The sequence below is a fragment of the Salvelinus sp. IW2-2015 genome, linkage group LG15 (assembly GCF_002910315.2).
Source record: "Salvelinus sp. IW2-2015 linkage group LG15, ASM291031v2, whole genome shotgun sequence".
Classification (NCBI taxonomy): Eukaryota; Metazoa; Chordata; class Actinopteri; order Salmoniformes; family Salmonidae; genus Salvelinus; species Salvelinus sp. IW2-2015.
The window spans coordinates 24,710,031-24,782,119 of NC_036855.1; the positions used below are offsets into that span (position 1 = coordinate 24,710,031).

The 72,089-nt window shown below is 42.9% G+C and overlaps 2 protein-coding genes across 4 annotated transcripts in view; both read right to left on the reverse strand.

Moving 5' to 3' along the window:
- Positions 1 to 8,060: 8,060 nt before the first annotated feature.
- On the reverse strand, positions 8,061 to 58,631 carry LOC111974829 (AP-1 complex subunit beta-1). 3 transcript variants are annotated; one of them, XM_024002857.2, is made up of 22 exons: positions 58,524 to 58,631; positions 56,448 to 56,508; positions 55,957 to 56,062; positions 55,605 to 55,740; positions 55,206 to 55,451; positions 54,791 to 54,981; positions 54,396 to 54,617; positions 53,796 to 53,916; positions 53,537 to 53,632; positions 51,590 to 51,705; positions 49,723 to 49,888; positions 45,573 to 45,671; positions 44,047 to 44,306; positions 43,315 to 43,525; positions 41,182 to 41,211; positions 40,948 to 41,085; positions 39,134 to 39,279; positions 38,892 to 39,021; positions 21,091 to 21,175; positions 20,491 to 20,577; positions 17,803 to 17,957; positions 8,061 to 9,965 (listed from the first exon to the last, which is right to left on the reverse strand). In XM_024002857.2, the coding sequence occupies exons 2-22, from the start codon at positions 56,482 to 56,484 to the stop codon at positions 9,891 to 9,893; spliced, it is 2,853 nt and encodes a 950-aa protein (XP_023858625.1). In that variant the 5' UTR covers positions 56,485 to 56,508; positions 58,524 to 58,631; the 3' UTR covers positions 8,061 to 9,890. The 3 variants fall into 3 exon arrangements, with proteins under 3 accessions (XP_023858625.1, XP_023858626.1, XP_023858624.1); XM_024002858.3 differs by having other exon boundaries at positions 56,448 to 56,542; positions 58,524 to 58,584; XM_024002856.1 differs by lacking the exon at positions 58,524 to 58,631 and adding an exon at positions 58,254 to 58,502.
- Positions 58,632 to 67,507: 8,876 nt separating this feature from the next.
- Positions 67,508 to 72,089, reverse strand: part of LOC111974830 (GAS2-like protein 1) — a 46,508-nt gene continuing 41,926 nt past the window's right edge. Inside the window, exon 6 of the mRNA XM_024002859.2 lies at positions 67,508 to 72,089. This exon is cut by the window's right edge and continues 2,067 nt beyond it. Coding sequence (XP_023858627.1) covers positions 72,020 to 72,089 — 70 coding nt within the window. The 3' untranslated portion in view covers positions 67,508 to 72,019.

Genomic DNA, 72,089 nt, shown 5'->3' on the forward strand with positions numbered 1-72,089 from the left:
GACAGGTGAGGTTTCAGCCTGTCTTGTTTGAGCCATTTACAGAAGAGTGTTGCAGCAAAATATTGTTACGCATTAAATTTTTTATTGGATTTTTTCGCACAGCGCTCCCAAAATAAAACCCAAATTGGTCACGCTTTGTACTTGTATGTACTTGCCCATTCCATCTGTGTCATTGTTTTGATGAAAGCCATTGATGAAGCTCGAAATAAAAATATTTTTGTAGTGAGCAAGTGTTTGCGCCTTTAGTTTTCTATGCTGATCTAATAATTGTTTTGCACCTTTACTCACATTGGTTGAGCGCCTTTCACTTCTTTCCACATTTGAAAACTAACACTTCAAAATTGAAGGTAATGTATTTTTATGTACATATTCTTCATCCCTTTACACTTGTGTGTATAATGTAGTTGTTGTGAAATTGTTAGGTTAGATTACTCGTTGGTTATTACTGCATTGTCGGAACTAGAAGCACAAGCATTTCGCTACACTCGCATTAACATCTGCTAACCATGTGTATGTGACAAATAAAATTTGATTTGATAACTTGATTACCACTCTGCAATATTAAATCCCTTCACCCCAAATGCTGGCTTGTCTCTGCATGAAATGAACTGTGTCGCCTATCCTATATGGTTAGAAATGTGGTATTACACACCAAATGTTCCTGTAAGTGGTATACAGCCCAATCCTAAATCCCATACACCCTATGCACTTGTGGAGATCTGAGTGGATTTGACAGGTGTAAGCAATATGGCAATAGCTCCAACTTGCCCTCTTATAGGCTAATTGTAAGTTTAAACATACTGCTTACAGATGTAGATCTAAATTTGATCACTCATTTGTGGCTAACAATTTTCCTGCACAGCAGGAAATGCAAACGTGTAGTGTATTCAAAGTTTAAAAAGGCTTCTAAAATGTGTAATTTCCACTTTAAAATGTCAGGCTTGATTTGCCCTAATGAAAAATGTATCAACCCCTACTAAAAAATATCCAGTAATTATAATACACATAATAATTCACATTACCTGTTGCTGCAAGATTGTTTTCCTGCTGTAGTAAACTGTCTCAAATTCAGATCCTACATCTGTATACCAATCTTCACAAGCTTTAATCTCCACAAGTGCATAGGGCATGGGTTCTAGGGGTTGATTGGGTAATGTGCCTACGACATTGTGCCATGACATAAAAGTCATGATAGGCCTGATGGAAACAGCTACTGTAATTTCTCAGTAAACTTTCCAAATGTTGACAAAACAAAATACGCTAGACAAGGTGGGACCTTTTTGTGTCTGTAAAAWTAATTATGCGAGAAATGGCAGTGGAAATGCTTTTACCTGCAAATATTTCTATAATAACCATCATATCGAAATAAACTTGGAGTCATATGATGATATGTTGCGTGGTCCTCCTACTACGACTTGGGAACGCATGCCATTTATTATGCTACAGATGAAATACAGTAAGTTATGATAAATTTCACAGAGTGGTGAAAGTGCACGGTGATGAGCTTGATGCTCCTTTCCAATAACTATCAAGGGTCTTATTCTGGTGACATGATGATTGATGCTTGGCTGCAGTTTGACAAATAAAAATATTGTTGCTATTTTGTCCATAATAATCTCATCATGTAGGCTATACCCGCACTATGTCTGCGAGCTGTTGACTAAAGCGCCAGAGTGGACACATTCGCTCTATAATGCAACATTTTGTAACAAAACCATCAGTAGAGTTGATGGTTATGCGATGGAAACCCATTTAACTTTTATTTTTTATTCGGTACACAGGAATTTAGCTGCAAAAGTTCTTATTGTGTGCATTACGTCATCACACACAGCATTTTATCTGCAACAAGCTCTACCTTTCATACGAGAGGTATAGAAAACCACCACACCTGTTTGTAGGTCTGTAGCTCAAATGGATAGGAAGGTATTGAAAGTTAGACTTAACTTAATAAAAAAATGGCAAGTTACAACATATATATTTGTAACAAACAGAGTGAGCAGTGGTTTGAATGAGAGCCATGAGCGTACAGCCACAGCTTGCTCATCTCCCTACAGTGCAGTGGCCCGAATCAGTTATATTTCAGATGGTGTCAACATAATTGAATATTGAAGTAGAATGTATTTTTGTAAATCACCAGAAGTGACATTGTCATGGTCATTCTATTACTCCCCCAGCCAAGAACTCCCCCACCCCTACCCTTGCCACCACTGCAGAAAAAAATCATAGGGGAAACACTGAAGATGACAGGCCTATTCATACTTTATAACTTTTTCAAAATGTAATTGTTTTGGGAAAAAACTGATCATTTAATTGAGACAAACATGAGGTTTTCCTGTAAACACTAGGTTCTGCTGATTGCACTTTTAAGACGGTCCCTTAGCCGTGAGTGTATAATATTTCCCCGTTGAAACCAATTTAGAGTACTTAAAAAAAACATAACAGTCACCTGAAACTAGACATATTACGCATCTACGTATTCCATAGGGAGAGGAAAAAACTGTTCGCAACTTTGGGGAACAACCTCCCACAGCCTCTTACACTACGAGGGGGCGCAAAATCCGTCCTCGTAATTTCCACAGGTACAAAATCCCACTCACTGTATGACTCGTCTCAATATAAACTAGGCCATTAATGCTTTTCTTGCGGTTCTTCAGTCTGTACAATTATTCTCTTCGCATCTCTCACTCTTCTCCAGCAGATGCACCAATACAACTGAATCCTTGCGCTCACCAAAGCCAATTGGAGAGGCACGCTATAATTCACCAGCCCCGTAGCTACGGATATATTCCCACGTGCTCTGGAATGAATGAGCATAATCTGTTCTTCACGATGACAGAAGACACAGTTAATAATTTAGGGGAAAAACAATCCAAAAACAGAGACAGACGACCCACTGCTGCAAGGGCATGAAATAAATACATCTCCCCTGCGCACTGGTGTGTCTGCTAGGCGTGCGCGTGCCTTGTGTGTATATGTATGTGCGTGCGTAGGTGCGTGATTTAATGTGTACGCTTTTTGTCATATTTAACATGTATTTATGTGCGTGTTACCAATAACCATGACAGTCGTGCTTAGATCTTGTGTAATGAGCAAAACATTTAGAGGGCAAGTATTTCCAATTGAAGCACGAATGATGGACGGTGACGTGTCTACCAAATTTATATTTCAATGTTTTTCCTCAAAGGAGGTTCCAATGAAGAGGCAGCATGTTGCATTTACACTTCCATTGAGAGTAAGGCTGAAGCACAATTGATTGGTGGATGGATGAAACATGGGTACCTATCAATAGCAATACCTTGGGTGGCAATTAAGGTGTCACACATGATTTATTATACTACACCATTAATATGAGGCACATCCCGTATACTTGCTCCTAAAACAAGAGTGGTCATAAAATGTATGATTCCCTTGCATTAATATTTAGCCTCAAATTAAACACTGCGTCATCACCATTTGTCTGTATGAATTCACAGAAACAAGAGGGAGGTTGACAATAATGTGCTGCCATTTCAGTGTTGGATGCAGAGAGAGACTCAATAAACTGATCCAGGTGAGCACAGTGTGTTCTTGTTGCATCGACCAATTTTAAGTCACCTCATTGTTAAAAACGAAAAGATTCCATATTTTGGGCTGTTTAGGGGATTACAAATAGACTATAATTTACAATATAGCTTCAGTGAGGTTCATGTAAAGCTCAATGGTGTCAAAGTCAATTAAATCAGTAAAAGTATATCGACCAACCTACACAGAAAATAGTCATGCCAAAACAGTTCTTCACAATTATCAGTAGGAAATGTGTCCAACAGAATCAGCGAATCACTTGAAATACATGCTGCAAACCTTTTTTCAAAGTTCATGGCATCAATGTCTTTATTTTTATGTAAAATCATTAGATTTGCCAAAGTCCTAAAATAGTGACAGTTAACGTAATGTATTAATTTAATTTATTTCCATCAAAGCGTTCTAGGTACAGGCCTTTATGCAGCTAGCCTGGATGACGCGATTCATGTGGTACACAGTGAAGGAGTTTGGTGCCAGCCAGACAATTAAAGGCGCTGCATGGTCAATCTGCCATCTGCATTAGCCTTGCAGCATTTACGGTGATATGCAATTCATACTTCTCTGCAACCACACTGCCAGGTCTCTGACCTCCTCTATGTAGGTTGTCTCATTGTCATTGGTGATCAGGCCCATCACCTTCATGTCCCCTGCAAACTTAATGACGGTGTTGGAGTTGTGTGTGGCCACAGTCTGGGTGAACAGGGAGTACAAGAGGGGAATAAGCATGCACCCCTGAGGGGCCCCATGTTGAAGGTTAACGTGGCAGATGTGTTGTTGCCTATCCTCATCACCTGGGGGCGGCCCGACAGGAAGTCCAGGATCCAGAGGGATGTGCTTAATCCCAGGGTCCTTAGTGATGAGCATCGTGGGCACGATGGTGTTGAATGCTGAGCTGTAGTGAATGAACAGCATTCTCACATACTGTAGGTGTTCCTTTTGTCCAGGTGGAAAAGGGCAGTGTGGAGTGCAATAGAGATTGCGTCATCTGTGGATCTGTTGGGGCGGTATGCGAATTGGAGTGGGTCTGGGATGATGGTGTTGATGTGAACCATGACCAACCTTTCAAAGCATTTCATGGCTACAGATGTGAGTGCTACAAGGTGGTAGTCATTTAGACAGGTTACCTTGGAATTCTTGGGCACAGGGACTATGGTGCCCAGCTAGCACAGTGGATTCCGGCAGAGAGTCGGGGCACTCGGCTGAGAGTCAGACTCGGCCGACGTCATGTGGCCCGAGTCTGGGCCGCTTTCAGCAGTATTACTTATGGCTAGGATGTGGGGCCAATTCCAGTGTCAGTTATCTGGCCCAAATGTATTATTTGGGGCTTGGCCGATTGGGGCTACTCTCTGGCAGATGATTACACGGGCTGCTTTATATAATTAACATTTCATTATTTATTTTTCCATATTTTCTCATTGTTTGTGATAAAAAAATACAATCAGTTCCGGCCGTCCAGAAGAGGGCCACTTCTGGGCCAATTCCTCATTGCTAGCTGGGTGGCCTGCTTGAAACATGTAGGTATTACATACTGGTTCAGGAAGAGGTTGAAAATGTCAGTGAAGATACTTGCCAGCTGATCAGCGCATGCTCTGAGTACTCGTCCTGGTAATCCGTCTGGCCCTGCGGCCTTGTGAAGGTTAACCTGTTTAAAGGTATTACCCGCATCGGCTACGGAGAGCGTGAACACACTGTCATCTGGAACAGCTGGTGCTCTTATGCATCGTTCAGTGTTGCTAGCCTCAAAGTGAGCATAGAAAATATTTAGCTTGTCTGGTAGTCTCGCGTCACTGGACAGCTCGCGGCTGGGTTTCCCTTTGTAGTTCGTAATAGTTTGCAAGCCCTGCCACATCCGACGTGCGTCAGAGCCGGTGTAGTGGATTCTATCTTGGTCCTTGACGGGATTTCTTATAAGTGTCTGGATTAGTGTCCCGCTCCTTGAAAGCGGCAGCGGTAGCCTTTAGCTCAGTGCGGATGTTGCCTGTAGTCCATGCCTTCTGGTTGGGATATGTATGTACATACAGTCACTGTGGGGAGGACGTCGACGATGCACTTATTAATTAAGCCGGTGAGTGATGTGGTAAACTCCTCAATGACAACGGATGAATCCCGGATCATATTCCAGTCTGTGCGAGAGAAACAGTCCTGTAGCTTAGTTCAGGCACTGAACAGAAACAGAATGTGTTTTATAAACCTTACCTCATACAACCCCGCCACTCTCACTATCACACACACACACACACACAGGTAAGAGACACCACAGTGAGGATGAAGTCAATATCAGTGATAATGTCCACAGCCAGCTGCAGTGTGGAGAGAAAGAATGAAACACTGATCAGCATTGACTCCGGATCCGCTCGTAATTATCACTCCAGCCCCAGCTGCACTGCTCTGATAACACAGCATCTCTGGCCGCCTCCTTGTGTGAGACATTCATTATAACAGCCTGATCAATATCATACACACTGGTAGTGGCAAAGTAAAATAACAAAGGTTCAATAATTATAATTATGGTAATAACACTTCAGTGTCAACAATATGAAGATAGTTCTTTATCACTCACAGAAACTACACCTTAATACCAAATAACAAATCCTGAAGATTCTCAGAGAAGACATTATCATGCCATCCTTCACAGGCTGCTCAATGTAGTCGCCAATACTGTGTGCGTGGTATGAGGAATATGAATGTATCTAAGTTTTTCAACCCAATGCTGGTAAGACTGAGCACAGCACTGCAAACAAGATTTGGGTTCCAGTCGACAAACCAACCATAGAATTTAGTGGTTTAGCTTATCCACCCTCCCCAGTCACTCTAGGCAGCTTATAGATTTAGTGGGTACAGCTCAGAGATAATGTGTTGGTCCAATGTTTCATGAGCTGAAATAAAAGATCCCAGAAATTTTACATACGCACCAAAAGCTTTTTTCTCTCAAATGTTGTGCACAAATTTGTTTACATCCTTGTTAGTGTGCATTTCTACTTTGCCAATATAATCCATCTACCTTACAGGTGGGGCATATCAAGAAGCATGACAGTATGATCATCASACAGGTGCACCTTGTGCTGGGGGCAATAAAAGGCCACTAAAATGTGGTTTTGTCACACAACGCCACAAGATTTGAGGGAGCGTGCAATTGGCATGTTGACTGCAGCAATGTCCACCAGAGCATATAATGTTAATTTCCCTACCATAAGCCACCTCCAACATCGTTTTGGAGATGTAGGCAGTAGGTCCAACTGGCCTCACTACCGCAGACCACGTGAATGGCGTCATGTGGGCGAGCGGTTTACTGATGTCAACATTGTGAACAGAGTGCCCCATGGTGGCTTTGGGGTTATGGAATGGGCATGCATAAGCTACGGACAACAAACACAATTGAATTTTATCGATGGCAATTTGAATGCACAGAGATATGAGAWCCTGGAGGCCCATTGTCTTGCCATTCATCTGCCACCATCACCTCATGTTTCAGCATGATAAAGCACGGCCCCACGTTGCAAGGATCTGTACACAATTCCTGGAAGCTGAAAATGTCCCAGTTCTTCCATGGCTGCATACTCACCAGACACATCACCCATTGACTGTGTTTGGGATGCTCTGGATCGACGTGTACAACAGTGTGTTCCAGTTCCCGCCATTATCCAGCAACTTTGCACAGCCATTGAAGAGGAGTGGGACAACATTCCACAGGCCACAATCAACAGCCTTATCAACTTTATGAGAAGGAGATGTCACACTGCATGAAGCAAATGGTGGTCACATCAGATACTGGTTTTCTGATCCACGCTCCTACTTAAAGGCATTTGTGACCAACAGATGCATATCGGTATTCCCAGACATGTGAAATCCATAGATTAGGGACTAATGAATTTATTTCAATTGACTGATTTCCTRATAGGAACTAACTCAGTAAAATCGTTGCATGTTGCATTCACTTCAAAACCTTACCATCTTCTAGCTCCCAGTCCGTCATGGGGATAAATAAAGCACTGAGCTCCAGATAAACCGTCACTCTAGACTCATGGCCGCATGGATGAGAAAAGAGGGAGCATCGGATTAGTATGCAAAGCTGTTCTTTTGAAGGGTGACCAATGATGCTGTAAAAATAGAGTGCTTACTCAATCAAGTGTGGACAGTCCTGTACCTTTCGAAGGTCACGGTAAAATGCCTATAATGCACATGGACCCAGTTATGCTGGAAACATGTACATAAAATACAATTTAAAAACAACTTCTGTTTGTCTTCCCCTTTTTTAAGACTTAAATCTGTCCTGTACTGCCAGTCCAAGCACTGTCTGCATAGGTGGCAAAATGTGGAAGAGTTGCTCATGATAGTGTAAATTCCACTAGTACAATACTAACCACTGTTGTGATCGGCTTAGTCCTTTTTGTTACTTCACTCTTAKAATATAATACATCCTACGTAACGGTTATTTAACAATGTGGTATACCATTCTTGATGGGTGACAAGTGAATTCAGAAAATATCACAATTGAAACATTTGTGAATATATCTGATTTTTAATAGTTCTGTTTCAAATGATGTAGTCAGTCAAAAAAAAACATTGATTTCGCCATCAGCTTATTTTACAGCTTATCACACACGTCAACTTTTTGCCACACACACACAGAGACACACACAGACAGACAGACAGATAGATGTAAATCCACTAATCTCCATGCAGTAAAATAGTGAGTTCCCTCGTTGGAGCTGTTCCAGAGAGTTCTGATTCAATTACTCAAAAGTTTAAATATCCAATTATTTCCCCAAAGAGACACTAGGTAAAAACAAGACTGGTGAAGTTGAGTTGTTCTGATTTTCTTCATACAAAAGACTTCATGATGTGTGCTACCTATACATGTAGTTTCCTATACAGGTAAAGTACAGAACATACAGGTGGTTTGAAGCCACTTTATGACAGGTGGCAGAGGTACTTGACCAGCTAAGAGGGGAGAAGGCAACAAAGTGGCGGAGCCCATGGAACACTGATTGACAGAGCACAAAGCAGAAACATCCCCAAACCTCTGTGGCCCTCGCTAGCCTGCCCAGAGTTAAACATCTAATTACACTACAAACAAAGTCAGGAATAGATAATGGAATGAGGAGAGGAAAGGTGCAAGGCATTTGTGAGAGACAGGTATTGTATATAGTAGTGATGATTATACATTGCTCCAACCCTCAGAATTAACAATTAGCACACATGCACCCCAACACACAAATACATGCACACACATGGGGGGGGGGGGGGGGGGGGGGGGGGGGGGGGGGAGGGATAGTGAGAGAGCGAGAAACAGCAGAGGTTCTGTACAACAACAAAAAAAGCCAACCTCAATGGGCACACCAATGGCATGAGCCAACAACAAACTAGCCACACATGGACCATTTAGTGTCTTTTACTAGCTGGGACATCAAATTCCCTTTAAAACAAAAAGGAGGAACGTATCTGAGAGAGCATTGTGTGTGGAAACATTGAGAGGAAGTTGTGAGGTGACAGAACAGCAACACAGCAAGTGTTTCACAGCCCAGAGATGTGGAAAAACAGTCTGTACTGTCACATTTTAATATGAAGCACTGAGGTATGCTGACAGTGGAGATTGAACTGCTAATTACACACACACTAAATTTAGGTACTAATTTGCAGAGATGCGAGGCGAGATAATCATGAGAAGAGGAGGCATCGGGGGGAGATACGGAGAAACAGTCACAACGAGCTAGAATCGCATCCCAGCCTCCTCCTCTAACAGCACGGTCTGAACACATCTCCCAGGTGTCCCAACAGACTAGAGGCTCATGGGAGGAGGGTGGACTGGATCAGAGCAGCAGGGGTTGAACTGGGGTTAAGCCATCATATAAGGGAGAAGGGAGATCTGACTGGGTGGTGATGTCTCATTGAAAACAGACTAGACTGGGTGGGTTAATGGGAAACACCCACCCACATACAACCACAGGTGAAGGTGAAGTCGAAGGCCAGTCCCAACTATTGACGTGAGTGAAAAAAATGGGTCTATAGAAAGCTTTGGGATCATGTGGGCCAGAGACCTCAGCAGTTTTAAAAATGGACATAGCTTGAATCAGATAAGGACTTGTAGAGTGGAGGAGGGCAAATGCTTGGGTGACAGACAGAGAACAAACAGAAACCAGGGATCCCAGGGAGGGCACACAGACAGCAGGGTTGGAGATTCTACAAAGAAAAGGGCCTTTCAGAAGCCTGTAGGTCAGGAGGAGGGGGAGGAGAGGGTCAGAGGGGGGGTTGGGGGTCCAGGAGCTCCCTCCAGTCAGGGCCAGTCCCCATGCCTCAGGATTCCCCCCTACTTCAGCCCTGTCAGGGGTTCAGTTCTTCAGCACTGCCTCGTAGCACTGGAACACACACTGGGACACCTCTGGGGCTCTGCACTTCAGAGAGATCTGAGGAGAGAAGAGACAGTTACCACATGGTCTGGCTGGTCAAGGACATGCTGGTCTGTTTCTGTTAGCCAGGTGTTACGTGTTGAGAGGACCTCTAGTTCAGATACACTTTGACATGCCAGAGAACAAACAGGTAGAAACCATTCATTTTCTTTTAGAAAGACAGAAAAGCTAGGCACACAGTCAACAATATACATTTTCTATCTAATAACAAAACCAACAAAAACAGCTAATCATCATCATCCCGGTGGAGCAACTGCTGCCCTCGTCTTTCTCAGGAGTCAAGTGCTTTGAGAGACGAACTATAGTCGAGTGAAATAAAACAGAATCACACTTTCCTGGTCATTACGCGACAGAACATCCTTTTAACAGCGAGAGCCGTTTCAGGGATGATGAAAGCTGTATAGACGGGATAAAGGCTAATGCGCCTGGCCACTCTTTCATACCTTCAAGAAAAGCTCCTTTTGATATGCTAGTCTAGGCAGCTAGTCCATTGCAACTGTAATGGCTGGAGTTTAAGCACTGTTTAACAAGCGCTGTAATTATTTCAGCAGCTTCACCTACTCATGTGTGAAGAGGAGAAAAAAGGGTGAATAACTTACTCCCCCGATTTTAGCAGAGGCATTTCATTTTATTTGCAGGGGAGAATTCATTAGCATTATAAATGCTGCCTTTTATTACATCTTATCAGCTTGGAGCGGAAAAAGAGAAGAAAAATAAATAAACTGTCCCTCATTCCCTCTCAACCCTCCTTCTGCTTGTGATGTTTAGTGAGTCTGTTGCTGCAGGATCTAATACGGCTGTGGGAGGCGCTTTCCTTTTCATCAGAGCTCACACAGGAAAACTAATATATTCCCAGCGCAGTGTTTTGAAAGGGAGCACATGCTGGCAGTACTGTAGTCATGTGTTTGATGCAGTACTACTGCAGCAGCTGTGTGTTTGAGGTGCCAGGGATTGTGTGTTGATCTAGAGAGTTCCGTTTGGCTCGTGCTTACCAGTTCTATTAACAGTTGTCAGTAAACTGGTCAGAGGCATTTGAAGTCCCATCAGACAGGGACCTGGTCCTTCTCTGACCAATAGGACAGGAGATCACACTGATGCACCATAGGCAATGGCAGTTCCCCCAGCACCGCGTTGGTACATTCCACAGCTCTGCTCTAGACTAGTAGGACCACTGCACAACCCCCCCCGGCTCTGCACTAATGCATAGCACTGCTGGTGTGATTAGTCAGAATCTCTCTCTCCTTCTCTCTCTAAACAAGGCTATGCTGGCAGGTGTTTGGATCAGCTTATTAAGACAGTTTGTAGAAAAGCTCTGATCAGCAAGGTTACATGGTGGGCATTCTGCTTAAGGCTTTGTAAATGCTGCTGAATAATTTTCCTGTCTGAGTCAATATGAGAATTAGCGTTGGAGAATAGGGATTGGTAGAAACATGACAGGTGGGTAGTGGATGGGGAACGGTTGGAGGTGTGCAGGAGACGTAGGAAAACGTAAAGATGCTCAGATTGCTGAATCATATAAGTGGATATGAGAGAGAGCGCGAGAGAGAAGAAAGGAGAGATGAAAGATGGCACGGTCGTGATGGTGGCTGTGCCAGAGCAGCATTCAGCATTCTCCCACACCACTGCAATTAGCCACTCTGCCATTGGTCATGCCATTGCCATGGGGACAGGAGGCGAGGGTCTTCCGCTCCACTTCAAAAGGTAGCGCTAAGTACCTGGGTATCATGGGACAACTGAAACCAATTAGGTAGGGTGCTGGAGGAGCCTTGGGCTGAGCAACATCAGGTTAGAGTAGACGAAGTTAGTATAGAGTTAGGGTCATTATCGCCATAATGATCCCTGGCATAGCTCTTAGCTTTACTGCCTTTCTAAAGGAAGCTGTGGAATCTTCCCACAGGCTGAGTAAAATCCAAAAAGTGTTCTTTTCACAGGCTAAAAATAGCCGCTCAACACAAGGGTGCGTCTGGTTGATATTCACATGTCGTACGGAGCGTGCATCAGATCCATGCAGCAGCACAGGGAGGAGAGAGAGCATGCATTCTGCACACAGGCAGATGTAGCATCTTTAGTGTTGGACACAGAGCTTCTGATGGTGCCCATCTGTAGGGAGGAAGAGAGTCTRATGGGCCTCAGCCCAGCGGACCGAGACAGACCAGAGGAAAGACACAGACAGACACACGGAAGGAGGCAACTGACAGAAAGAGGGTGAATCCAGATAGTTCAGGTTGAGTGTGACACGAAAGAAACTAAACCAATCACCATCAGAGACAGAAAAACAAAAACACACAACAAAAATGATAAGACAAACAGTCAGGGATTGATCAAACACCTCACTTGAGTCATTTCATGTCTGACTGAAAAGCCTTGTATCTCCTGAATGAAAATAAAATACCAAATTAGCCAAATCCAGAGGCTTAAACCACTGATGGATGAGTCAAGCTGAATCCCCAATAATGAACAGTGGAGGATTTCAATTTAAAATCTACATTTGAAACAGATAGACTAAGACAGATTGAATGCCATAAATGGAGTCATCTGAACTGGGGGAAACAAAAAGGGACAGTAAATGCTTTCTCCTCATGAATAAAAACATGAGACTGAGGGGTCACATCAAGGTCACTGTTATGAACTAGTCAGGCACAATAATCTGGGCTACAGCTATTAAAACAAGTGAGCAGACAACGGTATACTGACACACACACATGCATCACAACAGAAACATACACACACACACACAAAGAGACTCCTCAGGAGAAAGACCTAGCATAGAGACTTAATGAAGAACAGAGATGGTAATGATGATAAATCACCAACCAGAAACCCACTCATACGTGCCCCTGTCACTCTGCTATCAATCATTATCTCCTCATCACACTTCACCACTCCATCCTTCTTCTCATTAGTTCATGTCTTAACCCCCTTAACTCATGTTCAACTCACATGTTCCCACATCTTTCATTCTAATCTACCTTTTTCCATTCATTCTTATTCATACACCCTGTTGATCAGTTTCCTTTTCTCATCCCCATCAACCTTTCCCCTCCCTCTCTGCCGTCGCTGAAGTTATTCTTATTCACTCCCAGTGTTCAGGAGTAGTGATCTACATGTATGCCCCATGGGAGACCAGTTTGGAAAAGTAGGAAAATGTATGCTCTGGATAGAAGCGTCTGCTAAATTACTCAAATGTAAATGTAACTACAGTCGTGGCCAAAAGTTGAGAATGTTCCACAAAGTTCGCTGCTTCAGTGTCTTCAGATATTTTTTTCAGATGTTACTATGGAATAATGAAGTATAATTACAAGCATTTCATAAGTGTCAAAGGCTTTTATTGACAATTACATGAAGTTGATGCAGAGAGTCAATATTTGCAGTGTTGACCCTTCTTTTTCAAGACCTCTGCAATCCGCCCTGGCATGCTGTCAATTTACTTCTGGGCCACATCCTGACTGAAGCAGGCCATTCTTGTATAATCAATGCTTGAAGTTTGTCAGAATTTGTGGGGTTTTGTTTGTCTACCCACCTCTTGAGGATTGAGCACAAGTTCTCAAATGGGATTAAGGTCTGGGGAGTTTCCTGGCCATGGACCCAAAATCAGTGATGCCAATTTAGCAATTTTGTTGCTAGATTTAGCAACTTTTCAGACTAACCTGGCAACTTTCTTTTCTTCCAAACAGCACCTAGCAACAAATTTAGCTACTTTTAAAAATGTATTTGGAACTTTTAGCAACTTTTGAAAAGTGACTCAAACGCTAAAATGCACGCATTTAAACTCTAAATGACACAAAAACGATTTTCTCTCTCACAACACATCTGCCGGGCTGCAAAAGTGCATTGTGAGTGACGTGAGCAGCAGGCACTCAGCTCGTGCACAGGCAGCAGCAATTTCAGCAAATTGCAAATCATTGTTGTCTGACTGCAGCAGCAGTAGTACGGGTTCGACAAGCCAAACCCAATGAATATAGTTGGTCACGAATGTTTGATCTTGAACAGAACTTACAACATCAATCAACATGTCTCAATCAAAATTGTACAGCCAGAAGTACAGTAAAGAGTGGGAGTCTGTACCTGAACAAATGTCAAATCCTATTTTTTGCCGAGCTGGCCAATCAATTTGAGTAATGTTATTGTGTAGTCTACGTAATGACGCAGTTTTACGTTATCACGCAATGACATCACAACGTCATGCAACAAATCAACCTGCCTCTAGCAACTTACCCTGAAAATTAGTTGGCAACACCGCCCAAAATATCGATGTTTTGTTCCCCGAGCCACTTAGTTATCACTTTTGCCTTAGGGAAAGGTGCTCCATCATGCTGGATAAGGCATTGTTCGTCACCAAACTGTTCCTGGATGGTTGGAAGAAGTTGCTCTTGGAGGATGTGTTGGTACCATTCTTTATTCATGGCTGTGTTCTTAGGCAAAATTGTGAGTGAGCCCACTCCCTTGGCTGAGAAGCAACCCCACACATGAATGGTCTCAGGATGCTTTACTGTTGGCATGACACAGGACTGATGGTAGCGCTCACCTTGTCTTCTCCGGACAAGCTTTTTTCCGGATGGCCCAAACAATCGGAAAGGGGATTCAGAGAAAATGACTTTACCCCAGTCCTCAGCAGTCCAATCCCTGTACCTTTTGCAGAATATCAGTCTGTCCCTGATGTTTTTCCTGGAGAGAAGTGGCTTCTTTGCTGCCCTTCTTGACACCAGGCAATCCTCCAAAAGTCTTCACCTCACTGTGCGTGCAGATGCACTCACACCTGCCTGCTGCCATTCCTGAGCAAGCTCTGTACTGGTGGTGCCTCGATCCCGCAGCTGAATCAACTTTAGGAGACGATCCTGGCGCTTGCTGGACTTTCTTGGGCGCCCTGAAGTCTTCTTCACAACAATTGAAGATTTGTACAGGGTAAAAGGGATCTTGAAGAAGGAAGGCTATCACTCCATTCTGCAACGCCATGCCATACCCTGTGGACAGCGCTTAATTGGAGCCAATTTCCTCCTGTAACAGGACAATGACACAAAGCACAGCTCCAAACCCAAAGCACAGCAACAAACCTTCACCCTGCAGGCAGTCACTGAATCCGAGGTGCTAAAGGAGCTCCTAAACCTTGACCCCCAAAAAATCATCTGGGTCTTTCTTCTTTAAGGTTGTTGCCCCTATCATCGCCAAGCCTATCTCCAATCTTTTTAACCTGTCTCTCCTTTCTGGGGAGGCAGCCACGCTTCGTCCTTTATTTAAAAGGGGGAGATCAAGCTGATCCTAACTGTTATAGGTCTATTTCTATTTCGCCCTGTTTATCAAGTGTTGGAAAGACTTGTCTATAATCAACTGACTGGCTTTCTTGATGTCTATCGTATTCTCTCTGGTGTGCAATCTGGTTTCCGCTCAGGTTATGGATGTGTCACTGCAACCTTAAAGGTCCTCAAAGATGTCACCATTGCCCTTGATTCTAAGCAATGTTGTGCTGCTATTTTTATTGACTTAGGCAAAGCTTTTGATACGGTAGACCATTTCATTCTTGTGGGTATTGGTGTCTGAGGGGTCTTTGGCCTGGTTTGCTAACTACCMCTCTCAAAGASCGCAGTGTATAAAGTCAGAAAATCTGCTGTCTCAGCCACTGCCTGTCACCAAGGGAGTACCCTAAAGATCAATCCTAGGCCCCACGCTCTTCTCAATTTACATCAACAACAAAGCTCAGGTAGTAGGAAGCTCTCTCATCCATTTATATGCAGATGATAGTCTTATACTCAGCTGGCCACTCCCCAGATGTTGTATTAAAACGCTCTACAACAAAGCTTTCTTAGTGTCCAACAAGCTTTCTCTGCCCTTAACCTTGTCCTGAACACCTCCAAAAACAAAGGTCATGTGGTTTGGTAAGAAGAATTCCCCTCTCCCACAGGAGTGATTACTACCTCTGAGGGTTTAGAGCTTGAGATAGTCGCCTCATACAAGTACTTGGGAGTATGGCTAGACGGTACACTGCCCTTCTCTCAGCATATATCAAAGCTGCAGGCTAAAGTTACATCTAGACTTGATTTCCTCTATCGTAATAGCTCTTCTTTCACTCTAGCTGCCAAACTAACCCTGATTCAGATGACCCATGCTAGATTACAGAGACGTAATTTATAGATCGGCAGGTAAGGGTGCTCTCAAGCGGCTAGATGTTCTTCACCATTCAGCCATCAGATTTGCCACCAATGCTCCTTATAGGACACATCACTGCACTCTATATTCCTCTGTAAACTGGTCATCTCTGTATACCCGTCACAAGACCCACTGGGTGATGCTTATTTATAAAACCCTCATAGGCCTCACTCCCCTCTGAGATATCTACTGCAGCCCTCATCCTCCACCCGTTCTGCCAGACACATTCTGTTAAAAGCTCCCGAAAGCACACAGATGGGATGGCGTATCGCTGCAGAATGCTGTGGTAACCATTCTGATTAAGTGTGCCTTGAATTCTAAATAAATCAGACAGTGTCACCAGCAAAGCACCCCCACACCATAACACCTCCTCCATGCTTTACGGTGGGAAGTACACATGCGGAGATTGTCCGTTCACCCACACCGCGTCTCACAAAGWCACGGCGGTTGGAACCAAAAATCTCCAATTTGGACTCCAGACCAAAGGACAAATTTCCATCGGTCTAATGTCCATTGCTCGTGTTTCTTGGCACAAGCAAGTCTCTTCTTCTTATTGTTGTCCTTTAGTAGTGGTTTCTTTGCAGCAACTCGACCATGAAGGCCTAATTCACACAGTCTCCTCTGAACAGTTGATGTTGAGATATGTCTGTTGCTTTAAATTGGGCTGCAATTTCTGAGACTGGTAACTCTACTGAACTTGTCCTCTGCAGCAGAGGTAACTCTGGGTCTTTCATTCCTGTGGCGGTCCTCATGAGAGCCAGTTTCATCATAGCGCTTGATGGTTTTCCAGATTGACTGACCTTCATGTCTTAAAGTAATGATGGACTGTCATTTCTCTTTGCTTATTTGAGCTGTTCTTGCCATAATGTGGATTTGGTCTTCCACCAAATAGGGCTATATTCTGTATACCACCCCTACCTTCTCACAACACAACTGATTGGCTCAAACGCATTAAGGAAAGACATTGCACAAATTAACAAGACACACCTGTTAATTGAAATGCATTCCAGGTGACTACCTCATGAAGCTGGTTGAGAGAATGCCAAGAGTGTGCAAAGCTGTAATCAAGGCAAAGGGTGGCTATTGGAAGAATCTCAAAAAATATATTTTGATTTTTTTAACACTTTTTTGGTTACTACATAATTCCATGTGTGTTATTTCATAGTTTCGATGTCTTCACTATTATTCTACAATGTAGAAAATAGTTAAAAAAATAAAGAAAAACCCTTGAATGAGTAGGTGCTCTAAAATCTTTGACCGGTAGTGTATGTTTTCATGGAAAACAAGGACATTTCTAAGCAATCCCAAACTTTTGAATGGTGGTGTGGTTAACTATCAAATGTATTTATAAAGCCCTTCTTACATCAGCTGATATCTCAAAGTGCTGTACAGAAACCCAGCCTAAAACCCCAAACAGCAAGCAATTTAGGTGTAGAAGCATGGTGGCTAGGAAAACTCCCTAGAAAAGGCCAGAACCTAGGAAGAAACCTAGAGAAGAACCAGGCTATGAGGGGTGGCCAGTCCTCTTCTGGCTGTGGCGTTACTTTGAAAAAGTAGTTAAGTAAACTATACTATTCTTAAGGGTAGCTTTAGTAGCTTGGTAAACTACAACACTGCCCACACTCCTCTCTTTCATAGATTTCTCTTTCCATTAGTAATGTTGTTATCCGTCCCTCCTTGTCCCTGAACTCACCGTGTAATTGGGGTTTCCAGCCTGCACCTTCAGCTCAGCCAGCACCCAGATGCCGTTGGACAGTTTGATGGACATGTAAAGCATATCCTGGCCCTCCACCGTGCGCTTGGCTATGGTGAAGATGTTACTGCCCTGCAGCTTGTTGCTGGCTGCCTCTGTTTAGGGGGACAAGAGAATAGCCCTTAAATCACAATGGTCACTTCTTCTCAAACTTGAAATACACCGTTAACATTTTAAAACTCCCAGGCAAACAACGGTTCATCTCCATCTGCAGATGATGTGAAAACAGTGTTCTCCAAGTGTTGATAATTAGCCTCGGAGTGTTCGGTAGGCTTGTGTTACAAGCGGTCAACTGTACATGAGGGGATCAGACCGGTGCAATATGATGGCTCCATGTAGAGAGCTGAACCTGGACCTTCAGCCATACTACTGTTCAGCTTTAATGGGAAGGGGCTTGGGGACGGCATTGCAATCAGGACCATAATGAAAACCAGGCTGCTGTCATTAATCATCATCGGCTCTGGGAAGGCAGGTAGTAGACTAAAGTCTGGGTCCTTTCTCAGTTCATATTTCTATAAACTGTCCTAGCTCTATTTCTCTCAGAATTCACTTTTCATGGGCTGTGACTTTACTCATCTGCAGAGAGCACTGATGAAACGCTGCCATAGTCTAAGCCCTTGCCTTTGCATTCAAAATGGTAACTACATTTTCAGTAACAGTGACTGTTTCAAACTACCTGCATGGCAAAGATATACTCAATTAACTTGTCCAAGGTGCGTGTCTGTCTCACTGTCACGCTACGGTAATGTCTCAATCATACATTTTCACCGTAAAAGGAAATTCAATCTATTCGGGGTAATATAGTATGAGCCGTCATTAGTCATTTAGCTCAGACATAGCGGTTTTCATGGTGGTGTAAAACCAGATTATCACATGTAAATAAGGCCAGCAGGCCATAAGTTAACTAAATATATCCATCAGACGCAGTGCTGTCAGAAAGTGTTCACATCCCTCGACTTTTACACTTTTTCTGGTTACAGCCTGAATTTAAAATGTATTAAAATTGAGATGTCAGTGGCCAACACACACACACACACACAATACCCCAAGATGTCAAAGTGGAATTATGTTTAGAACTTCTTACAAATTCATTAAAAATGAAAAGTGAAAATGTCTTGAGTCATTAAATATTCAACCCCTTTGTTATGACAATAAGTCCYGGAGTAAAAATGTGCTAAACAAGTCACATAATAAGTTGCATGGACTCCCTCTGTGTACAATAATAGTGTTTAACATATTTTTTAATGACTACCTCCTCTCTGTACCCCACACATACATATAATTGTAAGGTCCCTCAGTCGAGCAGTGAATTTCAGACACAGATTCAACCACAAAGACCAGGGAGGTTTTCCAATGCCTTGCAAAGAAGGGCCCCTATTGGTAGATGGGTAAAAATAAAAACGCATACATTGAATATCCCTTTGGGCATGGTGAACTTATTAATTACACTTTGGATGGTGTATCAATACACCCAGTCACTACGAAAATACAGGTGTCATTCAACACAGTTGCCAGAGAGGAAGGAAAGCACTCAGGGATTTCACCATGAGGCAATGGTGACTTTAAAACAGTTACAGTTTAATGGCTGTGATAGGAGAAAATGAAGCTAGAACAACAACATTGTCATTTAGGTTAGTATTATAGAGTAACTATAGTGAAAAGTAGGAAGCCTGTACAGAATTAAAAATGACTCCAAAACATGCATCCTGTTTGCAATAAGGCACTAAAGTAAAACTGCAAGAAATGTGGCAAATAAATGTACTTTATGTCCTGAACACAAAGCATTTGGGGCAATTCCAACACATCACATCAGAGTACCACTTAATATTTTCTAGTATGGTGGTGGCTCCATCATGTTATGGGTATGCTGGTCATCAGCAAGTACTAGGGATTTTTTATTTTAGGATAAAAGAAACGGAATAGAGCTAAGCACAGGCAATATCCTAGAGGGAAAGCCGACTGAACCAGGTTTTCAACAGACACTGGGAGACAAATTCACCTTTCAGCAAAACAAGAACCTAAAATAAAAAAGCAAATACACTGGAGTTGCCTATCAAGACAACATTGAATGTTCCTGAGTGGCCTAGTGACTTAAATTGGCTTGAAAATCTATGGCAAGACTTGAAAATGGCTGTCAAGCAATGATCAGCAACCAACATGACATTTCTTGAATGTATTATTTTTTTTTTTATTGGCTAATATTGTACAATCCAGGTGTGCACAGCTCTTAGACTTACAGCTCTAATCGCTGCCAAAGATGATTGGAACATGTATTGACTCAGAGGTGTAAATACTTAGGTAAATTTGATGTTTTTGTAGTTCATTTTCAATACATTTGCAAAAATCTCTAAAAACATGTCTTTACTTTGTCATTATGGGGTATTGTGAATAGATGGGTGAGAAAGTTTTGAAGTCAGGCTGTAACATAACAATGTGGAATAAGTTAAGGGGTATGAATACTTTCTGAAGGCACTGTAGATGGTGCGTGTTTCTGTCAGAGCTCCCAGTCTGTTTCCACAGAGGTTACATGCCAAGCTGTCTCAACACATAAAGCAGGTGGTGCACATTCTCCTCCTCTCTCCTCTCCTTTTATCCCTCCAATCCCTTCTTTGTCTCGGTCTGTCTCACCTGAGTTGAGATGACAGTCTTGGATCTGGAACTGAGACTCGTTGTCGCTAGGAATGTCTTTCCATGTGGCCAGGAACACCTGTCGCTCTGGGGAGAGATACAAAGAAGAGTGAAGACGGGGGGCAGGAATGAGAAAGAGGAAAAAATAAAGAAAGGAGGGAGAGAGAGAGCAGAATGAGAGGGAGTCTGAACGAGAAAGCAAACGGAAATAAGAAACAAATGAACGGTAAACAGTTTGTTGTTGTGCTGAACAACGCCGGTCCTGCTGTGCTTTTAGGATCCGGAGCATTAGCTCCCAGCCTCCAGCAGCGTTCCTACTGCTCGCCCCATCTGGAACCTCCACAGGGGGACAAACACCACCACATTCCCCCAGATTGAATCAACCAGAGTAGGAACACAACAGGGGAAATTGGAACCAATGTCACAGATGTGTGATCTGAGAGCAAATGCATGACTAGATTGTTTTCTGCACACGGAACTCAGACAAAAGGCTTTCCTGAGATTGACGTAATAGTCACGGGTTGGCGTCGGCCTGGCTTGAAGCTATGGAAAAGACAGCAAAACCATGATTCACTGAGTAGTCTATTCAGGTACACTCACCCATCTTTCCATCTTCCACAAACAGCATGCTGATGGGGTATTGGCAGCTGAAGTAGAAGACGTCAATGTTGTTCTTCACAGCCACCTGTTAGAGTGATTACATAGAGGGGAGGGGGGATGGAGAGATGAAGGGGCAATCAATGACTCATTGTTTTCAAGTAGTCTGAAAGGATAGACACTGCAGGGCATGCCTGGGGTTATTGAACAAGAGATGTTATTGTCCTGTGGATATGACACACACGATAGCATACGCTGCACTCCATATTCCACTACACAAGGAGATGCTCTCTCCCTCCCTTTCTCGATCTGTCAGGCCTGTTTAAGGCACCATCTCTTATTCCTCCCTTAGTTCCATCCCTTCTGTTTTCTCTGAGAATGAAGATACCATGCTACAAATGATTTTATTTGGCCTTAGACCAGATGATGCCTAAAAAGGCAATTTGACTAGATCGTCATTGAAACCTAACATAGAATGCATCCCAAATGGCACCCTATTCCCTTTATAGTGCAATACCTTTGACCAGGGCCCATAGGGGCACTATATAGGGAATTGGGTGCGATTTGGGACACAACCACAGTTTACTCTAAGAACTTTGTGGAGCGGTCACCGTATCGATCGGACTGCTCTATAGAAGAGTGATGAGGACAATGAGGTTGAGTTAAGTCTGCGGGGTGGAGGGGGATGACAAGAGAAATTCTCTGAATAATTTATGAGGGAATATTGGTGCTCTGTTGACGCAGTGCCTGCCTGCCAGGCTGTCTGGACTGCAGTGGGGGTACACTGTATCCCTGGGTCTCCCTACGTCTCTCTCTAACCTTCACACAACTTCTGGATCATAAAAGTACATTGCTTAATGAAAACATCACTGCTGCTAAACTATGTGTGTTTGTAGCCTACAGTACTATCATACAGGTCTTGGGCCTGTATGGAACAAATAGTTAAGCAGTGATGAGTACAGCATTTCCATCAGGTAAAGTGAGAAAGTGACTGTTGGTTAAATAACTGTCAGCAGTGGTGTAAAGTACTTAAGTAAAAATACTTTAAAATACTGCTTAAGTAGTTTTTGGGGGTATCTGTACTTTACGATTGATATTTTTGACAACTTTTACTTTACATTTCCCCTGAACCCCAAAAGTACTCGTTACCTTTTGAATGCTTAGCAGGACAGGAAAATGGTCCAATTCACACACTTATTAAGAGAACATCCCTGATCATCCCTATTGCCTTCTGATCTGGCGGACTCACTAAACAAGAATGCTTCGTCTGTAAATTATGAGTTTTGGAGTGCCCTGGCTATCCGCAAATAAAATAAAAACAAGACAATTGTGCAGTCTGGTTTGCTAAATATAAGGAATTTGAAATGATTAATTATTTTACTTTTACATATATATTTTTTATTTATTGCACCTTTATTTAACCAGGTAGGCCAGTTGAGAACAAGTTCTCATTTACAACTGCGACCCGGCCAAGATAACGCAAAGCAGTGCAACAAAAACAAGAATTACAAACAAATGTACAGTCAATAACAATAGAAAAAAATCTATGTACAGTGTGTGCAAATGTAGAAGAGTAGGGAGGTAGGCAATAAATAGGCCATAGAGGCGAAATAATTACAATTTAGCATTAACACTGGAGTGATAGATGTGCAAGTAGAGATACTGGGTGCAAAAGAGAAAGAGGGTAAGTAATAATATGGGGATGAGGTAGTTGGGTGTGCGATTTACAGATTGGCTGTGTACAGGTACAGCTCTGACAGCTGATGCTTAAAGTTAGAGGGAGAAACAAGACTCCAGCTTCAGGGATTTTTGCAATTCGTTCCAGTCATTGGCAGCAGAGAACTGGAAGGAAAGGAGACCAAAGTAAGTGTTGGCTTTGGGGATAACCAGTGAAATATACCTGCTGGAGCGCGTGCTATGGGTGGGTGTTGTTATGGTGACCAGTGAGCTGAGACGAATATGTAGTGAGGGCCAGCCAACGAGAGCATACAGGTCGCAGTGGTGGGTAGTATATGGGGCTTTGGTGACAAAACGGATGGCACTGTGATAGCAAACTGGATGTAGTCTGAGTAGGAGTGTTGGAAGCTATTTTGTAAATGACATCGCCGAAGTCTAGGATCGGCAGGATAGTCAGTTTTACGAGGGTATGTTTGGCAGCATGATTGAAGGAGGCTTTGTTTTGAAATAGTAAGCCGATTCTAGATTTAATTTTGGATTGTAGATGCTTAATGTGAGTCTGGAAGGAGAGTTTACAGTCTAACCAGACACCTAGGTATTTGTAGTTGTCCACATATTCTAGGTCAGAACCGTCCAGAGTAGTGATGCTAGACGGGCGGGTGCAGGCAGCGATTGGTTGAAGAGCATGCATTTAATTTTACTTGCGTTTAAGAGCAGTTGAAGGCCACGGAAGGAGTGCTGTATGGTGTTGAAGCTCGTTTGGAGGTTTGTTAGCACAGTGTCCAAAGGGCCAGATGTATACAGAATGGTGTCGTCTGCGTAGAGGTGGATCAGAGAGTCACCAGCAGCAAGAGCAACATCATTGATGTATACAGAGAAAAGAGTCGGCCCGAGAATTGAACCCTGTGGCAGCCCCATAGAGACTGCCAGAGGCCCGGACAACAGGCCCTCCAATTTGACACACTGAACTCTATCTGAGAAGTAGTTGGTGAACCAGGCAAGGCAGTAATTTGAGAAGCCAAAGCTATTGAGTCTGCCGATAAGAATGCAGTGATTGACAGAGTCGAAAGCCTTGGACAGGTCGATGAAGACGGCACAGTACTGTCTTTTATCGATGGTGGTTATGATATCGTTTAGGACCTTGAGCGTGGCTGAGGTGCACCCATGACCAGCCCGGAAACCAGATTGCATAGTGGAGAAGGTACGGTGGGATTCAAAATGGTCGGTGATCTGTTTGTTAACTTGGCTTTCGAAGATTTTAGAAAAGGCAGGGCAGGATGGATATAGATCTATAACAGTTAGGGTCTAGAGTGTCTCCCCCTTTGAAGAGGGGGATGACCGCGGCAGCTTTCCAATCTTTGGGGATTTCAGACGATACGAGAGAGAGGTCGGTTAGGCTAGTAATAGGGGTTGCAACAATTTCGGCGGATAATTTTAGAAAGAGAGGGTCCAGATTGTCTAGCCCAGCTGATTTGTAGGGATCCAGATTTTGCAGCTCTTTCAGAACGTCAGCTGTCTGGATTTGGGTGAAGGAGAGGTGGGGGGGGGGGGGGGGGGGCTTGGGTAAGTTGAAGGGGGTGCTGAAATGTTGGCTGGGGTAGGGGTAGCCAGCTGGAAAGCATGGCCAGCCGTAGAAAAATGCTTATTTAAATGATCGATTATTGTAGATTTATCAGGGGTTTATGTTTACTATCCTCAGTGCAGTGGGCAGCTGGGAGGAGGTGCTCTTATTCTCCATGGACTTTAGTGTCCCAAAACTTTTTGGAATTAGTGCTACAGGAAGCACATTTCTGTTTGAAAAAGTTAGCCTTAGCTTTCCTAACTCGCTGAGTATATTGGTTCCTGACTTCCCTGAAAAGTTGCATATCGCGGGGCTATTCGATGCTAATGCAGAACGCCATTGGATGTTTTTGTGCTGGTCAAAGGCAGTCAAGTCTGGGGTGAACCAAGGGCTATATCTGTTCTTAGTTCTACATTTTTTGAATGGGGCATGCTTATTTAAGATAGTGAGGAAAGCACTTTTGAAGAGCAACCAGGCATCCTCTACTGACGGGATGAGGTCAATATCCTTCCAGGATACCCGGGCCAGGTTGATTAGAAAGGCCTGCTCGCTGAAGTGTTTTAGGGAGCGTTTGACAGTGATGAGTGGTGGTCGTTTGACCGCGGACCCATTACGCACGCAGGCAATGAGGCAGTGATCGCTGAGATCCTGGTTGAAGACAGCAGAGGTGTATTTAGAGGGAAAGTCGGTCAGGATGACATCTAAGAGGGTGCCCATGCTTACGGATTTAGGGTTGTACCAGGTAGGTTCCCTTGATAATTTGTGTGAGATTGAGGGCATCTAGCTTAGATTGTAGGACGGCTGGGGTGTTAAGCATGTCCCAGTTAGGTCACCTAACAGTACGAACTCTGAAGATAGATTGGGGGCAATCAATTCACATATGGTGTCCAGGGCACAGCTGGGGGCTGAGGGGGGTCTATAACAAGCGGCAACAGTGAGAGACTTATTTCTGGAAAAGTGGATTTTTTTAAGTAGAAGCTAGAATTGTTTGGGCACAGACCTGGATAGTATGACAGAACTCTGCAGGCTAACTCCACCCCCTTTGGCAGTTCTTTCTTGTCGTAAAATGTTATAGTTAGCGATGGAAATTTCAGGATTTTTGGTGGCCTTCCTAAGCCAGGATTTAGACACGGCTAGGACATCTGGGTTGTCGGCGTGTGCTAAAGCAGTGAATAAAACAAACTTAGGGAGGAGGCTTCTAATGTTAACATGCATGAAACCAAGGCTTTTACGGTTACAGAAGTCAAGAAATGAGCGCCTGGGGAATGGGAGTGATGCTGGGGGCTGCAGGGCCTGGATTAACCTCTACATCACCAGAGGAGGAGTAGGATAAGGGTACGGCTATAAGAACTGGTCTAGTGCATTCGGAACAGATTTCTGGGCGCGGAAGAATAGATTCAAGGCATAATGTACAGACAAGGGTATGGTAGGATGCGGGTACAGTGGAGGTAAACCTAGGCATTGAGTTACGATGAGAGGTTTTGTCTCTAGAGGCACCATTTAAGCCAGGCGAGGTCACTGCATGTGTGGGGGGTGGAACAAAAGGGCATATTGAGCAGGGCTGGTGGCTCTACAGTAAAATAAGACAATAATCACTAACCAAAACAGCTCTAGACAAGGCATATTGACATTAGGGAGAGGCATGTGTAGCCGAGTGATCATAGGGTCCAGTGAGTAGCTAGGCGAGCTGGAGACACGGCGATTCAGACAGCTAGCAGGCCGGGGGTAGCAGGCTAGCAAATGGGCCTCAGGGGGACGTCGCGACGGAAGAGCCTGTTGAAACCCCCTCGGACGGTTACGTCGGCAGACCAGTCATGATGGATCGGCAGGGCTCTGTGTCGGCAGTAAAGGGTCCAGGCCAATTGGCAAAAGAGGTATTGAAGCCCAGGAATTGTCTGATGGATCTCTTCGTCTAGCTGGGAGATGGGCCTAGCTCAAGGCTAGCTCCAAGCTAACTGGAGACGTTAGCCAGGAGTAGCCACTCTAATAGCAGCTACCTAGCTGCGATGGGCCATTGTAAAGGTTCAGAGCTTGCGGTAGGAATCAGGAGATGTTGTAGAGAAAAAGCAGTCTGCTATGCTCTGGGTTGATATCGCGCTGTGCAGACTGGCAGGAATTGACCGGGCTGAGGCTGGCTGATGTCCGAGTTAGCGGTGATGACTGCTTACAGTGGCTAACTGACTACTAGCTAGTTAGCTTCTGATGGGGGTTCCGTTATTGTTGTTTGTTATTTGAGCAATAATAAAGCAATAAAGTTTACTTAAAACTAAATACTTTTACTCAAGTAGTATTTTGCTGGGTGACTCACTTTTACTGGAGTAATTTTCTTATGAAAACGGGGTACGGGGTGAAAAAGTATGAAAACGGGGTACTTTTCCACTACTGACTCCTCCTCCTGTAGGAATACAGCTGTTTGGGAGGAGGAGTGCTGGGGTCAGGGGAAACAGAACAGAGCTGTGGCGTAGACTAGAGCAGCACAGTGTGAGGTGACTGCTAATGACCATCCCCACCTCTCATCTCTCCTGGAACCCCTTATTTTCTCTTACCAGCTGCACAATGTTCCATCCCCCCCAAGTCAGAGGACTGCTCTGATCCAAAGAGGCCCCGTCTCTCTCAGTTCTGTTTCTCAACCAATAACTAAAGTTCCAGGGGCTCTCTCATGTCATATTTCATCCTGTTTCTATAGCTCAGGAATTTAAATAACAACCAGACAGTACTTGAACATGATTTGAGGTGAAGCAAAGACACAGCTAAGACAATGAGGCTGAACAAATTCAACTGGGGGCTGTTTTATCATTAACAAAGCATATGTATAAGGCCAAAGCTGCCATCCCATGTAGTAACAATTATGTCAACCTGACAGTTAAAACAAGCGGGTGTCTGCAGTAGGGTTGAATATTTTACAAATGTTCCATCCCGAGAATAAAATCACCTTTCTCCCGGGTAAACAGGTATTTCCCACCAAAACCGGAAGTGTTATTCGAAAGCATATAAATGTCTGGATTTGATTACAGCTTTGATAATCATGAAAATTCAAGTCTGATGCTAGCTGAGCCTGATGAGACATACATTAAAGACATTTTATGAGCCCAAGCAAGCCCAAATGATTGTGCCGTTATCCAATACGTAGCCTACCACACAGCCTACGCAGGACTGAAAAACATAAAAGCCCATAGATGTAGCGCTCTTGGATAAATAAGTTAAACAAGTTCCAGTAGGCTAATCTTTGACTGTGGACTGCATTACTGTACTGTATTATATGGATACGCACCTCGTTCAAATCATGACGCTGGGGGCGAACGTGATGCTGGTCCAGGACATGCGGCCTACAAAGTTACAATTATAGGCTAGTGAATGTGATTTTAAATTTTAATCATTCGTAGGCTGACACATATATAGGCCTAGCTTTCAAAAATATTTCCTCTAATGTTGTGCGACGTGCGTATTATAGTCTACCTCCTCTTTCCCTCTGTTGCTTCCTTCATCTCTTTCAACAATTAAATGTATATAAGTTCCATTGTCCTTATAGTCATCATTGTAATGACATGCTTGAATAATATAGGAGTAGAATAAGATGCAGCGGGGTACCTCTTCTCTTCATGAACATTGAATGGTTACATGGGTCTGAATTAGGGCTGACCCCATTTAGTCGACTGGTTGATAGGCTGATTGACAGATTTCAGTCGAGCAGTAGCAAAAATGTTTTCAATAAAAGGTGTAGGAGACACCTGTATGATTCGCACCTGTCTGAGTGGACTGATCCATTGTGGAGGTGGAGGAGATAGCAATTGTCAGTCTGATGGACTGTGCCACTGAAATGGTATATGGTTATATTATGTAAGAACAATGGTGCAACACAAATACAAATCATTATTTTGCATTGGATAGTGGTCGCTGTGTGCGGTTCTGTAACATCAGTGCGCTGTTGAATTGATGCATTTTCCTAGACCAGTAGTTCCCAAAGTTTTTAGAGTCCCGTACCCCTTCAAACATTCAACCTCCAGCTGCGTACCAGGGTCAGTGCACTCTCAAATTTATGTCATGGCTTTAGAAGCTTCTGATAGGCTAATTGACATCATGAGTCAATTGGAGGTGTACCTGTTGATGTATTTCAAGGCCTATCTTCAAACTCAGTGCCTCTTTGCTTGACATCATGGGAAAATCAAAAGAAATCAGCCAAGTCCTCAATTCTTTTTTTTATAGACCTCAACAAGTCTGGATCATCCTTGGGAGCAATTTCCAAACGCTTGAAGGTACCACATTCATCTGTACAAACAATAGTATGCAAGTATAAACTACATGGGACCACGCAGCTGTCGTACCGCTCAGGAAGAAGACGCGTTCTGTCTCAGAGATGAACGTACTGTGGTGCGAAAAGTGCAAATCAATCCCAGAACAACAGCAAAGGACCTTGTGAAGATGCRMGAGGAAACAGGTACAAAAGTATCTATATCCACAGTAAAACGAGTCCTATATCGACATAACCTGAAAGGCCGCTCAGCAAGGAAGAAGCCACTGCTCCAAAACCACCATAAAAAAGCCAGACTACGGTTTGCAACTGCACATGAGGACAAAGATCGTACTTTTTGGAGAAATGTCCTCTCGTCTGATGAAACAAAAATAGAAGTGTTTGGCCATAATGACCATCGTTATGTTTGGAGGATAAAGGGGAAGGCTTGCAAGCCGAAGAACACTATCCCAACCGTGAAGCACAGGGGTGGTAGCATCATGTGGGTGGCGCTTTGCTACAGGAAGAACTGGTGCACTTCACAAAATAGATAGCATAATGAGGGAGGAAAAATATGTGGATATATTGAAGCAACATCAAGACATCAGTCAGGAAGTTAAAGCGTGGTCACAAATGGGTCTTCCAAATGGACAATGACCCCAAGCATACTTCCAAAGTTGTGGTAAAGTGGCTTAAGGACAACAAAGTCATGGTATTGGAGTGGCCATCACAAACCCTGACCTCAATCCTATAAAAAATGTGTCTGCAGAACTGAAAAAGCATGTGCAAGCAAGGAGGCCTACAAACCTGACTCAGTTTACACCAGCTTTGTCAGGAGGAAGGGGCCAGAATTCACCCAACTTATTGTGCGAAGCTAATGGAAGGCTACTCGAAACGTTTGACCCAAGTTAAACAATTTAAAAGGCAATGCTACCAAATACTAGTTTAGTGTATGTAAACTTATGACCCATTGGGAATGTGATGAAATAAATAAAAAGCTGAAATAAAATCACTACTATTATTCTGACATTTCACATTCTTAAAATAAAGTGGTGATCCTAACTGACCTAAGACAGGGAATTTTTACTAGGATTAAAATGTCAGTAATTGTGAAACACCTTAGCCAAATACATTTCAGCTCAGTTTATGTAAACTTCCGACTTCAAATGTTTAGCCCCGTTGGAAAATATAAATGTACTGTTTGAAAATGTGAAGAAACATTTTTTATTTTAATTTTTTGAATGCGAATCATATTTTATTTGCCGTACCCCTGACGGCATTGTCCTAGACCATGTTGCTATGTGCATAATTGCAAAGTTAACCAGCATATAGGTGTTGAGAACAATGCGGCGGAGGAAGTGGCGGAGTTAGGAGACAAGAAAACAGCCCTTGCCTTAATTGTCTAAGAAAAGTGAGGAGAGCGGAAACCCCAACATAAAATCGGTCTATAACCAACAGCTTAACTGTTAAATCACTATATCTACAGAAATAAGACAGATTTTGCTTCTGTTGCCTGTTTGAATGTTTGTTTAATAGCCTACTGATTCTGTGAGCACGAAGCCTCAGGCAACCACATGTAAAATAAACAATCACAAATTTGTCTTTTTAATCTTTGCTATGCTGTAATAAAGGCTTTACACTGTATTTATTACACCTCTAGTATTATTTAGTGTTGTTTACACTGTTCCAAATGGTCTTTTTTCATTTATTATAATAATCCTACTTTTTCCTTGATCTTCTTATTGTTATTATTTTGACCATCATAATACACTGAACAAAAATATAAACTCAACATGTAAAGTGCTGTTACCATGTTTAATGAGTTGAAAAAAAGATAACAGAAAAAAGGTACCATACGCACAAAAATATTATCGCTCTCAAATTGAGCACAAACTTGTTTACATCCATGTTAGTGAGCATTTTATTCTTTGTCAAGATAATTAACCCACCTGACGTGTGTGTGGCATATCAAGAAGCATGATCATTACACAGGTGCAGCTTGTGCTGGGGAAAATAAAAGGCCACTAAAACATGCAGTTGTCACAACACACAATGCCACAGATGTCTCAAGTTGAGGGAGCGTGCAATTGGCATGCGGACTGTAGGAGACCCGCCACCCAGACAGTTGATGAAACTGAGGAGTATTTCGGTCAAAATAAAGCCCTTTTGTGAGGAAAAACTAATTCTGATTGGCTGGGCCTGGCTCCCCAGTGGGTCAGCCAGTATACCAAGTGGGTGGGCCTATGCCCTCCCAGGCCCACCCATGGCTGCACCCCTGCCCAGTCATGTGAAACCCATAAATTAGGACCTAATGAATTTATTTCAATTGACTGATTTACATGAACTGTAACTCAACAAAATCTTTGAAATTATTGCATTTATATTTTTGTTCAGTATAATAAGTAATGTCATTATCATTAGTAGGCTTAGTATAGCAGCCTTGTATAACCACCATCGAGCTGTAGGCCTAAGAGAGCATACTGTAACTTACTTAGGTCTATATTTCGATACTTATATAGGCTATTGTATCAATCATTTATTTGTTAATGTCATCACACAGCATAGGAGTCATTCATGATTTGAAATGCAATCAAGCATTTCAGTTTTAAAATGTAATAAAGCGACCATTGCATAATTAGCAAAAACAATAAATAGGCCTAAACAGTTCCATCTCTGAAATTGCAATCACGAATGAATGCGACTGGTTTTTAGTCTTTACTGTAAAAAAAGGCTTTCGGGAAAAAAAAACATTACAACAGACTCTCTGGTACACTTATAATTGTTGTTTACATTGTTCCAAATAGTCAGAAAACCAGAAGTTTAGGGTCACTTAGAAATGTCCTTGTTTTTGAAAGAAAAGCAAATGTTTCATCCATTAAAATAACATCAAATTGATTGGAAATACAGCGTAGACATTGTTAATGTTGTAAATGACTATTGTAGCTGGAAATCTTTATGGAATATCTACATAGGCGTACAGAGGCCCATTATCAGCAACCATCACTCCTGTTTTCCAATGGCACGTTGTGTTAGCTAATCCAAGTTTATCATTTTAAAAGGCTAATTGATCATTAGAAAACCCTTTTTCAATTATGTTAGCACAGCTGAAAACTGTTGTTCTGATTTGTGGGTTCGATTACAGGCTCAAAATGGCCAGAAACAAAGCACTTTCTTCTGAAACTCATCAGTCTATTCTTGTTCTGAGAAATGAAGGCTATTCCATGAGAGAAATTGGCAAGAAACTGAAGATCTCGTACAACGCTGTGTCCTACTCCCTTCATAGAACAGCGCAAACTGGCTCTAACAAGAACAGAAAGAGTGGGAGGCCCCGGTGCACAACTGAGCAAGAGGACAAGTACATTAGTCACTGAGGTGATCTTCCTGTCTGGGTTGGCGCCCCCCCTTGGGTTGTGCCGTGGCGGAGATCTTTGTGGGCTATACTCGGCCTTGTCTCAGGATGGTAAGTTGGTGGTTGAAGATATCCCTCTAGTGGTGTGGGGGCTGTGCCTTGGCAAAGTGGGTGGGGTTATATCCTTCCTGTTTGGCCCTGTCCGGGGGTATCATCGGATGGGGCCACAGTGTCTCCGGACCCCTCCTGTCTCAGCCTCCAGTATTTATGCTGCATTAGTTTGTGTCGGGGGGCTAGGGTCAGTTTGTTATATCTGGAGTACTTCTGTCTTATCCGGTGTCCTGTGTGAATTTAAGTATGCTCTCTCTAATTCTCTCTTTCTCTCTCTCGGAGGACCTGAGCCCTAGGACCATGCCTCAGGACGACCTGACATGATGACTCCTTGCTGTCCCCAGTCCACCTGGCCGTGCTGCTGCTCCAGTTTCAACTGTTCTGCCCGCGGCTATGGAACCCTGACCTGTTCACCGGACGTGCTACCTGTCCCAGACCTGCTGTTTTCATTTCTCTAGAGACCGCAGGAGCGGTAGAGATACTCTTAATGATCAGCTATGAAAAGCCAACTGACATTTACTCCTGAGGTGCTGCACCCTCGACAACTACTGTGATTATTATTATTTGACCCTGCTGGTCATCTATGAACGTTGGACATCTTGGCCATGTACAGTTATAATCTCCACCCGGCACAGGCAGAAAAGGACTGGCCACCCCTCAGAGCCTGGTTCCTCTCTAAGTTTATTTCTAGGTTCCTGCCTTTCTAAGGAGTTTTTCCTAGCCACCGTGCTTCTACATCTGCCTTGCTTGCTGTTTGTGGTTTTAGGCTGGGTTTCTGTACAGCACTTTGTGACATCGGCTGATGTAAAAATGGCTTTATAAATACAGTTGATTGATATTTCAGACTGGCCAATAAAAATAAAAGATTAAGATGGGCAAAAGAACATAGACACTGGACAGAGGAAGATCGGAAAAAAGTGTTATGGACAGACAAATCTATGTTTGAGGTGTTCGGATCACAAACYACATTCGTGAGACACAGAAAAAAATGAAGATGCTGGAGGAGTGCTTGTATATCATCTGTCAAGCATGGTGGAAGCAATGTGATGGTCTGGGGGTGCTTTGGTGGTGGTAAAGTGGGAGATTTGTACAGGGTAAAAGGGATCTTGAAAAGGGAAGGCTATCACTCCATTTTGCAACACCATACCATACCCTGTGGACAGCGCTTAATTGGAGCCAATTTCCACCTACAACAGGACAATGACCCAAAGCACAGCTCCAAACTACGCAATAACTATTTAGGGAAGAAGCAGTCAGCTGGTATTCTGTCTATAATGGAGTGGCCAGCACAGTCACTGGATCTCAACCCTATTGAGCTGTTGTGGGAGCAGCTTGACCGTATGGTACGTAAGAAGTGCCCATCAAGTCAATCCAACTTGTGGGAGGTGCTTCAGGAAGCATGGGGTGAAATCTCTTCAGATTACCTCAACAAATTGACAACTAGAATGCCAAAGGTCAGCAAGACTAATTGCTGCAAATGGAGGAATCTTTGACAAAAGCAAAAGTTTGAAGGACAATTATTATTTCAATTTTAAAAAAATAATTATTTATAACCTTGTCAACATCTTGACTATATTTCCTATTCATTTGGCAACTAATTTAGTCAAATGTATTCCACACATCCAACTTCCCCTTTACCTCCTGAGGAACCAGTAAACATTACCCCGTTTCAAGTTTGTCACATCCTCTGCATACATTTTGCTGTCACATGTGTTCAGAGTTTGTTATAACCTATTTAATAGATGCGATTATGATATGCTACAGGTCAGGCCCTATTGGTCACATGCATGCGATGCATACGTGTCACGTAAAAACAGTAAGGGTTGAGGTCATTCCTAAACAAAATGAGGGATTTCAGTAACATTACTTTTCAGTCAGAAATGGCTGTAATTATATTGCACCTTCAGAAACACAGACAGGGCAATACTGGCTGTTAGAACTGTTAAGGCTCCATGGATTGATGAGGAATTGAAAAACTGTATGGTTGAAAGAGATGAGGCAAAAGGAGTGGCTAATAAGTCTGGCTGCACATCTGACTGGCTTACTTACTGCAAATAGAGGAATTATGTGACTAAACTCTACAAAAAGAAGAAACTTTATTATGAAGCCAAGATCAATGATATAAAGAATGATGAAAAAAAACTTGAGTACTTTAAATGAAATTATGGGCAGAAAGACAAATTCAACTCCATCTTTCATCGAATCAGATGGCTTATTCATCACAAGACCATTTGATGTTGCAAATTATTTTAATAATTGCCAATTAAATAAAGTGGACAAACTTAGGCAGGATATGCCAACAATGAACAGTGAGCAATTGTATTCATGCATAAAAAACATAATGAAAGAAAAGCATTGCAAGTTTGAATTTTGTAAAGTTAGTGTGGGAGAGGTGGAAAATTATTGTTATCAATCAATAATGACAAACCTCCTGGCTTTGATAACTTAGATGGAAAGCTACTGAGGATGGTAGCTGACTATAGCCACTCCACTGTCATATTGTTAATCTGAGCCTAGAGGAAAGTCTTTGACTTCCCTCCAAGCCTGAGGACAAAGTAATTCCGCCACCCAAGAGTGGTAAAGCAGCCTTTACTGGTTCTAACAGCAGACCTATTAGCTTGCTGCCAGCTCTTAGCAAACTGTTGGGGGAAAAAATGGTGTTTCACCAAATAGCATTGTATTTCCCTGTAAACAAGTTAACAACAGACTTTCAGCATGCTTATAGAGAAGGGCACTCGACATGTACTGCACTGACACAAATGACTGATGATTGGTTGAAAGAAATCGATAATAAGATTGTGGGAGCTATACGATTAGATTTCAGTGTAGCCTTTGATATCATTGACCATAACCTGTTGTTGAAAAAAATCTTGTGCTATGGCTTTTCAACCTCTGCCATAATGTGGATTCAGAGCCATCTGTCTAATAGAACTCAAAGGGTTTTCTTTAATGGAATCTTCTCTAATGTCAAACACATAAAGTGTGGTGTACCGCAGGGAAGCTCTCTAGGTCCTCTATTCTTTTCTATTTTTACCAATAACCTGCCACTGGCATTAAACAAAGCATGTGTGTCCATGTATGTTGATGATTCAACCATATACGCATCAGCAACCACAGCTAATGAAGTCACTGAAACCCTTAAAGAGCTGCAGTCTGTTTTGGAATGGGTGGCCAGTAATAAACTGGTCCTGAACATCTCTAAAACTAAGAGCATTGTATTTGGTACAAATCATTCCTTAAGTGCTAGACCTCAGCTAAATCTGGTAATGAATGGTGTGGCTGTTGAACAAGTAGAGGAGACTAAATTACTTGGCGTTACCTTAGATTGTAAACTGTCATGGTCAAAACATAGATTCAATGGTTGTAAAGATGGGGAGAGGTCTAGCCGTAATAAAGAGATGCTCTGCTTTGACACCACACTCCAAAAAGCAAGTTCTACAGGCTCTAGTTTGGTCTAATCTTACTTATTATAAGGGCTGGACAATATATATTGTGTGACGATAGACGTTTTTCTAACGTTTCATATTACGCTCTATCGTTTATTTCGTTGTGTTGCAAATCACACTCTTTACGGCAATATTTTTAGTCAATTGGACGAAGCTTTGCTTTCTTCCACACGGCTGCAACACAAACAAACATGGAGGAGAGTGAACGTGACACAGAGCACGGAGACACGGAACTCGTACCTAAGAGAGGGGCTACTTTGGTCGCATGGACGTGGTTTGGGTATGAAAAGTCTGACACGGACCAGAAAACCGTCCTCTGCAAAATATGCCGCAGGCCGGTCCCGACAACAGGCTCAAACACCACTAACCTCTTTTACCACCTATGCAAGAATCATGTGAAACAGTACGGAGAGAGTCTACGGATGAGACCCAAAAAAGTACAGTCCAGTGCTCAAAACAAACCCCCGACTCAGACGTTGCAAGAGGCTTTTGCCCGCGGCACACCATATGGCAAAGAATCATGAAGATGGAACGAGATAACAGCTGCCTTTACGACTTATATCTGCAAAGACATGGCCCCAATTTACACAGTCGAGAAACAGGGGTTTCGTGAGTTGGTGCTAACACTCGACCCAAGGTACCAAATGCAAATTGATATGTGACACGTATTAATGCCAAAATAACATGCAAAACAGGCAAGCCCCCAAAAATATATTTTAGGCCTATATTTATTTTGTTTGCAACCATAGTTTAAGTGTTTTCTATTTACCTTTTTAGAGATATTAATATATTGTTACATGCTTAATTGAACATTTTCACAAAGGTTCTAAATAAAAGGAGGAATAATCAAATATGAGGAAGTACCTTGTATTTGTTGAGTAGAATTCGAAATGTAATAAGAAATAGGCCTTTACATGTGGTCATTTTATATAAACTATTTATTCATTGAATTTACAAAAAATGTGCTATATCGTGATATGTATTGTTATCGGCATATGAGATTTTGGCTTTTGCAACAGCTAATGGGGATCCTAATAAAATACCAAAAAACACACTGTTGACGTTCTGTGGTGGTCGCTGCAGTAGGGAGGAGAGACAACGTGTGCTAGTCACACAGTTGTTAGCGTTTTTTTGAACACAGCAATTCTAAGCCAGGACAAGCACAATCAAATCAATTGTGGTCGGACTCCCTCAATCATTTGTGTGTCTTAATTATTTCAACAAACAGTTCACTTAAAGCATCAGACAAGCTCAGTGCATATAGTTGATTTGATTAAAACACATAGTATGTGTCTATATGGAAAAATACACATTTAAAAAGTTCGACCAATCGAAAGAACAGACTCTTGGTCGCCCAAGATTTTTTTTTGTCGGGGACAGCCCTATTCTGAATAAATAACTGCCATTGCGTGTTCTCTTCTTTAAAGTTCTAATGGCTGCTGTATTTAACATTCAGCAAACAAGAGCTTGAATCTCTCTTCGAACAGTCTATTAGTATAAGAAATGCTAAAAGAAAAGATGTCCAGCCAGCTATTCTAGTCTAGCTTTTCCTGGGACTCCAAGAGCTAAGTAGCGTTTTTTTAAGTAGACACGGCAACGGAGCGGAGGTGCGTATTGCGCAAGAGACAGAGGCTATAATTTAGAAGCTTATGCATAACACATCATTCGTTAGCTAAATATAAGGCTAATACTGCATTGAATGTATTACCTTAAAGAGGTAGGCTCGGACAACTATATATACACACACAGTGTACAAAACATTAGTAACACCTTCCTAATATTAAGTTGTACCCTCTTTTTCCCTCAGAACAGCCTCAATTCATCAGGGCATGTCCTCTACAAGTGTTCCACAGGGATGATGGCCCATGTTGCCTCCGATGCTTCCCACAGTTATGTCAAGTTGGCTGGTAGACCATTCCTGATACACAAGGGTAACTGTTGCGTGTGAAAAACCCAGCAGCGTTGCAGTTCTTTACACACTCACACTGGTTCATCTGGCACCTACTGCCATACCCCATTCAAAGGCACTTAAATATTTTGTCTTGCCCATTCACCCTCTGAATGGCACACATACACAACCCATGTCTCAAGGCTTAAAAATCCTTCTTTAACCGATCTACACTGATTTTAAGTGGATTTAACAAGTGACATCAATAAGAGATCATAGCTTTCATCTGGATTCACCTGGTCAGTCTATTCGGACGGGATAGGTTTTACTGGGGGAGCTCAGGTAATGTAATTATGTGCACGAGCACAAATCACCACATCTGTATTTTAGTCCCGTCCGAATCTGTCATGCAAGTAATTTTTACTTGGCAGGAAGGTTATTATCCCATCCTTAAAAACCTACAGTTTTTCGGGCAAACTCTCACGTCCTCTGATAACACATATCCCGTGTGAATCATCATCCCTGTGTATTGAAGGATATTACTGAGTTTAACAGGTGCTGCACCCAGTTTGGATAAGAACATGGGAACAAATTAATGCTTAAAACAATAATGCTATGCATGTAGTCTACAAATGGATATGTTTTGTCACATATCAACTTTTCAAGTGCCTATTCCTCTTTCGCCAAATACGTCAGTTAATTCAATTTGTGCATAGGTTACAGTTCATGGTTGTTATTGATAGGTCTTATCATTTTGACTTTCTTCGAACTGAAGGCCATTAGGCCAATATTAGGCCATCCCTAGACATTTAAAACATCTTCCCACCTAGAAGAGCCTCCAGGCTTCTGTCATATTTATCCATTTTGAATGAGGAAAACAATTATTACTGGGCATTTGGGTAAAGCTAATCCCATCCGAATCGTCCACTGGAAAAAAACTGACATGCTGGGGTAGTAATTACATCACCTACATTCTATAGTAATACTAGTCCCGTGTGAATAGGGCTTTAGTCATGGAAAGAGCAGGATGTTCTGTACACTCAGTGCATCTCAATCTTGACCAGGATTAGGCCGATCTATTTTGGATGCAATTTGAATGGAATTGATGGAGAGAGAAAGACTGCGGCAACGATATTTGAGTGACAGGCTGTTCTAAAACTCTTAACAATGAAAGAATAAGGTGACCCCTTATTCTTTCAAAAAGTTACCATGATGAGATGATAAACACATTGAACTACACTCCGTAGTGAGAAGCAGTGTCCCCACCATGAGCGTCGAAGACTGGTCATGCAGATAGCAGAGAGGAGGCCGTTGAGAAGCCAGACTTAGACAGCGCATATCATTTAACAGTGCCATTTCACGTCATGCTGTTCATATAAATAATTTATTATAAATTTACCGGTTTCTTGCAGTTATTTATCCTGGGAAAAGGGAGTGGGTTTGGGCTGGATATCTCAGTAACCCGGTTCCCACTATTCAACCCTGGTCTGAAGCAGCCTAGTCTCCTGAAACATCCTGTACAACTAACGTTGTGGGAAAGTTACCTGCAGGTTGTTGAGAGGGTCCATCTTCATGACTGGCCCAACAGTGCTGAGGGGGAGGCTGACTTCAATGGTCTGGTTTGGGCCGAGAGGGGTGAGGACCTGGAGTGGGCCGGCAGGGGCCAGTCCAAAACTAGAGAGAGAAGAGTCCCAGTCAGAACTAGATTTTTTTTTTWAAATCACATTCACACCAGAGATGGTTTCCTTATGACAGTCATATAGACTGTGACGGATGTTCCTCTCACCTGTTCCTGTTGAATTGGATGGCGAAGTCAGTCATGATGCTCATGGCCTTGTTGGTGAGGACCAGCTCCATCTGGATGACTCCAGCACGCCGGGCGAAGGTCCCAGAGATCTCCAGACCTTTAGCCTTCATGGCTTGGAGCCACACCTGAGGAAAGAGGAACGTCTCTACAGTTTGTATTAAATAATAATAATTCAATTTATTTGGCAGACACCTTTCAGGGCACTCAATGAAATATCACATTAACAGTAGAATCCATACATCAGGTCAGAAAATCAAGAGCATCAATCAAAGTACAATTTAAAATCAAAAGGACAACACGAAACAGGGAAGGGTTGGGTAGAGGATTCAAACAAACCTTACCCTAAACCATATGTTGGGGGGGACACGCATTCAATTGTTTTCCCCCCTCAATCTACACACAATAACAAAGCAAAAACTATTTCGTAATTTTTGTAAATTTATTTTAAAAAATATATATAAATATATCAAATTTACATAAGTAAAAACTCTTTACTCAGTACTTTGTTGAAGCACCTAAGACAACGATTACATCCTTGAGTCTTCCTGGACATGACACTACAAGCTTGGCACACCTGTATTTGGGGAGTTTCCCCCATTCTTCTCTGCAGATCCTCTCAAGCTCTGTCAGGTTGGATGGGGAGCGTCGCTACACAGCTATTTTCAGGTCTCTCCAGAGATGTTTGATTGGGTTCAAGTTCGGGCCACTCAAAAGACATTTAGAGACTTGTCCCGAAGCCACTCCTGTGTTGTCTTAGCTGTGTGCTTAGGGTCGTTGTCCTGTTGGAAGGTGAACCTTCACCCCAGTCGGTGGTCCTGAGCGCTCTGGAGCAGGTTTTCATCAAGGATCTCGCTGTACTTTACTCCGTTCATCTTTCCCTCGATCCTGACTAGTCTACCAGTCCCTGCCACTGAAAAACGTCCCCACAGCATGATGCTGCCACCACCATACTTCACTGCAGGGATTGGTGCCAGGTTTCCTCCAGACGTGACACTTGGCATTCAGGCCAAAGAGTTCAATCTTGGTTTCATCAGACCAGAGAATCTAGTTTCTCATGGTCAGAGTCCTTTAGGTGGCCTTTTGGCAAACTCCAAGCGGGCTGTCATGTACCTTTTACTGAAGAGTGGCTTCCGTCTGGCCACTCTACCATAAAGGCCTAATTGGTGGAGTGCTGCAGAGATGGTTGTCCTTCTGGAAGGTTCTCCCATCTCCACAGAGGAACTCTGTAAATCTGTCAGTGACCATCGGGTTCTTGGTCACCTCCCTGACCAAGTCCCTTCTCCCCCGATTGCTCAGTTTGCCCAGGCGGCCAGCTCTAGGAAGAATCTTGGTGGTTCCAAACTTCTTCCATTTAAGAACGAAGGAGACCACTGTCTTCTTGGGGACCTTCAAATGCTGACATTTTTTGGTACCCTTCCCCAGATCTGTGCCTCGACACAATCCTGTCTCGGAACTCTACGGACAATTATTCTGACATGCATTGTCAACTGTGAGACCTTATACAGACAGGTGTGTGCCTTTCCATATCATGACCAATCAATTGAATTTACCACAGGTGGACTCTAATCAAATTGTTGAAACATCAAGGATGATCAATGGAAACAGGATGCACCCGAGCTCAAGTATAATAGCAAAAGGGTCTGAATACTTACATTTTTAATACAATTTATAAAAACCTGTTTTTGCTTTGCCATTATGGAGTACTGTGGGTAGATTGATATTTAATCCATTTTAGAATAAGGCTGTAACGTAACAAAGTAGTATCAATACTATCATACTCTATAGACACTCACTGTCTTGGGCGGAATGTATGCTCCCATCGGCATGCKAACCCCCCCTCCGAGGTCAAAGAGATCTCCAAGGCCGCCTCCCACAGGAGCATTTAGAGAGGCTGGCATCACAGCGGGAGCCGCGCCAAAACCAGCCCCCATCTTTGGATGAGAGACCATGTTAAAAGACCTGAACATCAAAAAAATTGCACCGAAATATTATTTTTCAAAATTAAATGTTTAAACAACCAGGCTTACCGCAGGACTCCCACCAATATCTCCTCCAAGCTGAGGGAAGAGAGACAGGAGTTCAGTTTATACATTATTAGAARGGTACACCTTATTCCAGCAGGTTGAGGGAGATGCTAGAGGAAGACTGAGGGAGGGAGGTGGTTGTGTGATGAGGGGTTGCTAAGATAACCCTGTTCCATGACATATGAAAAGCATGGTTTTTAGACTGGGGAAGGTGAGATGAGAGCATACAGAACAGTGTTCTATATCTATGATGAGAGCTACTGGAGGGTCATATGGAGGTCGAAGAGCGCAGGACGAGCATCATGTATTCAGGTTCATTCAGATACCTCAGAAACTGTAAATACCAACTGTTTGCCAGCACAGTGGTCAGTTAGGTGGTTACACAGAAAAATTAGTATTGAAATACATCACTCTCAAAAAAAAATTAATTATGAAGAGATGAGTGCAAATGGAAACCAGAAATTAATAGGGCCTAAACATCTAGAGTAGCATGTTAAAATCATAACAAATACAGCTAGCTACAGTAAAGGCTTTTGGAACAACAAACACAACAAGACCTACAAAAGGTCTCAGAGGCCTGAAATAAACATGTTGAGACGATAGGAAACATCTCTGATCTACTACAACAGACAGTGACACTGCAGCTAGAGATGGTGAGAGGTCATAGTACAGCACAGGGTATCATAAGGGGACTCCAGTCTAGTCTGTCTAGGAGCCTCTACTGATGCCCCTCAACCAACCTCAGCAGGGGGGCTGTGCTCAGTAGAGCTGTGGTCAGGGGGGCTGTCAGTGTGACTGTAGTCAGTGTAGTCAGTGTGGGTGTACACTGGCGACAGGGGCTGAGGTTACGGAGACTGTGGAGGGTCCGTCCGCGGGGGAACGTGTGGCTGATGGCAGGATGAATACAGTAGGGTTGTCCATGTTAGATGTATTCATTGACATGGAACAATCAGGATGCATCAAGCACAGAGAAAGAATATTGAAGAGGTGAATACAGCACACAGTACACACACACACACACACACACACACAATGATAATGCCCTACTACTAGGCTTGGGCAGTATACCAGGGTATTTTGAAAAGCCACAGGATGGTTTTTCCAATAAATAAAAAAACAATTTATTTGTAGTTTTTCCAATAAATGTGTATATTTGTAGCTACGTTTTAAGTGATTACCTGCAGTCAACTTGTGCAATACCATAGGAAATTGCATTCTTCATTTCTCCTGTCACATTATTTTAAATGATGAAGCTTACCATAGTTCCCCAGAACATTTGAGCCAGTCACATGTTTGTAAACAGCACAACGGGAGAAAGCGAGCTGGGGAGTACATAGCATTCTATAGCTATCAGCGAGCCTCTGTTGTGCAGCGCACATGAAGTGATGACGTTACACTTGTATGCAATTCACTACTAAATGTTTACCATCAGATATCTTATAAGAGCTTTCTGCCAGAAGTCAAAGCGCTCTGGATGAATTCTGTACAGCTGCCAATTATTCCCCGTGCTTCCTACGATCGTTCCCCCCTCCCCCTCTGCCGTTCTTCTCCCATCTGCTCCGTGTATACATGCTGCTCTTCCTTCAGAAAAACCTTCATCACAACTTTTTGCAAATGTCCACACTCACCGAAAATGACGTTCTGTAGCTACGCGTGTATAATTTTATGTGCTGAATTTGCAATTAGTTTATGTTCAGTAGCATTTAGCTAACAACATCTATGTCATTTCACAATTAGTTTGTGCAAATTTTGTTAGCATTCTGTAATAGAGACCCAATGGTCTTTTCTTGCGTTTTTAGCGCTCCCTTGTGTGCTATGCCGGTATTACCGTAAATCCAGGTATGAGAGAAGGACAGTATGACAATATAAAAGTCTGGATACCACCCAAGCATAGCTACTACATCTAACTAATGATGATGTAATGTGATGTGTGACTATAGATATGTCCTCTCCCTCCTTGTACTTTAGTTACCGGTTCAGACTCATCCATCTGCAGGTGTGGAATAAAAAAAAAAAATTATAAAGAAAGAGGAAAACACTCAGTCAAAAAGAAAAATAAGAAAGCAAAAAAAAAAAAGACTATGTTCACTGGTTGACCAGGGGTAGCAGCACAGCAGGCTACAGTGAGGTACCTACCAGGCTGTCCAGACCTCCACCAAGGAGATCCATGCCCCCCATCTGCATGCCGGAGGTGGGGGGGGTGGGGCCAGTGGTGGTTTGGGGTGCCATGTCCAGGTTGAGAAGGTCCCCCAGGAGGTCTCCCTGCGAGGGGATGATAGAGGTGGCAGCTTCAGGGGCAGAGCCCCCAGCAGTATTGCCCATCTCTGGGCTTTCCGTACCCTCTCCTCTGGGGGATGGAGAGACCAGGACAGAGGGAGTTAGACAACTGCAAAGATTCACCACGATAAAGGGGGTATTTAAGAACTTCACTTGTTTAACCTGGTTTGAATTCCTAAAAATGTAAAGAGAAGCCTAGTCTCAGCCAAGCTAAATTATCTAGAACTCTTGATTCAATAAACCAACCCTGCTTAATAATTGGTCCTAAGGTTATTTAAGGGAACACCATCGGCACATCTTAAATGCAATGAAAAGAACAATTAAATGGCATTAAGATTGAATTTAAAATCAGCCCAGTGCTGTGTGCTGCACTTCATGTCTGCTGGGAACACAGCCTCGTGAGATCTTTCGGATATCTCTGATTCATCGAACGTGGCTTAAGCCAGTATAAAGTAAGGTATGCTTTACACAAAGTAAAGACTGGGTGTACTCTAGGGGTAAATAACACTATTTAGGGGAATTACTCAGGTGCAAATAAGGTGTTTAGTCAGGGAAACTCAAGTGGGCCCTAAAAGTGTGTGTGTGTCTCACGATCCAGTGCGGGCGGGGAGCCTTTTGTGCATTACACCGCGGCTGCCCTCCACGAAGGCGCTGGGAGGCTTGTGGTAGACGGAGGCCAGCGTGCCGATGTGGCAGATGAGCTCCTCCAGCAGGGTGGGCTCAATCAGGTCCGTCTCCTCTGAGATCAGAGGCTTCTCGGCCAGCACCACCTCCTTGGCAGCCACAGGGTCAGTGGAGAGCAGACGCCAGTAGATGTAGCCACGGTCTCGCAGGTCCGGGTTGTCAGAGTCCTGCAGACAAGAGATTGAGAGGATGACTGATGTGGTGCATAATAAATAGTAACTGCTTCACAGACTCCGCTCTCTGCCTGTTCTTCTCACTTATGTCATGTCAGATACTAAGCAAATAATCTAAGAGTCAGGTTAGGTTCGATTCCCTGAGGGGTATAGCTAGAATAATCTACTCAGTCAATAATAAGAAAATCCAAGGGAAGATTTGAACAGCATCAGCATGGCTTAGAAGACACGCGGTACAAGGACATAAAAACCAGAACATCGGGAATATATTTTTGGTCCTGGCAGCTTCCTGGCAGTGTTGAAACTCCCCTGGCACTAAGCTCAAAAGTTAATGACAACTCCCACAGTCTGAGGAGAGAGATGAACTACTCATAAAACACACTAATAACACCCAAAACACAAGATGTTCATCTAATGCAACACTCAAACTCAAAAACACTCCGTCTCATCAGAAATAGTAGGGTACCGTTTATGGTGACGTTGTCACACTGGCTGTCAACTTGACACATTTCAATGAGTATCCCACTTTTCATATTGCTTCAGCAGTGCTGGAATGGCTAAGCCCTATCGTCAGGCAGACGCCACACGTGAATGCGTCATTCCATTTGTGGGAGGGGGAGAATCACGAATAAAAGCAGCCATTTCAATAGCGTCCCAGCAGGCTAGTTATTTATGGAGTGAAGGACATTAGTGACAGCCACAGGAAGCACAGTAAATAAAATGGTGCCCTTGTTGTCAAGTTAGTCAAGGACATCCCATAGTAATTAGACCAATAAAAGAGCTTCAAGCATTTAGACTACCCCACCAAGATCACAGCCCATCTTTTAAACTGGGTTGTTCCCATCTTTTAAACTGGGTTGTTCCCATCTTTTAAACTGGGTTGTTCCCATCTTTTAAACTGGGTTGTTCCCATCAGCATTTGAGCAGAACACAATCAATCTTTATGTCCTTATTTTTGACCTTCCCTTTTCCTGGTGTGTTGCTTGGCTAATTGGCATATTTAGGATAACACTTGAAGGTGCTCCAGACTTTCTGGAGAAAAGGGTAGCCTAGTTGTTGGAAGACAGGACTATACATCTCCCATCTCTCTTACTTTTGGGAATTCAAAGTCAAGACAATCTGGTTTCTGTTCTTCTATTGGGCAATTAGAGTGACAACTGACATGGCCTGAAGGCCCTGGCATAAGAAGCGTTGGTGTGAGACTGTGGCTGATTAGATCCCTGCTGTTGACTGTGTGTGTGTGCACACCGGGACACTCACCTGTGTGGCCAGGCTTAGCACCTGCTGCACCAGCTCCTGAGTCTCAGTGGGTTTCTTCAGGAACAGCTTCACTATGGCTGTCAGCAGCTGCAGTTGCACCTGGGAAACCAGAACAGACGAGACCAGCTACAACTCACTCATACATACTACGCACACCAACTCAGCTTATAGCTACAGTTGAAGTCGGAAGTTTACATACACTATAGCCAAATACATTTAAACTCAGTTTTTCACAATTCCTGACATTTAATCCTAGTAAAGATTCCGTGTCTTTAGGTCAGTTAGGATCACCACTTTATTTTAAGAATGAGAAAATGTCAGAATAATAGTAGAGAATTATTTATTTAAGCTTTTATTTCTTTCATCAGATTCCCAGTGGGTCATAAGTTTACATGCACTCAATTAGTATTTGGTAGCATTGCCTTTAAATTGTTTAACTTCGGTCAAACATTTCAGGTAGCCTTCCACAAGCTTCCCACAATAAGTTGGGTGAATTTTGGCCCCTTCCTCCTGACAGAGCTGGTGGAACTGAGTCAGGTTTGTAGGCCTCCTTGCTCACAAACGCTTTTTCAGTTCTGCCTACAACTTTTCTATAGGATTGAGGTCAGGGCTTTGTGATGGCCACTCCAATACCATGACTTTGTTGTCCTTAAGCCATTTTGCCACAACTTTGGAAGTATGCTTGGGGTCATTGTCCATTTGGAAGACCCATTTGCGACCAAGCTTTAACTTCCAGACTAATGTCTAGAGATATTGCTTCAATATATCCACATAATATTCCTTTCTCATGATGCCATCAATTTTGTGAAGTGCACCAGTCCCTCCTGCAGCAAAGCAACCCCACAACATGATGCTGCCACCCCCGTGCTTCACGGTTGGGATGGTGTTCTTCAGCTTGCAAACCTCCCCCTTTTACCTTCAAACATAATGGTCATAATGGCCAAAGAGTTCTATTTTTGTTTCATCAGACATTTCTCCAAAAAGTAACGATCTTTGTCCCCATGTGCAGTTGCAAACCGTAGTCTGGCTTTTTTATGGCGGTTTTGGAGCAGTGGCTTCTAACTTGCTGAGCGGCCTTTCAGGTTGTCGGTATAGGACTCGTTTTACTGTGGATATAGATACTTTTGTACCGGTTTCCTCCAGCATCTTCACAGGATCCATTGCTGTTGTTCTGGGATCGACTTGCACTTTTCGCACCAAAGTACATTCATCTTTATGAGACAGAGCTCCCTGAGCGGTATGACGGCTGCGGTCACATGGTGTTTATACTTGCGTACTATTGTTTGTACAGATGAACGTGGTACCTTCAGGCATTTGGAAATTTCTCCCATGGATGAACCAGACTTAGAGGTCTAAAAAAAAAAATCTGGGGTCTTGGCTGATTTCTTTTGATTTAACCATGATGTCAAGCAAAGAGGCACTGAGTTTGAAGGTAGGCCTTGAAGTACATCCACAGGTACACCTCCAATTGACTCAAATTACGTCAATTAGCCTATCAGAAGCTTCTAAAGCCATGACATAATTTTCTGGAATTTTCCAAGCTGACCCACTGGAATTGTGATACAGTGAATTATAAGTGAAATAATCTGTCTGTAAACAATTGTTGGAAAAATTACTTGCGTCATGCACAAAGTAGAATTCCTAACCGACTTGCCAAAACTATAGTTTGTTAACAAGAAATTTGTGGAGTGGTTGAAAAACGAGTTAATGACTCCAACCTAAGTGTATATAAACTTCTGACTTCAACTGTACATACATAAACTCAGCAAAAAAAGAAACTGCCCTTTTTCAGGACCCTGTCTTTCAAAGATAATTCGTAAAAATCCTAATAACTTCACAGATCTTCATTGTAAAGGGTTTAAACACTGTTTCCCATGCTTGTTCAATGAACCATAAACAATTAATGAACATGCACCTGTGGAATGGTCGTTAAGACACTAACAGCTTACAGACTGTAGGCAATTAAGGTCACAGTTATGAAAACTTAGAACACTAAAGAGGCCTTTCTACTGACTCTGAAAAACACCAAAATAAAGATACCCAGGGTCCCTGCTCATCTGCGTGAACGAGCCTTAGGCATGCTGCAAGGAGGCATGAGGACTGCAGATGTGGCCAGGGCAATAAATTGCAATGTCCGTACTGTGAGACGCCTAAGACAGCGCTACCGGAAGACAGGACGGACAGCTGATCGTCCTCGCAGTGGCAGACCACGTGTAACAACACCTGCACAGGATCAGTACATCCGAACAGCACACCTGCGGGACAGGTACAGGATGGCAACAACAACTGCCCGAGTTACACCAGGAACGCACAGTCCCTCCATCAGTGCTCAGACTGTCCGCAATAGGCTGAGAGAGGCTGGACTGAGGGCTTGTAGGCCTGTTGTAAGGCAGGTCCTCATTAGACATCACCGGCAACAACGATGGGCACAAACCCATCGTCTCTGGACCAGACAGGACTGGCAAAAAGTGCTCTTCACTGACGAGTCGTGGTTTTGTCTCACCAGGGGTGATGGTCGGATTCGCGTTTATCGTCGAAGGAATGAGCGTTACACCGAGGCCTGTACTCTGGAGCGGGATCGATTTGGAGGTGGAGGGTCCGTTATGGTCCGGGGCGGTGTGTCACAGCATCATCGGACTGAGCTTGTTGTCATTGCAGGCAATCTCAACACTGTGCGTTACAGGGAAGACAACCTCCCCCCTCATGTGGTACCCTTCCTGCAGGTTCATCCTGACATGACCCTCCAGCATGACAATGCCACCAGCCATACTGCTCGTTTTGTGTGTGATTTCCTGCAAGACAGGAATGTCAGTGTTCTGCCATGGCCAGCGAAGAGCCCGGATCTCAATCCCATTGAGCACGTCTGGTTGGATCGGAGGGTGAGGGCTAGGGCCATTCCCCCCAGAAATGTCCGGGAACTTGCAGGTGCCTTTGTGGAAGAGTGGGGTAACATCTCAAAGCAAGAACTGGCAAATCTGGTGCAGTCCGTGAGGAGGAGATGCACTGCAGTACTTAATGCAGCTGGTGGCCACACCAGATACTGACTGTTACTTTAGATTTTGACCTCCCCTTTGTTCAGGAACACATTATTCCATTTCTGTTAGTCACATGTCTGTGAAACTAGTTCAGTTTGTCTCAGTTGTTGAATCTTATGTTTATTCAAATATTTAGACGTTAAGTTTGCTGAATATAAACGCAGTTGACAGTGAGAGGACGTTTCTTTTTTTGCTGAGTTTACATACATGCAGTACAAAAAAGCAGTATGTACTAAACAACATTTGCACAACACTTCAAACTAAACACGTACTCTACAAAGAGTTCGGCATGTAGCGTTTAATACTGAAAAAAATTACAACTCAACAGCCTGAACAACAATCTCTCTCCAATGTATCAATACTATGTCTAAATCTGTACTACTAAAATGGAGCAGAATGAATTAATCTATGGCTTGTGGTTGTGGTTTCCAAACAAGCAGAGCTAATCCCGAAACAAAACATGTGCAGAATACTCTAGACTACTCCGTATACATGGATCCACAGAGGAGGATATAATACCAACTGCTTCAAGGAGGAAACACTACACACTTCAATTTCTACTGTAGTGTTCCCATTAAAGTGTCATGTTTTTTCCATTATTATCATCGAGAGACTGGTTAGAAGATGACGTTTATAGGAAACAAAGACGAGGTACTTAAAATGTCTCTCCACGAGTCTACAGTTTTTCCTAACTTCATCAAAAACAGCTTGAATTCTTAAAGTAAATCAATGCTCTTTCACAAGCAGTGCCTTTAAGCGTGCCATAACCAACCAGTCAGCATCTTCATAAAGCTGCTGTTGTTGCCTCTTGATAGCTAAAACAGCAGTTATCCTGTGAGACTACAACAGCCCCTCTTTTCAAAGTCAGCCAGTCAAGTATAGGCCTACTCTCTCTTGCTATAGGCTACTAAATGTAGTCCCTCCCTCCCCCAATATCTCCCAGTATTCACAGAACGGTTCCATTGAAGCCTGTTTAGAGTGAGCAGTAAACGGCATATTGCCAGCGTCTCAAATGGCACCCTATTCCCTATGTAGTGCACTACTTTGGACCAGGGCTAATAGTGCACTATATAGGGTGCCATTTGGGACAGGGCCCATGTGTGAGTGAGTCAGACCTGGGTGCTCTCGTCGTGGAAGCCCTCCAGGAAGCTCTCCAGCAGTTCGTCAGCGTTGTCGATCCTCTCAGCATACTCTCCTACGATCCAGATCATGGCTGCCCGGGCCTCCGGCTCATCCAGGGAGTCCAGGTTCTCACACAGCGTGGCGATCACACTCTCATACCTGGGAACAGACCATGGTTAGGAACTAATGAATCAGTACCAAGTCATTGTCCACACACAGACGGAAAAACATTTTCAAATGGGAAATTGGTTTGCAGTCATTTTTTTTTTTTTTTTCTCGTTTTACCATATTTCTCAACTGTTGTCAGTTGAATATAAAATGTGATCGACTCTGCAGCATTCCTCAAGAATGGTATTAGCATAAATGCCAACACAGCATCTGAACAGGCTGTGCTGGAGCAGTAATGCGAGCCAAGGGCAAGGCAATAGAATCTGTTCATGCTGTTGCATAGACAAAGAAACATTTCACAGCCTCTGAACCTTCACTTCACTAAATTATAGGACTTTTATTTTGTTTTACTCTTTGCCCCTGTATTTACATGACTGCACATAATAAAATATTTTGTGGGCTTTCTTGCGAACACAATTACAAAACTTCATAATGGATGAACTGCTATTTTCTGCATCACTTTTTGCTGAAAAAAAAAAGAGAAAAAAAAAGAGGGAACAGAATGTCTTTACAATAAATTACGATGATTCACTACCCAACACCTAAAAAGACCAAGAAAAGAGTTACCAAACAGGACAAACAGCAATCATCCATTCCCTGGCATAAAAAGAATGTAGGAATATACAGCAACAGCTAACAAACTTAATTACAGAGTAATGCAGGTTCAATGAGTGACTCGTGGCTGTGAGGTCATGTTCAGTAAACAGCAGTCCAGTAAGTTAAGTAGGTGCAGGGTGACATGGACTGGGTTTCCAGTCGGTAGGAGGTTTGTCTGTCTATGTGGCACATGGATCCAGCCTACTGAGCCTTGATAGAGTAGGGGTCAGGCTCTGGCTGCCTCTGACTGGGGCTGCCTGGGCGTTGTCAGGGGCAGGGATTCAGCGCTACGCACTGTGGACTGACACCTTGCATAGCTATGAGTGAGAGAGGTTAGAGGAGTCTTCACTCGGCCCAAAAGCTCATTTTCATGCCTTTCACGATGAAAGCCAAGCAGAAAACCCGCTGTCAGAGTAATGAGCTTTCTCCCTACCTCTCAGGCCAAGATGTGATCTGGGTGGCAGTGAGCCGGAACAGACAGGGCTCCAGTGTGTGGGTGCGGATATGTGCGAGTATAAATGCATTTGCTAGCGCTAGTACGCTATGCTTGTCTTAAGTGACAACAGGAGAAACCATAGACCATTTTAACAAGCATGGCAATCTCTGCTGAGGTGTAATACAACCTCTGTATGACTCATTGAATATCAATCTCCCTCAAAATTGTCCATGGCTGGTTTAGTCCATCGCTATACTTCTGGTTGCCTTAAACACTAATGAGATTGCCTGTCAGATCTCAACAGCCTATCTATCTTGATGGTTGGAATGATTTCCCAGTAAACATCTTGCACACAGAAAAATAACACTACCCTACTTACATCTGTAAGTGCTTCCTGGTTAGGCTCCTTCACTGATTAACTCAGTTGTGATATACGCAGTGCCTCTTCCATCAAAGTCATTCATTTCGCCTTATAATTGTGAAACGATTTGAGGATCCATTCATAGGAAAACCAAACACGAACTGGGTTATAAGGATTGCGAGCCCTATGGGCCCGGGTCAAAAGTAGCATACTGTATAGTGAATTGGGTGCCATTTGGGATACAACACTGTGTAATAACCAGGCCTGGACCTGACAGGACCATCAACAGGTGACCTACTTGTTTGGGTACTTGCGGAAGATGTCCTTGATGACCACGATGGCCTCCTGCACCACATAGTTGACCTTGGTCTGGATGAGGTCCAGCAGGGTGCTCACACAGCGCTCCGCTGATTGCTGACAGACAGACAGATGCTGTCAGCCAAACACAGAGCAGGCCAGAGAGACCCTACCAAATCGGCATTATTCAGGCTTTCAATAGTTATGGTGACAATCATCTGGCTTGGTCATCACCAGCATGAAAAAGCTCCAACATTTCACAGACATATATATACACTGCACAGTAAACTCATGACACACATTCATTAGGCTAGCAGTAAAACAGAACAGTTAACGTGAGGGTTTGCTGTATAGGACTTTAAAACACTATGTATATGACCTGTCATGGCCAAAAGTTTTGAGAATGTGGAAATTAAGATTTGTGTCAAAGTTTGTTGCTTCAGTGTCTTTAGATATTTTTGTCAGATGTTACTATGGAATACTGAAGTATAATTACAAGCATTTCATAAGTGTCAAAGGCTTTTATTGACAATTACATGAAGTTGATGCAAAGAGTCAATATTTCCAGTGTTGACCCTTCTTTTTCAAGACCTCTGCAATCCACCCTGGCATGCTGTCAATTAACTTCTGGGCCACATCCTAACGCAGCCCATTCTTGCATAATCAATGCTTGGAGTTTGTCAGAATTTGTGGGGTTTTGTTTGTCCACCCGCCTCATGACGATTGACAACAAGTTCTCAATGGGATTAAGGTCTGGGGAGTTTCCTGGCTATGGACCCAAAATATCGATGTTTTGTTCCCCGAGCCACTTAGTTATCACTTTTGCCTTATGGCAAGGTGCTCCATCATGCTGGAAAAGGCATTGTTCATCACCAAACTGTTCCTGGATGGTTGGGAGAAGTTGCTCTTGGAAGATGTGTTGGTACCATTCTTTATTCATGGCTGTGTTCTTAGGTAAAATTGTGAGTGAGCTCACTCCCTTGGCTGAGAAGCAAACCCACACATAAATGGGCTCAGGATGCTTTACCGATGGCATGACACAGGACTGATGGTAGCGCTCACCTTGTCTTCTCCGGTCAAGCTTTTTTCCCCAGATACCCCAAACAATCGGAAAGGGGATTCATCAGATAAAATGACTTTACCCCAGTCTTTAGCAGTCCAATCCCTGTACCTTTTGCAGAATATCAGTTTGTCCCGATGTTTTTCCTGGAAAGAAGTGGCTTCTTTGCCGCCCTTCTTGACACCAGGCAATCCTTCAAAAGTCTTCGCCTCACTGTGCATGCATATGCACTCACACCTGCCTGCTGCCATTCCTGAGCAAGCTCTGTACTGGTGGTGCCCCGATCACGCAGCTGAATCAACTTTAGGAGACGATCCTGGCGCTTGCTGGACTTTCTTGGGCGCCCTGAAGCCTTCTTCACAACAATTGAACCGCTCTCCATGAATTTCTTGATGATCCGATAAATGGTTGATTATAGGTGCAATCTTACTGGCAGCAATATCCTTGCCTGTGAAGCCCTTTTTTTGCAAAGCAATGATGACGGCACGTGTTTCCTTGCAGGTAACCATGGTTGACAGAGGAAGAACAATGATTCCAAGCACCACCCTCCTTTTGAAGCTTCCAGACTGTTTTTCAAATTCAATCAGCATGACAGAGTGATCTCCAGCCATGTTCTCATCAACACTCACACCTGTGTTAATGAGAGAATCACTGACATGATGTCAGATGGTCCTTTTGTGGAAGGGCTGAAATGCAGTGGAAATGTTTTTGGGGATTCAGTTCATTTGCATGGCAAAGAGGGACTGATCACACTTCATAACATTCTGGAGTATATGCAAATTGCCATCATACAAACTGAGGCAGCAGACTTTGTGAAAATTAATATTTGTGTCATTCTCAAAACTTTTGGCCACGACTGTACAGCTACATCTCCTTTCCCTCTCTCACCTCCACTTTGATGGCACAGCGGCCGATGGCTCGGACTGCCTTCCGCACAAAGTCCACATCCACCTCAGTGGCATACTCCTTCAGCTCTGCCAGCACCTAAAAAAATACACCAGCATGGGGTCACCAATACTGGCTTTCATCTTGTCTAGGAATCACATTACTGCTTGTCCATGTTACTTCTCAAATTATTACTTATTGAATTAAAAAACATGGCTTCTAAAGGTTCTAACTGTAACAGTAGTGTGTGTGTGTGGGTCACCTGGGCGATATTAGCTTGAGATGCCAGGCGGATCATGATGTCCAGTTTCTCCAGCTTGACGTAGATGGGATCGTTGTACTTCACAAAGAACACCTTCATCTCATGCTTCAGGATCTCTGGGCTGCAGAGAAAAAAGTATGATTGCCATCAATAGAACATTTATTTGTCATTTCAATAACGGTGGAATTAGCAGAATACAGCCAACACATCCAAACTATTTAATGTGCCGAGGAATCACTGGTAGCGTCCCAAATGGCACCCTATTCCATATATAGTGCACTACTTTGGACCAGGGCCCAGGTCAAAATATGTGCACTATATAGGGCAAGGTTCTCCAACCCTGTTCCTGGAGAGCTACCGTCCTGTAGGTTCACTCCAACCCGTATTTAGCGCACCTGATTCTAATAGTTGGTTGATAAGCAGAATCAGGTTAGTTACAACTGGGGTTGGAGTGAAAACCTACAGGAGGGTAGCTCTCCAGGAACAGGGTTGGAGAGCCCTGATATAGGGACGAGAGCGCTATTAGGACAGCACACACACTGAATAACTGTATTAAGCTGAGACACTCATTTCTGCTGGTAGTCCCTCTGTCCCTCCTACCGTTTCTGTACGATGAGGTTGATGTTCCTCAGGGCCACGTACTGCAGCTCGGGCTCTGCAGACAGCAGGGTGACCAGGGGCGGGGCCAGCTTCTTCAGCAGGGTGCCATAGTAGTCCAGGTCCTTAGGAAGCATCTCCATGAACTTCATCAGCACCTTGACCGCCGACAGCACCACCGCAGAGTTGGCATGGGACAGACGGGGGGTCACCCGCTCACAGATACTACAGAATGAGAGAGGGAGGACAGAGATGAGACAAGAGACGAGTACAGATAGAGGGAAGGAGAGAGTGGGGAAATGTACACTTCATATACAGCAGATGGACGTGGACACTGACAGGGAGAATCAGTGTGTCAGATAAAGCAATAAACTAGTAGGCATCCGGTGCTTTCTGACCTCTGGGACTCGCGGTCGTCGCGAGGGGTGTAGTTGGCCAGGCAGTCCAGAATGAAGATCTGACCCCACTCGGTGCACTCGTTGAGGGCCGTCAGCAGCTTGTTGATGGACTGGGGGTTCAGGTCCAGCAGATTACTGTTGGGGTGGGACTCTGCAATCTCAGACAGGGCTGCCACAGCATTCGCAACCACCTGAAAGAGAAGGAGAGGGCCAGAAAGTGGGCAAGTTAGACTGCAAGAGCACATATCTCATTGCAGCCCACTAGGGTAACAGAGGTCAGTCATTGCCGAATGGCAGCCATGACACTTCCCCACACCTCTCATTCTTGAAAAGTAGGACTTTAGTTCTAGAGCCAGTAGGCTAACCCAAGGTCAGGTAGTCTAGCAGGCTGGTCACCCTGCCATGGGAGCCTCACCATAGGGTTGGAGTCAGAGATAAGGTCCTTGAGGGTGTCCAGGAAGCCCTGGTCCTCCACCAGCTGGGCATTGATGTCATGGAGCTTAGCCACACACACAGCTGCAGTCTTCCTCACGTAGGGGTCCTCGTCCTTCAGACATTTCCTCAGAGGCTCACACAGGTACTCAGTGATCTTGTCCACGCGGATGCAGCCCATAGTACGCACAGCCAGGGCCCGGATCAGGGGGTTAGGGTCCTCACAGTCCTGAAGGGGGAGGAGAGTCTCTATGTTAGTTTTCACACACTGAGGAGTATTGAGATGTCGCTACCAGTCCTCTAACTTAACAGACAGTGAGAAAACCCTTTAGAGCAATAGGTCAGTATTGTTTGTCGGACCTGCCCTGGTTTTGTGCTTTACCTTGACGAAGGTGTTGACAGCCATGATGGCCATGTCGGGCTGGCTCTTGGCATAGTTCATCAGGTACAGGTAGACTAGCTTCTTCAGCTCCAGGTTGTCAGTCTGCATGCAGTTCACCACATCTGGAAACAGGGCACTGGGGGAGGGGGAGCCATAGATCATGAGGATCTATGAAATCAGCTACTAGTGAATTATAGGATCTCTATGTGGGAGCAGAGTCAGGATGGGCCATAAATATTGACCACATTCTCACATGTTCAGAGATGACACAGTGCCATCTGAGGGTGGCAATGGACAATGTTATAGCGCATCTTTTGACCATGAGTTTCTGACATAGTCTAACAGGATTCACCTGACATCTTTTCCAACGGTCATGGAGGCAATGACCTTCTTCACAGCCTCCTTCTTCTTCTCCTTCTTATCACTGTTCAGCTCGGCTTTCAGCTCAAAGATCTCTCCTGCGCACACATGAAAACGGAACATAACAGATAGCAGAAGTGTGTGTACGTGGAGTAGTCATACATAATGCGGCAGATCAAGACTGGTATATATAACCAGTCACTGTAGGGTGCCCTGCATATAACCAGACACGACCACATTAATTATTATAGAGATTAGGTTGACATAGAACTGTTTAAACAGTTTGTGGTTGGGAGCCATTTTTTTTCTATAACATTTTCTAGGTCTCCCTGACTGATTACACAACATTTGGATTAGTGCCTAAAAACAAGTCATGATTCATGACTAATATGACAAGAGTAGCCTTAAGCTGAGCTCTGAATAAAGGTTAACAATAAATAGGCCAACTTGAAATTCACTTTGGAAAGTAATAAGTAATAAGACCTTTCTTTGTAGTGGTGAAATACTTGGAGTCCGTCATCTTGGATCCAAATTGTCGGTTCTCCTGCAAGGGAACGAGAGAGAAAAACTTGTTTTCCCTAAAAGGAGAGGGATCCACAAAGGAGACAGGAAACTGTAAAAGTGCAAGTGTAGGCAAAATAGGAGGACGTTCTTTCTTCCATCACTTGGACACTTGGCTGTGATGTTTTTCTATGAGATAACACAATGGACAATGTGTAAAAACACATTGGTCGACTAAAAAACAGCACATACTCAAATCAGCCAGCCTGACTGGTGGTGTCCTGCCGGGTCTACAGAATCTCAGTATGCAGCCCTGGAGCCCTGCAGCGCACAGCACTATCCATTTCCTGTTGTTGAATTCCACTTTATCCTTTATGCTAAAGGTCTTCCCACAAACTAAAAAACACTACTCTATACTAAAAAGCAACACTGAAAGTAGCAAGCTTTGAAAGTAACAACGCTGTGAAAACAAACGCATTTGTCTCTTATTTCACTGAACCCCCCCAACTTTAGAACAATATGATGAGTTTTGGCAATGTGTCTCACATGTTGATGCAATATGAATGGTGCTGTAGCAGTCAGTGCGTTGACTCCATGGACCATTTCATCAATCATCATTAAACGCCCAGTATTAATACTTTTTTTTCTGCACAAGGTAGCTCTATAGACGTCAATGTAAAGTTTGACTGTATGAACAAAAAAACAAAAATGCCACTACTACCACCATGTTATCACACCCTGCTCCCACAGTGATAACGCAGAGAGCACAATGCCTGTTGAGAGGCCGTCTGGATGGGCAAAGAGAACAATGACAGGTGGAAGATAAATGTTGCTGCCCACCGCCCTGTCACACTGGCTGGACAAGTTTCTAAATTGCAGTGCTGTGTGGTGGTGGTTCATTTGACAGGACCCTCAAATTCCCTGGGTCTAAAAGTCACTACTCTGAGATTAGATTTAGCTCAAACCCTGATAGAGTAATGTTAGCTAAAATGTTATAGTTTGAGGTGCATGAATAAAATGTGTTACCTACGTTCAAATGTGTAGGAACTGTATTACTACTGTATCATGACCACCAGATCTGTGGCCCTTTGGGAACAAATATATGAACTGAGTATGCTCACAGTAAGGCCTAATTGCTGTGTTATGGCAATAACTGGCAGTCAACAGCCAGCTGTCATAATGCAAATGTTGCCTCAACAGACTGCCTTTGCATCTAACGTTAGCATTAAGTCAATTATTCAAAGATACAAGTTGCTGTAAATTAATCACTATTTTTTAACAACTAGTTAGCTAGTTTTCAAAAGTTTAGTAAAGGAGTTGAAACTAACAAACAATGCGTGGCATCTGACCGAGAACAGGAGCCATTCGACAGCTGTCAAAATCAAGCGTTTGACCGATTGTTATTAAACTTACCTAACTGTTAACTAGCTAGGTTGCTAATAGTGTTAGCTAGATGGCACGCTAGCTGCTTAGCTACAACAGATGGTAGTTTAATAAACCCGGGGCCATAACATATTGAAATACCCTGTAAATTAGCTAATTATGTGTATAAGGTACAATGTTAAAAGCCCTGGCAAAATATGATCATCATAACTAACTCGTTTTCACACTTCCTCATTGTGATTACTAACTAACATTAGCCAACATTTAGCTAGTTAGCCAGAATGGTTAGCATTACCTCGGCTCTGCTGTCATTCACCTCAAAAGCTAACTTGTATCAAGACAAATGGAATGGCACAAATTAGATTTTAAACATAGTTATCTTTCTAACTTCGATTGATCACTCACGCATAATTGATTAGCCCACTCCATGTTTGTTTGCTGAATGAACCTGCTGCTCAACGACTGTACAATTTGCTAGCTAGCTGATGCTCTGCAGTCTGGCTAAAGAAATGACCTTCTAATGTAGGGGCTTAAGGAAGCATTTGCCGGGATAGTTAAGCTCTTAATCTATCGACCTATTTTCAAATCCAACTCCACAGAATTAACGTACCTACTGAAGTTAAAATTAGACACGACACAGAGTAAAATGGAACATAAAATCGACAGACAGCTTACCGTGGCGAAGTGTGTTTAATTTGTCCTGGCTTCGTTCGTTCCCTCCCACTTGAAAATCGCCATCATATGTTGTTTTTTTACTTCCGACTTCCGTAATAAGGTTATTACGCTTCAATGGGACAGAAGTCCGTGTGTTTTGGGGATTCTGGATGACGAGCCAGCTAGCAACAATTACAATAAGCGGGGAATCGTAGGTGGCTTGTTTCATCTTGTTCTTTTTTAACTAGGCAAGTCAGTTAAGAACAAGTGCTTATTTAGAATGACACCTAGGAACAGTGGGTTAACTGCCTTGTTCAGGGGCAGAACAACAGATTTTTACCGTGTCAGCTCAGGGATTCAATCTAGCAACCTTCTGGTTACTGGCCCAACGCTAGGCTACCTGCCACTCCAACATGATACCATGTCTTGTTTTGAGGTGTTTTGATTGATGTCATGTCTATTCTAATATGGCTAAAATTCACTAGCTTAGCTAACCATCAGCTGTAACAATGTATTTGAGAGACAAGTGCTCATTGTGCACATTTATTCATGTTTTCAATAAACATTGGAGATAAATTGTTGACATGTAAACTATATTTTAAGCCAACCCCATCTGTTTTACCCCATAGTTGGGCATGCATTGGTTTTGTAGCCAAACTACCAACCCATCTATATGAACATGACTCATTTGGTGAGAATAATATCTTTCTTCAATTAACTAGGATATCAGATCACTATTTTCACATGATATACACTGAACAAAAATATACACGCAACATGTAAAGTGTTGGTCCCATGTTTCATGAGCTGAAATAAAAGATCCCAGACATTTTCCATATGCACAAAAAGCTTATTCTCTCTACTTTTGTGCACAAATTGGTTTACATCCCTGTTAGTGAGCATTTCTCCTTTGCCAAGATAATCCATCCCCCTGACAGGTGTGGCATATCAAGAAGCTGATTGTACAACATGACAATGCTGGGGACAATAAAAGGCCACTCTAAAATGTGCAGTTTTGTCACACAATGCCACAGATGTCTTAAGTTTTGAGGGAGTGTGGAATTTGCATGCTGACTGCAGGAATGTCCACCAGAGCTAGCTGTTGCCAGATATTTTTATGTTAATTTCTCTACCATAATCTGCCTCTAACATCGTTTTAGAGAATTTGGCAGTATGTCCAAGCAGCCTCACAACCTCAGACCACGTGCATGGCGTTGTGTGGGCGAGCGGTTTGCTCATGTCAACGTTATGAACGTTATGAACGCCATCACCTCAGGTTTCAGCATGATAATGCACAGCCCCATGTGGCAAGGATCTGTACACAATTCCTGGAAGCTGAAAATGTCCCAGTTCTTCCATGGCCTGCATACTCACCAGACATGTCACCCATTGAGCATGTTTGGAATGCTCTAGATCAGGGGTGTCAAAGTCAAATGGACGGAGGGCCAAATAAAAAATTTAGCTACAAGCCGAGGGCCGGACTGTTCGAATGTTCATTGAAAAATTTTTAAATGACGCATATAGTCTAGTGAACCTAATTGAACCTACTGAAAACCTACGGCAATGGTGTTTCTGCTCAGACTCACATTTAAAAAGAGTTGCCTTTTTTCTGGGCAAACTTCGTCACAAACTTTAATCATGCAGTTTTTGATGAAATCCCCCTCCGTAAATGGCCGGGCTGATTTAGCGATCTCTTCTGCCAAAATAAAACTGGCCTTGACAGCAGCCTGGCCTTGTGATTTGGCTTTTTTGAACAGAGCCTGTCGAGATTTGAGGCCTCGTTTTAATTCCTCTGCCTTTTGTAGCCTTTGTTCCATGTCCATATTCTTGTTTTTGTCCGCGTGTTTCGTTTCATAATGTCGTCTCAGATTATACTCTTTCAGTACCGCCACACTTTCTCCACACAGAAGACACACAGGTTTTCCAGCTACCTCCGTGAACATATACTCCGACTCCCACCTTGTTTGAAACCCCCGGTTCTCAGTGTCCACCTTCCGTTTTGCCATTTTTGATGGGTATCTGAAAGTTAATTTTACTGTGATGCTGACGACTGCTGTGCCAATAAATATTGAAATGAAGCAGCCTACTGCTCGGTGCGTCACCGTTGCATTGTGGGAAATGTAGTATTGGTGCGTGTAAAAGATCTGCGGGCTGCCGGCTTGCTGCGGTCTGCGGGCCGGTTCTAATAATAAATCAAGATCATCCCAGGGGCCGTAAAAAACCTTCTCGCGGGCCGGATGTGGCCCGCGGGCCTTGACTCTGACACCCCTGCTCTAGATCGACGTGTACGACAGCGTGTTCCAGTTCCCGCCAATATCCAGCAACTTTCGCAAAGCCATTGAAGAGGAGTGGGACAACATTCCACAGGCCACAGTCAACAGCCTGATCAATGCAAAGGAGATGCGTCGCGCTGCATGAGGCAAATGGTGGTCACACCAAATACTGACTGGTTTTCTGATCCATGCCCCTACTTATTTTAAGGCATCTGTGACCGACCAATGCATATCTGTATTCCCAGTCATGTGAAATCCATAGATTAGGGCCTAATTTATTTATTTCAATTGACTGATTTCCTTGTAAGAACTGTAACTCAGTAAAATCTTTGAAATTGTTGCATGTTGCGTTTGTATTTTTGTTCAGTATAGACCAATCAGTCCATTTTCTTGAGCAACTAGATATATGCCCAAACTGAGATGGAGCCTGATCACAGTATGATTTAAAAATATGGAAAAAATGTATCTGGATAACAAATCTCTCCCTCACACATACACACATCGCACTGAGCACGGACCGACGCCGAAGTCTCTCGGATGTCTTTTTTCAGTCCTGTCTATGATTGGTTCAGATTTGATCTAGTCTGGTCCGGACCAAATCTGAACCGATCTTAGACGTCTATGTTTTGTTCAGATTTAGTCCAGTCTGGACCGGCCTTGATTTGGCTCAACAATAGATGTCTATGTTTGGTCCAGTCCGGACTTGAGTTGGCCTAAACATAGACATCTATGATTGGTTCAGATTTGATCTGGTCCAGACAGCACAGTACATCACATACAATACAGTAGAACACAGCAGAGTACAGTACATTAAAGAAAAATAGTAAAATACAGTAGAGGACAGTACAATATCCTACTGAACTGTACTCTACTGAATTAAACTCTACTGTATTCAACTACTGTCCTGTACAATACTACTCTGCTCTACAGTACTGAACTGTGCCTTACTGTTCAAACTTCTGAAACATAGCCTAGACATCTATGACTAGTAAAGATTTGGTAGTTGTTTTGGGGGTAAAGCTCATTAGAATTATACCCAGCATGCATTGCACGTTTTTTTTTACATTTCGGTCATTCAGCGGATGCTTTTATCCAGAGTGACGTACAGTCAGTGCATTCAACTAAGGTATACAGTGCATTAGGAAACTATTCAGACCCCTTGACTTTTTTCACATTTTGTTACGTTACAGCCTCATTCTAAAATTGATTAAATTGTTTCCCCCCCTCAATCTACAAACAATACCCTATAATGACAAAGCAAAAACAGGTTTTTAGAAATGTTTGCAAATGTATTAATAATAAAAACTGAAATATCACATTTGCATAAGTATTCAGACCCTTTACTCAGTACTTTGTTAAAGCACCTTTGGCAGCGATTACAGCCTCAAGTCTTCTTGGGTAAGACGCTTCTCTGCAGATCCTCATAGATATCATCCTAACAAACTTGCCCTCCAAATACACCTCTGCTGTTTTCAACCAAGATCTCAGCGATCACTGCCTCATTGCCTGCATCCGTAATGGGTCAGCGGTCAAACGACCTCCACTCATCACTGTCAAACGCTCCCTGAAACACTTCAGCGAGCAGGCCTTTCTAATCGACCTGGCCGGGGTATCCTGGAAGGATATTGATCTCATCCCGTCAGTAGAGGATGCCTGGTCATTTTTTTTAAATGCCTTCCTCACCATCTTGAATAAGCATGCCCCTTTCAAGAAATTTAGAACCAGGAACAGATATAGCCCTTGGTTCTCTCCTGACCTGACTGCCCTTAACCAACAGAAAAACATCCTATGGCGTTCTGCATTAGCATCGAACAGCCCCCGTGATATGCAACTTTTCAGGGAAGCCAGAAACCAATATACACAGGCAGTTAGAACAGCCAAGGCTAGCTTTTTCAAGCAGAAATTTGCTTCCTGCAACACAAATTCAAAAAAGTTCTGGGACACCGTAAAGTCCATGGAGAATAAGAACACCTCCTCCCAGCTTCCAATCCGCTGCTGGAAGATTAGCGAAACACTGTTCACCAGCGACGAAATCCACTATAATTGAGAATTTCAATAAGCATTTTCTACGGCTGGCCATGCTTTCCACCTGGCTACCCCTACCCCGGACAACAGCACTGCCCTCCCCTCTGCTACTCGCCCAAGCCTTCCCCATTTCTCTTTCTCCCAAATACAGTCAGCTGATGTTCTAAATGAGCTGCAAAATCTGGACCCTTACAAATCAGCCGGGCTAGATAATCTGGACCCTTTCTTTCTAAAACTATCTGAAATTGTTGCCACCCCTATTACTAGCCTCTTCAACCTCTCTTCGTGTCGTCTGAGATCCCCAAAGTTGGAAAGCAGCTGCGGTTATCCCCCTCTTCAAAGGGGGGACACCTGACCCTAACTGCTACAGACCTATATCTATCCTACCCTGCCTTTCTAAGGTCTTCGAAAGCCAAGTCAACAAACAGATTACCGACCATTTCGAATCCCACCACAACCTTCTCCGCAATGCAATCTGGTTTCAGAGCTGGTCATGGGTGCACCTCAGCCACGCTCAAGGTCATAAACGATATCGTAACCGCCATCGATAGGAAACAATACTGTGCAGCCGTATTCATTGACCTGGCCAAGGCCTTTGACTCTGTCAATCACCACTCCTCATTGGCAGACTCGACAGCCTTGGTTTCTAATGATTGCCCCGCTGGTTCACCAACTACTTCTCTGATCGAGTTCAGTGTGTCAAATCGGAGGGGCTGTTGTCCGGGCTCTGGCAGTCTCTATGGGGGTGCCACAGGGTTCAATTCTTGGACCGACTCTCTTCTCTGTTTACATCAATGATGTCGCTCTTGCTGCTGGTGATTCTCTGATCCACCTCTACGCGCGACACTATTCTGTATACTTCTGGCCTTCTTTTGACACTGTGTTAACAACCCTCCAGGCGAGCTTCAATGCCATACAACTCTCCTTCCGTGGCCTCCAACTGCTCTTAAATACAAGTAAAACCAAATGCATGCTCTTCAACCGATCGCTGCCTGCTCCTGCCCGCCTGTCCAACATCACTACTTGGACGGCTCTGACTTAGAATATGTGGACAACTACAAAACCTAGTGTGTCTGGTTAGACTGTAAACTCTCTTCCAGACTCACATCAAACATCTCCAATCCAAAGTCAAATCTAGAATTGGCTTCCTATTCCGCAACAAAGCATCCTTTACTCATGCTGCCAAACATACCTTGTAAAACTGACCATCCTACCAATCTCGACTTCGGTGATGTCATTTACAAATATAGCCTCAAAACCCTACTCAATAAATTGGATGCAGTCTATCACAGTGCCATCCGTTTTGTCACCAAAGCCCCATATACTACCCACCACTGCGACCTGTACACTCTCGTTGGCTGGCCCTCGCTCATACTCGTCGCCAAACCCACTGGTTCCAGGTCATCTACAAGACCTGCTAGGTAAAGCCCCCCTTATCTCAGCTCGCTGGTCACCATAGCAGCACCTACCTGTAGCACGCGCTCCAGCAGGTATATCTCTCTAGTCACCCCCAAAACCAATTCTTCCTTTGGACGCTCTCCTTCCAGTTCTCTGCTGCCAATGACTGGAACGAACTACAAAAATCTCTGAAACTGGAAACACCTATCTCCCTCACTAGCTTTAAGCACCAGCTGTCAGAGCAGCTCATAGATTACTGCACCTGATAAACCCATCTACAATTTAGCCCAAACAACTACCTCTTTACCTACTGTATTTATTTATTAATTTATTTTGCTCCTTTGCACCCATATTTCTGTCTCTACTTTGCACTTTCTTCCACTGCAAACCAACCATTCCAGTGTTTTTTTTTTGTTTTTTTTTTACTTGCTGTGTTGTACTCACTTCGCCTCCATGGCCTTTTATATTTTTATTTATTTATACATATATTTGTTTGCCTTCACCTCCCTTATCTCACCTCATTGCTCACATTGTATATAGACTTATTATTTTTTTTCACTGTATTGATTATATGTTTGTTTTACTCCATGTGTAACTATGTGTTGTTGTATGTGTCGAACTGCTTTGCTTTATCTTGCAGGTCCAAGTGTAAATGAGAACGTGTTCTCAATTTGCCTACCTGGTTAAATAAAGGTTAAATAAATAAATAAAATAAAAAGATCCTCTCAAGCTCTGTGAGGTTGGATGGGAGCGTCGCTGCACAGCTATTTTCAGGTCTCTCCAGAGATGTTTGATCGGTTTCAAGTCCGGACTCTGGCTGGGCCACTCAAGGACATGTCCCAAAGCCACACCTGCGCTGTCTTGGCTGTGTGCTTAGGGTCGTTGTCCTGTTGGAAGGTGAACCTTCGCTCCAATCTGCGATCCTGAGCGCTCTGGAGCAGGTTTATCAAGGATTGCCCTGTACTTTTCTGTTCATCTTGCCCTCAATCCTGCCTAGTCTCCCAGTCCCTGCTGCTGAAAAACATGATGCTGCCACCACCATGTTTCACCGTAGGGATGGAGCCAGGTTTCCTCCAGACGTGGCACTTGGCATTCAGGCCAAAGAGTTCAATCTTGGTTTCATCAGACCAGATAATCTTGTTTCTCATGGTCTGAGAGTCCTTGAGGTGCCTTTTAGCAAACTCCAACCAGGCTGTCATGTGCCTTTTACTGAGGAGTGGCTTCCGTTTGGCCACTCTACCATAAAGGCCTGATTGGTGGAGTGCTGCATTGATGGTTGTCCTTCTGGAAGGTTCTCCCATCTCCACAGAGGAACTCTGTAGATCTGTCAGAGTGACAGAGTCACCTCCTTGACCAAGTCCCTTCTCCACCGATTGCTCAGTTTGGCCGAGCGGACAGCTCTTGGAAGAGTCTTTGTGGTTCCAAACTTCTTCCATTTAAGAAAGATAGAGACCACTGTTCTTGAAGACCTTCAATGCTGCAGACATTTTTGGTACCCTTCCCCAGATCTGTGCCTCGACACAATCCTGTCTCAGAGCTCTATGGACAGTTCCTTCAACCTCATTTCTTGGTTTTTTCTCTGACATGCACTGTCAACAGTGGGACCTCATATAGACAGGTGTATGCATTTCCAAATCATGTCCAATCAATTGAATTTACCACAGTTGGACTCCAATCAAGTTGTAGAAACATCTCAAGAATGATCAATGGAAATTGGATGCACCTGAGCTCAATTTCGAAGGCCCATAGCAAAGGCTCTGAGGCGCTTTGTAATACATTTGCAAGAATTTCTAAACAGTTTTTTCTCTGTCATTATGGGTGGGGTATTGTGTATAGATTGATTAAATGAAATGTTTTCTTCATCAATTTTAAAATAAGGCTGTAATGTAACAAAATGTGGAACATGTCAAGGGGTCTGAATACTTTCCGAATGCACTGTATAAACAACAACATATCACAGTCATAACAAGAACATTTCTGTAACAGTTACGGAGAATGTTATTGTAGTTGAAGTGGTATTGGTTTATTTTATAGGCTGGACTACTTTGAACATCTTCGCTGCCAGTTTAAAAGCTTTGGGAAAAGCTAACATAAGTGCACGTGACAGATGGGAGCGATAGTAAATATTCTGTAGCAATCTTCAATTGGTTCCTATTTCCATATTGCGTTCCTATATTAAATGGATTTAAAAAAAACATGATTTTGATATAATGCTTACTTCATTGACAATGTATGTGCAGTTGAAATTTGGCCATAGAATCAATGACAATAAAATATGTATTTACATCTTCTGGAAGAATTTTTTTATTTTCAACGTCCAGGAAATAAGCATTTTCAACATCCGGAAATTATGTATTTTCTATGGGACGCCGTTTGGGTCTTTGTGTGTCAAAAAGATACATGTCAAATCATTTGACACGTCAGCAAGCCAAGCGTCACCACTACTATCAACAGCACTGTCAAAGATGTACAAAAAAGTCTGCAAACACCGGCCACGAACGATGTATTTAAATTACCGCGTTGGTAATAAAGCATTATTTGTTTGACGGCAACGTTTGGTGTAAATTAGCTAGCACCAATACAACCAGACTGAAAACAATGACAAGTAGAAACGGACCGGGTTATGTGATGTGAAGCTAGCCACAACAAGGATTAGGCACAATCGTGGAATTTGCGGTTTGCCTTCAAAATAAAAGTACCTATTTGAAAGTGATGCATTAGGTTACAGTTGGTGGAATCATGCCATATTTAGACTAGATAATGTTTAAACAAGGTTGTGACATATGAAATACGAGTGATAGTGTAATCCATGTGTAATAACTACGTAAAAAAATTATGAACGCGTTAAATTATTGTGTGACGTGCAGTCATATTCAGGTCCTGATTGGTCAACAAGCTTATTTGACACGTCAAATAGTGTTATTTGACGTGTATATTGTTTGACACGCAAAGACCCAAACGGCGTTCCATCATTTTCTGGATAAATCGGAACCTAAAATGAACCTTACTTCAACGTCTGGAAAATACTTATTTTAAACATAATTTTGCTTACTGGGGACACACATGCAGCACATGTATAAAACTAAAGAAGTATGAAAACGCTTCTCCCTTCATTCTCTTTATCTTCTCTGGAGTTTTACGGTGGTTTGCACGAAGGCTATATAGACTTTCTAGTTTCATTTAAAAAGATGATTCTAACCTCAGTCACTACTGGAATAATTAGAGGTCTTTTCACCACAATTTCACTACCCTGAAAGTTGTAATCAATCAACAACAAAACATGCAGTTAATAAAAGACCATACAAAATGTATAAACAAAATCAAAGGAACATATTTTATTACAAGAACAACTTGACAGCAATTCATTTTCAAGGAACAAATGAAGTCTTGGTATTGCAGTATTGCTATTTAATACAGACAAATTGCACAATGTCAAGCACTCTTCAGTACATTTATTAAGTCATTGTTTGATAGAAGATAACATCAGCAGATAACGCTTAAACGCTGAAATAAATTCAAATGAACATTCAAAATGTATGTTATGATCAGTTTCATTTCATTACTTTGTGTTATGCCATTTAGACATAGATTTCAGAGAGATAAAAAGGGAGCTCAAAAGAGAGAGAGAGAAAATTCTGGAATTTACAAAGCAGCATTTGACAAACAAAAACCAAGCACACAATGTAAGAGTTGACATGCAACTTTGCACACTAAGATAATTCTTTTACCAAATAATAATTTTGCAATCATAGTTGAATTGACAAATTCAATCATTGGCCTATGGTTTTCTTAATGTCACAAACATGTAAAACTACTGGTAAAACCTGTCACCTGCTAACTCATGCATGTTTTAATATTTTAAACATATTACATAATTGAACAATTTAATTGAAAATAAAACACATATAGACATCTTTTTTTTAAAGACAGCTACACGTGAAAGCAATGAAATGAAAAGGTTGATCAACTTCTCATTGGTCAGAGAAGAGAGAAAATGTACGTTGGCTAATAATGCAAACAGAGCCTTTATGGCAGTGGAGGTTAAACTATGTTTGAACTGTATCTTTGAGCATTTAAAAGCCTAGGCTGTGTGTAGGTTGGCTCATTCCTGTGTAGTCATCAACAAAACCTTTGACCCTCTTGGATTGGCTATATTCATTGCTGGAGTGTTCCCTTTATATGGCAAATAAATTCAGATTCTGGATCTTTTAAAAGCATAACAGCTTCTGCTGTATTTTCTATTTGGTTGATGTGTGGACATTAATTGGCAAGATAAAACATGTTAAAAGCAAATCTTTTAACAATCAAAATCCCCAAGTCAAAGACAAAAATACATGAAAACTTCCTCAGAAATGGTCTCAACTGTCTGCAGAGATTGGATTAGGTCCCTGGAACCTTGTGCATTACTAAACTATTGGCTCTGGCTAAAACCATTATGATAATCGAGAGCCACAGTTCTAACACCATTTTTTCATGTATTTTTTAATAACTTCTTTTGGGCTCTCACTGGCTTTAGATTCTACATACAGTGTTGTTTTTCACTTAGAGCCCCACCCGTCACTCGAGACCAATTCATAAATAAACAAGACCAACAACATCCCTCCCTGCTTTTCTTCAACTCTACCCACATTCCCATTGACACCTGGTACATAATCCTATACAGAATGTACACTTCGATTCAGTTTACTGAAAGACGTACACACACAAACAAACTCTTTCCACTCGGCTRGTGCCATCCATTTACTGAAAACCCACTGCAGCACAGTCCCTGTCATTCCACTGTGAAGGAATTTCATTCAAATGAGAACATATTTTTTCAACCACTAGATGTCACTAAATATCCTTTGATGAGAGAGTGGTTTGTCTATGTATCTATCATACAAATCCATTGCAAATAATATGGTGCTTTTTATTGAATGTTTTTGGGCAATTCTACATTGAGAAAAAAACTGATGGTGATGACAATGAATTCACACTCAAGATTGAATGGGTGTTGTTGGGCACCAACGTTCTCAAACCACACTCACACACACATTTTAAGGCCAAGGGAATTGTCAAGGCATTTCCAACAGCAATATTGCATAGCTAAGGCAGCATAAAACCCCATACAGTGAATATTTACACATTTCATAATTCATTTTTGTTATATACACTATACCCACATCTTTATTCAAGTATACATGTACAGTGGCAAGACAAAGTATGTGAACCCTTTGGAATTACCTGGATTTCTGCATAAATTGGTCAAGAAATTTGATCTGATCTTCATCTAAGTCACAACAATAGACAAATACAGTATGCTTAAACTAATAACACACAAACAATTATACGTTTTCATGTCTTTATTGAACACACTGTGTAAACATTCACAGTGCAGGGTGGAAAACGTATGTGAACGCTTGGATTTAATAACTGGTTGACCCTCCTTTGGCAGAAATAAACTCAACCAAACATTTTCTGTAGTTGCGGATTAGACTTGCACAACAGCCAGGAGGAATTTTGGACCATTCCTCTTTACAACACTGTTTCAGTTCAGCAATATTCTTGGGATGTCTGGTGTGAACTGCTCTCGAGGTCATGCCACAGCATCTCAATCGGTTTGAGATCAGGACTCCGACTGGGCCACTCCAGAAGGCATATTTTCTTCTGTTGAAGCCACTCTGTTGTTGATTTACTTCTGTGTTTTGGGTCGTTGTCCTGTTGCATCACCCAACTTCTGTTGAGCTTCAATTGGCGGACAGAGTCTTACATTCTCCTGCAAAATGTCTTGATAAACATGGGAATTCATTTTTCCGTCAATGATAGTGTAGCAAGCTGTCCAGGCCGAGGCCTGGTGAGCTGTTTCTCCAGTGTTGTGTGTTCCTTCAAAACAACTCAACTTTAGTTTCATCTGTCCACAGAACTACTGGAACATTCAGGTGCTCTTTTGCATACTTCAGATGTGCAGCAATGTTTTTTTTGGACAGCAGTGGCTTCTTCCGTGGTGTCCTCCCATGAACACCGTTCTTGTTTAGTGTTTTACATATCGTAGACTCGTCAACAGAGATGTTAGCATGTTCCAGAAATTTCTGTAAGTCTTTAGCTGACACTCTAGGATTCTTCTTAACCTCATTGAGCATTCTGTGCTGTGCTCTTGCAGTCATCATCTCTTGCAGGACGGTCACTCCTAGGGAGAGTAGCAACAGTGCTGAACTTTATCCATTCATAGACAATTTATCTTACCATGGACTGATGAACATCAAGGCTTTAAGAGATACTTTTGTAACCCTTTCCAGCTTTATACAAGTCAACAATTCTTAATCTTAGGTCTTCTGAGATCTCTTTTGTTCGAGGCATGGTTCACATCAGGCAACGCTTCATGTGAATAGCAAACTCACTTTTTGTGAGTGTTTTTATATTGCAGGGCAGCTCTAATCAACATCTCCAATCTCATTGATTGGACTCCTGGTTATCGGAGTCCTGACTCCAATTAGCTTTTGTAGAAGTCATTAGCTTAGGAGTTCACATACTTTTCCCAACCTACACTGTGAATGTTTAAATTATGTATTCAATATAGACAAGAAAAATACTATAATTTGTGTATTATTAGTTTAGGCACACTGTGTTTGTCTATTGTTGTGACTTAGAGGAAGATCAGATCACATTTGTTGACCAATTTATGTAGAAATCCAGGTAATTCCAAAGTTTGGAATTCACATACTTTTTCTTGCAACTGTATATACACATGTACACATTTATGCATATTCATCCACTTTTGTATACATATTTTAGTGTTGATTTCCAAGTTCAGATAACTCTTGATCATTGGAAGTATTCAACATTGCTGTTACAGTGACAATGACACATAATCATCTTACTCTTACCCCAGACTGCAGTTAACACATAGAAAATGCTTTGTATATTTTCACACTAAAAGCTCAAAAAACAGACATCACTCAATCATGGCCATATGGATTGGCAGTGAGAAAGTGACATCATACATGTATGGCAATGAACAACTCAGGATGCAGGGGGTTGGTGGCGGAAGGTGAGTAGCAGTGCACATATGGAATATGTAGTGTATATAAAGTCCAAAAGACTGTTATTTGTGAACATTGTACAGTAAAGTATCGTAGAGTATTGTTTTTATATATGAGTCCAATACAGATTAGATCTGTAAAGATGTCCACAGAAGGGGGGTAACTAGCAGAGGGTGAGTGGCAGTACGTAGAATGAGAGCAAGAAAGTATATTTTACAGCGCTGCTCGCCTCACCAGTATTTTAACAATCAAAGCGGACAGAGATGCGGTGGCATACACTGTCCACTAGAGGGAGCCAGTCCAGTTGACTTGATGACGCTTGTGATTCACTGCTCCTGCCTGGGGTTCTTTCCTCTTCCTCAGCCCTGGCACTTCTTCATGCCCCTCAGCGATGCATATAACAGCACATATGTTCTCTCTCTCTCTCTTTCTCTCTGTATGGCAGCAAAACATGGGGCATTCAAGACAGCTGCCTGCCTTGTATTAGACACTTTATGATTCATCAAAACATCCCCATAATTACAAAGAAACCATTCAACTTAAACAATAGCCTTAGATTCTGGATCGTTCCTTTGGAAATAAATAATTTGGTTTTGAGTGCAAATAATAGAATGGGATAGTGAAACCCTGACCATTATAGACAGGAAAGGGCCTAAGTGACAAAAAGAGTGAGTGTGCGACTGTGACATGTTCTATAAAAATAGTCTGCAGCCCGGTCTCCAGTCTTTTTTAGACAGTAGTCAGTTTTAATTTGACAACAAACTGTTCTGTATCAGCATCATCATGATGAGTTAGTTGTGTGTTACATCCAGGCCTCAGTGTCCAGGCCGCTCCCTGACTCTACGGAGTAGGTGCGGTCCCTGCTGCCCATG